Consider the following 72,089-nt stretch of genomic DNA (forward strand, 5'->3'; position numbering starts at 1 on the left):
TTTGCAAGGTTTAAAAAAGAGTTTATTGCACTTAATATAATATCCAAATGATTATGTAGTGGGAAAATCTTCTGTCCATGGTGCTTAGGCATATAGTCCTACACGACTAATTTAATATCTGACATATAGGTAGACCAGTTATGGATGCTAAATTATATGAATGTGAGTTGCCTTTACTACAAGATAGCTTCTTGCCAGAATATCTTCCATTTTATTAGTCTCTGAAGTAATAAGATATATAAAATGGATGCATGGATGAATAATTCCTAATAATTAATGTTTCCTGTATCCATCCATTTTCTACTATCACTTAATCCTAATTAGGTTAGAGGAAGCCACAGTCTGTGTTAGCAGCATTTGACACAATCCAAGAATACACACTGGTTAAGATGCCAGTCCGCTCATTCACGCATGTACAGAAAATGCCAGTTTAGAGTCACCGGTCAACTTTACATACATGATTTGAATGTGGAAAGCCTAATAGAAACTCAGACATTATGTATAAGAAAATGCATACTTCAAGTGACTAAGATGGGATTTCAGCTCAATCAAGTGATAAGTGTAAACTACTATGGTGTCTGATAGTTAATGCCTTATCAAAAGGAAGAACATTAATTTTGATGAATTAAACCTAACTATATACAGTACAGTACTATAATTATTATTACAAATAATAGAACTATTAATAGTTGCACATTCAACTGCATTATTGTAATATACAAGTTTATGTATAATAATAGGAAATCTTTATAGTTGCAAAATTGCATATTCAGATTAACATTGAGAGTAAAACTATATTCATTTTCCTTGCAGTGTAAATGTGAAGGAATTTCTATTTGCTAAAACAATGATATTTGCCATTGAAGAAATAAACAATTCAATGCTACTGCCTGGTGCTTCTCTGGGTTATAAAATTTATGATGACTGCAGTTCTATCCCTTTGGCTACAAAAGCAGCAATGGATTTAGTGAATGGTCCTGAAGGAACACTTTCTGATGTATCTTGTATTAAACCATCAACTGTACATGCAATCATAGGAATGTCAGATTCATCACCTACCATTGCTGTTGCTAAATCACTTGGACCGCTTCACATACCGGTGGTGTGTAATTTTATTATATGTATATTACTTTACATATATTTTTTTCTTTTTTAAATTGTTTATTTTTTTTAAATTGATCTGGAATTTAAATTTCAATTCCTAAGTTTTGTTGTTATTGATTTATTTTATATAGGTAAGTTACTACTCTACTTGTGCCTGTCTCAGCAACAAACATGACTTTCCTACTTTCTTTAGAACAATACCCAGTGACTATTATCAAAGCAGAGCCCTAGCACAGCTTGTGAAGCACTTTGGGTGGACCTGGGTCGGGGCAGTGAGCAGTGATAATGACTATGGCAAAGCTGGTATTACCACATTTATAGAAGCTCTCCAGAATGAAGAAATATGCATTGAATATTCTGAAGTGATTTATAGAAATAGTCCAAGAGACAAAATTCTCAAAGTAGTAGAAACTATGAAAAAAGCTTCGTCAAAAGTTGTTGTTGCATTTGCAACATTTATTGACCTTGAATATTTAATAAATGAACTTCTTCTTCAAAATATCACAAGCTTGCAATGGGTAGGCAGTGAAGGCTGGATATACAATGAGTACCTTGCAACAGAGGAAAATTACAAAGTCCTTGGAGGTGCTGTTGGTATTAATATCATGAATCCAGTTGTACCAGGCCTACAAAAATTCTTAATGAAATTCATCCCAACCAACATTCCCAACAATACAGGTCTGGAAAGCTTTTGGGAAAGCACAATGAATTGCACATCAGCAGGAGAAGATAACACAGCAAATGGCAATGAGTGCCTTGGCTCAGAAACTGTATATAGAGCAGTGTACGCCATAGCATATTCTGTACGCCATTTTCTTAAATGTCAGAGTAACCAGCATGGAAATTATTCTTGTGGTAATGCAATGAACATTGAGCCTTGGCAGGTAAGGGAGTTTAAGGTACACGAATGACTGATAGATATGGCAGTTGACTTCTTTGTTTGTTTATTGTATGTTAGTATGTAACTAACTGTTGCTTCCTAAAAGGTACTAGATAATATGAAACATGTTAATTTTACAACAAGTTATGGAGAGACTGTATATTTTGATGAAAATGGTGACCCAGCGGCAAGATATGAATTGATAAACTGGCAGCTCAGTAAAGAGGGAATGATTAAGTTTGTCAAAATTGGTGTGTATGATGCTTCACTGCAAGAAGGACAGCAATTTGTAATGAATGACATTACCATTATGTGGAAAGGTAATAACAAAAAGGTAGGGCTCATTTCCTTTTTCAGATAATTAACAATAATGAAATACTGTATTTAATATACTTAGTGTGGTGACAAAATGATTAATATTGCTTCCTCTTAGCTCCTGGTGACTGGGTTTGAATCCTTGCTCAGTCGCTACCTCTATGGACCACTCTCTGAGGTTTCTCTGGGCACTATCGCAACCCAAAAATGTCTAGGTTAGAGGGTTAGAGTGAATGAAGTTAGTAAATCGATCTATTACAAGTGAATGTGTATGTGCGTGCGGCAGCAGCAGTTTTTGACTTGTGTCCAATGATTACCAGATAGGTTTGGTTTCCACTCAAAATTTGATCAAATTGATTTATTAAAAAGAAGAATGATTATATACTCTTAGGCTGTTCAAATTTTTACATCTTATTCCCACTAAAAAATTAGGCAGTACCTTGATTCATCCTATGGCACTGCGGGCAAAGTACTTTGGCCTAGGATAAACTTGTTAATCCAAAAATCTAGTTTGGCCTGTAACAAGCACAGTTTTGTTTTGAGCTTTCCTAGTCAATTGTAGACAGAGCAAGCTATGAGAGATACAGCAGTATTTGCTCCTTTAGATTGACATAATGAGTAAAAAAATAAATGAGATCTTAAACCATAAATGCTTTCAGTGTTAAGCCAAAGAGAATGTGGATGTGGAGCACCTTTTGCTTTTCATCTGCTGCCAAGACATGAAGATGACCATCATTTCTTGAAAAAGCCACCTAAGAATCTATAACTTTGCTCCTTCTGCTTTGTGGAAAAGACACATATCCCTAGAAAATTGGCTTGGGTATAATGTCCCAATTTTAAAGGAGCGGACAGTCCGAATAGAAAAGTATGTGGAGACATGTCTTAGTGTGTTGCCAACCTCACACTGTCTAGCAAGATGCACAACATTTCCGAGTGCCATGTTTGAATGTAGTATGTGCTCGTAGGTTCATTATGTGTCGCTGTAGGGTGTCCTTCCACAGGTGAAAGCTGTGTAATTTGAAATCCAATTGCACTGCTGTATTAGTTTAGGGAATTCATGGCCCGTGTATTCCCTACGTGAGTGTACAGTTGCAAGGCTAACAATTTATGTAATATTTAAATCTGCAATGCTGTTTTGTTTGAATTATGAAAGTAGTCCTAGAAATATTTAATGTTAAATATTTTGCTGGTGTTTTACTTTTGTTTGGAAGAGACTCTGTGTAGTATTTGAATAAAATCACATTTTTTTTTAGGTTCCCAGATCTGCATGTAGCCAAAGTTGCTTTCCGGGCACTCGTAAGGCTGTCCAGAAAGGAAAGCCTATTTGCTGTTTTGATTGTATTCCTTGTGCTGAAGGGGAAATTACTAATATAACAGGTACAGGCAATTAGGATTTTTTCTTCTTTCTGCATTCATAAAATAGAAAATGCATGTTTATTAATGGTTCTTTTGTCAGTTCCATAGTTTACTTTGGACTGATGTATGTGTGCTTTTATGTTTCCAGATTCTCCTGACTGTTTAAAGTGTCCCATTGAGTACAAATCAAATGACCTAAAAAGCCAATGCATTTTAAAAGAGATTGAATTCTTAGCATTTGAAGAAACTACCGGAATACTATTAGTGTTTTTTTCCTTGCTGGGAACTTGTTTCACCATGGCTGTGACAATGGTATTTTTATACTACAGAGACACCCCAATTGTTAGAGCCAACAATTCTGAATTGAGTTTTCTTCTCTTATTTTCACTCTCTCTGTGCTTCCTCTGTTCACTCACATTTGTTGGGCAACCGTCGCATTGGTCTTGCATGTTGCGACACACGGCTTTTGGGATCACATTTGTTTTATGCATTTCTTGTGTCCTGGGGAAGACTATAGTAGTGTTAATGGCATTTCGGGCTACCCTTCCTGGAAACAATATCATGAAATGGTTTGGCCCCAGACAACAACGCTTTTGTGTTTTTATATTAACTTTTATACAGATCTTGATTTGTGCTCTGTGGATAATTGTATCACCTCCCTTTCCCAGCAAAAACACGGAACATTATAAAGACAGAATTATACTTGAATGCAGCCTTGGATCAACAATAACATTTTGTGCAGTTTTAGGTTACATTGGTCTACTATCCACTATGTGCTTCATTCTTGCTTTCCTGGCTCGTAAGCTACCCGATAATTTTAATGAAGCTAAATTCATCACATTCAGCATGTTAATATTCTGTGCTGTCTGGATTACTTTTATTCCAGCTTATATCAGCTCCCCAGGAAAATACACTGTAGCTGTGGAAATATTTGCAATTTTAGCTTCAAGCTTTGGTCTACTTTTCTGCATTTTTGTCCCAAAGTGTTATGTGATACTGCTGAAACCACACAAAAATACCAAAAAATTCTTAATGGGTAAAGTGCAGTCGGAATCGCTTTAACATATAATGAGTCTGTTTTGTTTTAGACCACATTACGTTTTAAGTAAATATTTTTCCCTTATTGTCTACTGAAGTTATCAACATATGTTTATTGTAAACTACATTTTAAATAAATAGTTTTCAAAATTAAGTATGTGTATTATCATCTTTACATTGAAGGAAACTGAATATAGTCGTACAGAGTGCCATTTAAGCCAGTCTTAAAGGGGAATAAGAACAAACAGGAGATTCATGCACATATTTTCCCTGTATTGTAAATATGATTAACTGTTAAAATTACATTTCAGTTGTGCATTTCACATACTGTAGATAGATAGACAGATAAATAGATAGTGTGATAAGGATGAGATAAAGACATTATAAAGTTTTGAGGCAGCCACCCGTATTTTGTTCCACTGCTGCAAAATAGAATTTAAGTCCAAGACAGAACTGATTTTTTGGAGGCATGATGGTGGCTTTAAAGGTCAGTACAGGAAGTGACATTATCATTGGCCCTGTAATCGGAAGTGATGTCATCGGAACTGGAAAGTGCCATCATCATTGGGGGGCAGAAAATGGAAGTGATGTCATTGGGACCAGAAAGTGACATCATGAGAGGCGCTGGAACATGTCGGGATTTCCCAAGAATAGTCTGCAAGCAACTGAGAGAGACAGTCAGTGCACCCTGCCACCCCCTGGTCTGTTGAGGAATTACAATTACTCAGGCCCTTTGGCTGTCTCCTACTCGTACGTGTGTGACAATAGATAAGTTCCCAAAGGGAAATTAAAACAGAGCTGAACTTATGGTTTGGATAATGATAAGAGAGTAGTTGCAGCCTAATAACAGGCTGGTAGGTTGAAGTAAGGTGCATCAGATTGTGGTCAAATCTGCACAACTTTGCCACGTTTTTACATTTGAACAAAGCAGTTCCACCTTGTAGTGTCCATGAATGTAACATAGTATATTGAAGTCAACTAATATTATAACTGCAAGGTCAGAATAATTGTGGATAGGGAAACAACAAAAGGTTGAGAATAAAAGGGAAAATAAGCCAAAACAAGAGAGAACAAGCAAAAATGTCAAAACCAAAAAAATGAACAAGTTCAAATAAGGCTTCTTTGAGAGTTTTGGTAATCAGAGATCAGGTAAGTTAATGAATCCCTAGCCGTCCTTTTATCCCATTTGGTTATTATAAAAAAAGGTCATGAACATCAGAGGCCATGCTCCTAGAAAAATAGTTAAGCAGACCTTAACTGAACTGAGGACCTAAAGTAGTGGCCAGGATGTTGCAAAACAAAATACAACATCTAAACCATTACTAATTTCAAGTAACTACAAGTATAAAAATATACTAAATAATTTGCATAAAACTAAATTATGACACATCTCTGTTGTATTTAAACCATTCCCTGATGTTTTGGCCACATGTTCCATTATCCTCACTGTTGAAAGCTCAAGAAGAATTAGGTTATACAATGAAGAAAAACAAAAGTTTTCCAGTGAGAGGACAATGCCAGTCTGACAAAATTTTAACACATCTAATCTTATTCCAGTCAGGCAATGGAATGAGATAGAACAAGATATTTAGAACCAACTCTAACTAATTTACAACTATGGAACCTATCTGAGTTAACACTAGTAACCCCTGTGCTTCACTTCGTACACATTACTGTACCTTGAATGCAAATGAGGAACAAATTTCTATTACATTGGTGTGCTTTAGAAAGAGGCTACATAATATATAACCTTTAGAGAGCCACATGATGCTATATTTCTCTCCATTATTAAGGGTTTGGATTATCTTTAGTCATGTTAAATAATAATCGGCTTTTCATTCATTTATGGAAAGCCATAAGATATTTCAACCTTCTACTTATTGTTTTCCTGATTAAGATCCCTGCATGTCAGGTTTCTGCCATGAGCCCACTGTTGCTGTGTTAGGCCCTGGTTTTCAGTGTCATTCTGAACTAAGGGAAGAAGAAAACAAAAAAAATAGTCATTGACATACTGGTGAAAATAAATTAAAGGGAAGGCAGATAACACTGTAGATTATTAACAAACTAACAACTTCTGCTGTACGACAATAATAAATGACTAAAGCTAAGTTATTCTTTTGTTTTGAATATAAAAACATTTACTGCTTTCTTATCACATTTTAGGATACATCAATGTACTGTATGAAGTATAAAATCATAAATAACCAATAGCTATTAATTCAAAAACAAAACAGTACAATGTGGTTCCTAGGTAAACACATGCATTCTCAGAATTCTCCAGAGTGTAATGTGTTTTTCAAAATGTTGTGAGAGCAGCTTTCAAGACATATGACTATCTGGGACAATTTCCCAATCCTTCTCCCTAGAAAGAAAATTAGTTAACCATCAAGAGTACATGTAATGATGGATGTAAAGAACATAAATACTGAGGTAAAGGTATAATAAGTCAAGAAGTAGCAGTGACTAATATCACACTAACTCTTTATAAGGTGACATTCTATTAAAAATGATCTTCATTGCAATAGCATTAGCAGCACTTTTTGTAAAGGCTGAAGATCCAGTTTGTGAGCTACTACAGAGACAGCCTGCACAACCTTTGATCTCAAAGGATGGTGACATTATCATTGGAGGAATCTTTTCATTCCACAAAAGTGTTGAAGATTTTGAATTATCATTTAAAGAGATGCCACAGCCTTTAAAATGTACAGAGTAAGTAAAATCAATAATATTTTTGAACAGGCATGATTAACCTTTTATGCTACATACTAGGTAAATATTTCTCAAACTCTGACATAATGAATTTCAGACTCAAGGTGTTTATTATTGAAAATACAATAGCATAAGGGCATACTTCAAAATAACAACAAACACAAAAATTCTATTAACTGCAATATTGTGTGTAATAATGTGTTACTGCTGTTATCATCAACTTAAATGTGTTACTTTCTGGAATTTCCTCACAGCTTTAATATTAAAGAATTTATTTTTGCAAAAACAATGGTCTTTGCTTCTGAAGAATTAAACAACAATACTAGCATTCTTCCTGGAATTTCTCTTGGGTACAAAATATATGATGATTGCACATCTTTAAATTTAGCTATGAAAGCAGCACTGGCATTAGCAAATGGACAAGAAAAGTCATTTGCCTTTGATACTTGTGGAAAACCATCTACTGTTTATGCTATTATAGGAATGTCTGATTCCACACCAGCCATTGCAATTGCAGCCACACTTGGACCATATTTCATACCACTGGTAAGAAATGAGTATGGCTTTTCTCCTAGTTATGTATTTACAGTATACAGTTCACAGTACTGTATACAGTCTGGGTGGGGATATATAAGGGTAAAGGAATATAGGAGAGCTTCAAACAGGAGTGTGTCATTGATGGCAAGAAGCTTTTTGGGCATAGATAGATAAGGAAAAGAGTGAATGAGTGAAAAAGAGTGACAGAAAACAAATAGCAATAGATATAGCAAGATGATCTGGTGACAGTTCGGTAAGAGGCAGGTAATTCAAAAGTAATATTTAACAAGGTCATGTAAACGCATAGAGTTTTTAAAAATTTATTTATTCAAGTATAGTATATACATTATGACCATAACAACATCATGGAAACACAGATTTATTTTTATATGTAACTTCTTTTTCAACAGATAAGTTACTACTCGACTTGTGCGTGTCTCAGCAACAAATACAATTATCCAACTTTCTTTCGAACTATACCAAGTGACTACCACCAAAGTAGAGCTCTAGCAAAACTTATCAAATATTTTGGATGGAATTGGCTTGGAACTTTGAGTGGCGATGATGATTATGGTAAAGCTGGCATTGCTACATTCATAGAGGCTGTTCAGAAAGAAGGGCTGTGCATTGAATATTCTGAATCAATATACAGAAACAGCCCTAGAGCAAAAGTGCTTAAAATTGTAGATATTATGAAGCAGGCTTCTTCTAAAGTAATAGTTGTCTTTGCCACATTTACAGATTTAGAAGCTCTTCTAAAAGAGCTTTATTTTCAGAATGTCACCAACCTGCAGTGGATTGGCAGTGAAGGCTGGATTTCAAGTGAATATCTGGCAACCAAAGAGAATTACGGTGTCCTTGGGGGAGCACTTGGACTTGCAATCAGTAGTTCCACAATACCGTCTTTGGGAGATTATTTAAAAGACACAAGTCCATCTGAAATTCCCAATAATATTGACTTAAATATATCCTGGAGAAGCACATTTAACTGCAGTTTAAAAAGAGAACAAAGCTCCATCTAATAATTCATGTCAAGCACCAGAATTTGGATTGCAAATAAACAAACTTTATTTTGATATTCCTGAAGTCAGAATCGCTAATAATGTCTATAAAGCAATGTATGCAGTAGCACATGCTCTGCATAATCTCTATGAATGCCAAATCACTGAAACAAATAATACATGCAACCTTAACAAGAAAGTTGACTCTCGGCAGGTAAGGACTCATTACTTTACATTATGTATATTAGAAGTAAATATTTATTGTTGAAAATCATTTAAATTGACAACTTTTTTAACAGGTGTTAGAAAAGATAAAGCAAGTTAATTATACAACCAGTTATGGAGAAAATGTTTATTTCGATAGCAATGGAGACCCAGTAGCAAGATATGAAATAATAAACTGGCAGTTAAATGAGAAAGGATCTATACATTTTGTCACTGTTGGCTTCTATGATTCTTCTTTACAAGAGGGACAACAATTTGTTATGAATAACATTAGTATTATTTGGAAAAATGGAGAAATAAAGGTTAGAATCTGCATAATTTGTCAATATTTTAGGGTTATAATTATTATTATTATCAGTAGTAGTACTTTGAGAAGTTTTAAAAATAATTATGTTATGAGAAAATAAACCATTGTTAATATTTTGCTTTTTTTAATTAAAACTACAGTGAGAAGGTTTTAATTGTTTACTATGGTATGTTCTTTATTTTAGATTCCCAGATCAATCTGCAGTGAGAGCTGTCAGCCAGGCACACGTAAAGCTGTTCGGAAAGGAAAGCCTGCATGCTGCTTTGATTGTTTAGAATGTGGGGAAGGAGAAATAAGTAATATGACAGGTACAGTTTATGTAAAGCATGCCAATGTGCCCAAAATCTTGCCAGAAAAAGTCAACAAGGATGTAGATAATTATAAATATACAGATTGGCTCGTGCTAGAGTGTTCAGCACTGGTACCTCTATTCTCAAGGAATCCAGAAAAAGCACACATGTTAAAGATATGCAGTATTTATTCACATTCTGTTTCACATATGATTGAAGTAGATGATTAATGCAAAAATGGGAAAACTTTGACAATGTTTTATTTATATTTACAGTATATTTGTTTAAGTTCAAGTATCCCAACTAATATTTTATTTGAAGATTTAAATCAGAAAACTGAAATGGCTCCTTGCAGCAGGAACATTGCAGTTTACATGGTTTTTTTTTTCAAACATGATTTTAGAGAGGAAAAAACAGAAAATGACTTCATTAAATCTACATGGTGCCAAAGAGTTGTAATGTTACACACTGATCACATCAATATACAGTAGCAGTAAAAATTCACAGTAATATTCAAAAACAGTAGATCTTGCCTTCAGTTGGTTTGCTAGTTTAATTAAACATGGTGTTACTTAGATACGCATACATTTTGTATGCCAGTACAGAAATTCCCTATTTGAGATTATCTTGCCTTGATAATAAGTACACAGACAAGAATGAATGTGAATTAATTGCACTTTTTCAGAGCACATTTACAGTGTCTATCTTTTTCAAACTTTCAAGTTGTTTCGTCATGTAGTGGGTGCCAGTGCATGCTCCCCAACTTGACTTGACTTGTTTACGCCTTACACATTTTATCATATTAAGCATTATTGGTTTATTTATTTGCTCTGGTTGAAATTTCCAAAAGCCTACTATTGCACAGATATCCTAATATATATAGAGATAAGAAAATGATGTGTTTGATTATAAAATAAGGTTGCCCAGTGGTTAGTTCTTTTACCTCATGGGTTTAAATTCTGTGTATGTCACAGTTTGTATGTTGTCTGCCTTTACTCCCTGTGTCTGTGGAGGGTATCTGTTTTAGGTCATTTGGCAAAGAGTGAGTGGGCCCTGTGATGAACTGTTCAATCACTAGATATCATAAGCTCAAACGAGAGAGCTTATAAAAGAAAACCATTTGAATTACTAAGCACATATTGTACCCAAAAGGGAGTTTTCATTCTTTGTTGTTACTCTGATTGCATTTCAGTCATCCTCCTTGATACTTTCATCAGCTTGTGAGAAAATCTACTGCACATTATTGGCATTATAAATGAAAACTAGTGGAACCACTCTGGAAGTGAATCTGCTACAAATTCTGAATAACAACAGCAGATCCAACAGGGAACTTGTTTATAAGAATTGTGTGGACATATTTTAATATGCATCACTATGCAATATTAAAAATCTATACATATAATTCACTAAGGGAATGCAAGACACTGAGCGCAAGCAAGACAGAGAGCCACGCTTACCAACTCACAGAGCCCCACCCGCCAACTCTAAGACCATGGGATACGCTCGACTGAGCCCCGCCCGCCAACTGTAACCCTCCTCCTGCGTCCACCGTCGCTCTCGAGGCATGTGCACTGCCTGCTCATGTGCCCGCTCGCAACAACTCACCAAACACAGCCTCAGTCGCTTTCATCTGTGCTACAGTCAACATGAGAGAGACACACACACAGGAGCACGAGAGAGAGAGAGAGAGACACACACACAGGCGCGCACGAGAGAGACACACACACACACACACGCATGAGAGAGAGAGACACACACACACAGGCATGAGAGAGACACACACACAGGTGCACGAGAGAGACACACACACACACAAGCGCGCGAGAGAGACACACACACACAGAGGCACACGCATGTATTGTTGCAATGTTACTTTTCTTGGTTGTTTATTAAATTAGAGATTTTTCAAATGTTCATTTTTTTCCCTGTGCTTAACACTCATTTAAAAAAAGTGTTTTTAGCGAGCGGTTCATAGCGCTATAGCGCAAACTCTTGCAGTGTTAAGTTTTCTCTGTTGTTCAAGGTTTTCTCAGTGTTATTCAATGTTTTTGCATTTAGTTTACTATTACGCTATGCATTCTATGGTATAATCTATACTAATAAAAGGCAAAGCCCTCACTGACTCACTAACTGACTGACTGACTCACTCATCACTAATTCTCCAACTTCCCGTGTAGGTGGAAGGCTGAAATTTGGCAGGCTCATTCCTTACAGTTTACTTACAAAAGTTGGGCAGGTTTCATTTCGAAATTCTATACGTAATGGTCATAACTGGAACCTATTTTTCTCCATATACTGTAATGGAGTTCAGCTCGATGGCCGTGGGGGTGGAGTTTCGTATGACATCATCATGCCTCCCACGTAATCACGTGAACTGACTGTGAGCGCAGTACGTAGAAAACAAGGAAGAGCTCCAAAAAGCGCTGAAGAAAACATGCATTATACAATTGAGAAGGCAACAATAAGAAGCAAGCGAGTGACACATACAAGCATATTCATAAGTGCAGCTACTGTGGAAACAAAGCACGGAGTAAACCGTAAGTTTAAATTAAGTTTATAGACATGCTCCCACTGCCGTTTGTCATGCACAGTGACGCATACAAGCATATTCATGACTGCAGCTACTTCGGAAACAAAGCACGGTGTAAACCTAAAGTTTAAATTAAGTTCATAGACAGGCTGCCGCTGGCGTTTGTCATGCCCACGACTAATGCGGGATATAAGTTTAATGAGTGGATGCAGGGTATAAACGACAGTTTTGATCACTTTGTAACTAAGTTAAAATTGCTGGTGAAGGGCTGTGCTTATGCAAATTCCGAGAGACTGTGTTTATGGGGGGATTGACAGTTGAGGCGGGTGGGGGAGTGACATCATCATCTCCCCTTCCATTCACCTCATTTCGCTCTGAACTGAGCTCCGCAGCTAACGCGGTCTTGCGGAAGCAACTTTGTGATGCTGCCACCAAATACTCACAGAAAAATCCACAAGTTAATACACACGCTGTCTCTAGAGTTTCCCCACACTCTGAAAATTCCAGGCACTACTTACAAAAGGTTACATTGACAATCATGTTACGTTATTTTTAAAATGTTTCCTTTTCTTAGCACAGCTGAGGAGCTTCGATGTATGTGCTCCATAACGCGTTAAAAAATAACGCATTTAATCACACTTTGCATTCCAAGCAAGGTGAAATTCTCTCAATGCATGATTTCCTGGTACACCAATTACATTGATGCACACATCAGAGCTACAAAAATGTAAGAGTCGGAAGAAAGCGCGTTGCTAGGACTGATTGGAGGAAAATTTCTTTTCAAAAGACTACCCGACGGAAGCCTTGATAAAAGCGTGGTTTTGTGCAAACTGTGCAAAAAGGAGTTTGCATAACACCAAAGCAGTTCAACCTTACGGTGCCATCTAAATGCAAAACATGTTACAGCGAACACAGAAACTGTGTATGCTGTTAGCACTAGCAGTACGAGTTTGAATACCAATAAAAGGTGTCGACAGCCCAAAACTGATGAAACGACTGGCTTCAGGACCAAAATTAGTAAGTCAACAACGGTCAAACTTACAAATTCTCTCGCAAAATGGATTGCTTTGGACTGTAGACCACTAACAATGCTGGAAGATAGGGGGTTAGAAAATGTGCTACAGTTAGCGTCAGGTGATCCAACTTTTCAACTGCCGTGCCGAGAGACTATTTCAAGTAAAATTCAACAGCCTTATGACACTGAAAAGCAAGCAAAATTAGATGCATTACAGAAAGCGGACTTTTTGGCTCTTATTGGGGATCATTGGACTTTCGTGACCGTTAGTAATTTTAATTACATCTAATTACAAAATGTTCAATGATCACACTGTTTTAGCCTAATGTACAAAATAATTTTGGCTAAGGTTACTCAGAGTTTAAAGGTGAAGCTGGTCAAATTAACTTTTATGTTTCTGCCTTATTTTTTTAAGATGAAAAACTGCACTTTATTTTGAATTTTTTCTTATTATTATTTAAAGACAATACCATTCTGAACATGTACTTAAAGTACTTAGAATATCACTTTATTTTTAAGTCTGCCCAATTTTAGCCACGGATGATGATTCTGATTTGAATTGAAATGCAGTTTAAATGCATTTTTTTTTTCAGAAATTAAAAGAGCTTGAGTTTACAATATTTATGTCCGTGTCTATTATTTGATTCTGTCGCCCACTAAAACCCTTTTAAATTAGAAAAAACATTTGCACTTTAGGGCAAATTTACGTGTGCGAATACATGCGATGAATCAAGATTAATTAATTACAAAGCCTCTAATTAGTTAGATCAATTTTTTTAATCGAGTCCCACCCCTAATATATATATATATATGTAAATATGTATATATATGTGTATATATGTACATATGTATATGCATATATATGTATATATGTGTGTGTGTGTATGTATATATATATACAGTATATATATATATATACACACACACACATATATACATATGTATGCATATATATGTATATATATGTGGATGTATATGTATATATACTGTATATATGTGTGTATACGTATATATATGTTTGTGTGTGTGTGTGTATATATATGTGTGTGTATATATATATATATATGACAGCAACACTCATGACAATGACAATGTCAATCATGTTACGTTATTATTAAAATGTTTCCTTTTCTTTTTGATTACTACTTTAACACACTACTTCTCCACTGCGAAGCGCGGGTATTTTGCTAGTATGTATATATATATATATATGTGTGTGTGTGTATGTATATGTATATATATATATATACCTGTATATACAGTATATATACATACACACACACACATATATACATATGTATGCATATATATGTATATATATGGATGTATATGTATATATACTGTATATATGTGTGTATATGTATATATATGTTTGTCTGTGTGTGTGTGTATATATATATATATATTGTCACGCACGAGTGCTTGGGGAACAGCAGGGAGGGGCCCCTGACCCTCCATGAGCAGACCTAGTCTCGGTGGAGGAGTGGTGACGGTCCTACCGCTTTTAATATTCGACCAGTCGCGTCCCAAGATGACTGGAAAGGGGGGTTCCGGCATTACAGTGACCACCAGCTGTTTCAGAGCCCCTTCCCAAGTTATGAAGCATCTCGCAGACCGATAAGTTCTGGTCTTCCCATGCACACATTTTACTCCCATACGGTGCGGGAGCCACTGTCGCGGTAGGACATAGCGGCGAGCAACAATGGTTATGTTACTCCCGGTATCGAACATTGCCACCACCAAGTCCCGTATTTGTGACCGCAAGGGGGTTAGACAGTGCACAGTACCTGTCTTCCTTCGCCCAGCTGCAGTCCATCGGCTCCTGGTTGAGCGGGCAGGCCGGCAGCAGATGTCCCGGCTCACCGCACTTGAAACAGCGCGGCAGCGCGAGCCTTCGTTCCTTCGGCTTGACCGGAGCCTCTGGGGCGCGGCGAGTGGGCTCGGGGACGCTGGCCTGTCCCTGCCGCGACCCGCGCGTTGGACTCTCAGATCTCCTGAGTTGGGACACCGGCAGCTGTCTCTCGAGAACCTCCAGAAGGCCGTTCATATCAGCGAACAGGTGCCTCCGGACCTGTTGGGCGAGATAATCCGGCATCTCGTAAATCAGACCCTCGCAAGCTACTTGCTCCACCACCTGGCGAGCTTGATTTTCCGAGCTTCCCCCAGTACTCGAAGGCCTGGGCTCGAGCCGGTAGTGTGGGGTCGAAGCGCCAGTGACGCCAAGCGCGTGCCTGTTGGCCAGAGGTTACGTTCTACCGCTGATAGATTTCAGCCCTCAGGAGTTCATATTGGGCGGCTTCCTCCTCAGGGAGATCATGATATGCCCGCTGCGCAGGCCCCTTTAGGTACGGGGCCAGAATGGACGCCCACTCCGCCCGCGGCCACCGCTGTCGGGACGCCATCCTCTCGAATATGGAGAGGTATGACTCTATGTCGTCCTCCCTGGAAAGAGGCTGTAAGGGAGGATGTGCCGGTCTGGGAGGCTCCGGTCTTACCGCTTCCGCAGCCGCCTCTTCGTTTCCGCGTGCTCCGCCTGGGTTGCAGCCTGGTCCACCTTAACGGCCTGGAGCTCCGCGACCAAACTGTTGAGAACCGCGTTCAGATCCTGTCCTTCTGCCATAGTTCGGACCCTCGTCATCCTGCTGACTACGCCACTGTAACATAAGACAAGACGAGTTGTAAGTTTTGGGGTCTTCCGCCCCTTATACTGAAACAGAAAAAACCAGCAGTCAATCGCTTTTACAAACATCGAAAGCAAAAAGACAAATCAGGGGAGAAATGGACGGGCTTTTTATGAGGGCGGACCGGAGATTGATGTGCAGGTGCTGGGTACTGGTGATGGATACTGGGAACTGATGTCATCAAGGGTCATCGGAGGGATTAAATAGACCCGGATGCGCGTGCTTCGTATAGCCGTCATGTCGTTTGCTTATGTCTCTGAGGCCTCGGGCTTTCTGAAGAAGGAAAGAAAGAGAGGTTAGTACTCTGTCGTAGACCCCTCGCGGCACGTTTTCCGTAACAACCCGGGTCAATCCGCTGTTCCCCAAGCACTCTTGCGTGAGTGCTTTAAGTGTGTTACTTATTTAACACACTACTTCTCCGCTGCGAAGCGCGGGTATTTTGCTAGTTAACTATATTTGTGCTTAAAAACTTAAAAAAATATATATTTACATACAGATCGTACGGTCTGGAACGGATTAACTGTGTTTACATACAATCCTATCGGAGAAATGACTTTGGTTCACGACCAAATCGGTTTACGGCCACAGTTTTGTAACGCAAGCAAGACAGAGAGCCACGCCCGCCAACTCACAGAGCCCCGCCTGCCAACTCTAAGACCATGGGGTACGCACGACAAAGCCCCGACCGCCCACTCTACCGCTCCTCCTGCATCATGGGGAACGCACAACAGAGCCCCGCCCACCAACTCTCACCCTCCTCCCGCGTTCACCCTCGCTCTCGAGGCATGCACACTGCTTACTCATGTGCCCGCCCCTAACACGTCACCAAACACATCCTCACTCGCTTTGGTCTGTGTTATAGTCCACATGCATCTGTGAGCCACGTTGACTGTTCACGTTGATAATTATGCGGCGTATGCTATGCCACGGGTTGGCTAGAATTAATTATTTCCTTAAAGGAAAGGGGAGATGGCTTTTGAAGGGTGCCGTCTCCCCCAAACTGCTAGTTGAAATGGTGACTCAGACTCCCACAGGGCTGTATGAGAATTGCTGTTTGTCGGATCAACCCTTTTGGATTCTGTGGATGCCATCAGGAGGAGCTGCAGAGCCCTACTTTGGGCTTTTGGCACACCTGGGAGTAATTCCAGACCTCACTAACAAGCCACCTGGAATACTTCTGATTGTGGCTTAAAAGGAGCCAGAGTCGAGAGGAAGAGGGATGAAGCTTGTCAGTGGAAGAAGAAAGAAAGAAAGAAAGGGTGCTGTGTGGTATTTTTTTGGGCTATACTGTAATTGGAGCTGGTGGGAAACAGGTGGAAAATGTGTCCCACTGAATAAAAGCCTTTTATTTTGCTGCACTTTTGTATGTGTCTATTGTGTCGTGTGATTGGAGAATTGGAGGTGAAGGTCTGTGATATGGTTTGCATATTTGTAGCTGGAAATCCACAGATGTAGCAAATGAATCATATATCTTTAAAATAGTTTTTCATTCCTAAACTTTTGATTCCTACTAGGGGTCATCATCAGAAGAAAAGTATTAAGACTTACAGGAATCCAAGGCAATATATAGCAAATAAGGAGGGGAAGATAGATGGATTGGAGTGAGGATTGATGAGGTGGGGTTTGGAGGATGTTGATCATAAAGTCTTATTTATTATTTTCATGTTCTTCTTTTTAAGCCTGCATATGCTGGGTTCATGTTCATGTTCACGTCTGTTAATGGCATTTTCAATTGAGAGCCCTGTTTCAGCCAGTTATCTGGCAATTTTACTAATAGCTTTAAATTTGACTTGCACTGAGTCCCATTTAAATGTGTGTCCAGTTGAACTTGTATGTGTGTAATTTAGAGACCGTAGTCATTTCTTCTGACTGTATTTCAATGCTCCTGTATGCATGTGGCAAGTGTTTTTTATTTTTGTCTCATGAATACCGCTGGACATGCAGTACATTGTATGCTGTAAACCGAGTTCCACATCTCTGCTACTGATTTCTTGCTTTTAGCATTAAAAAGGACTGTGTACAGCATGTTTGTAGGCTTGTGTGCTACTTTGATGACTGCTCTAGATATGTGGTGTACCTTCTGATACCGTGTGATGATATATGTACACACTAGGTGAGTGTGCCCCCACTGGACACCTATGGCAGCCCAATAAAAATAGATTGCTTCGCTCGCTATCGGTCCACGAGTATATTCCAACATGGTCAAATCCCTGAGATTTATTTACAGTTATAGAAAATGCTAAAACTATTGGAAATTTTCATCTATGCAAGATGAATGGTTTTATGACTTCTCCTACATGATTACCTGTCATGATTTTGCCAGCAATTGAATGTTTATACAGTTTTACAATTTGTAAGTTTGTGCCATTACATAAGCTTTATTTATTGACTGCTAACCACACAACTAAACTACTACTGTTCTTGGTGGAGCTGATGTATATAAGGTATTTTGTTTTACATATGCATGTTAAATTGATTGTATTGTCATGAGAGTATCATTGTTGTAGTCTCCTAATGAAGATTAACAAAAATTATATATAGATGTATACTATATGATGTACAGTTTTGAAGAAAAATGAGCATTTCATGAAAACATCACATGAAAACGTTATATATATATAGAGTAGATATATACTGTACATACACCTAATTTTTAAACAGACAGGTCTTTTGTATATGTTGTGCTTGCAATGTGTGTGGTATTGTTTTAGCTTGCAACTATTCTAAAATCAAACTGTTTTTCTCTTACAGATGCCATTGATTGTATAAAATGTTCACTTGAATGTACAGCCAACGAGCAAAGAAACCAATGCACCCTAAAGGAAGTTGAATTTTTATCTTCGGGAGAAATTATGGGAATGTTGTTAACCATCTTAGCAATTTTAGGAGCTTGTAAAACCATAAGTATTGCAGTTGTGTTTTATTACTATAGAGATACCCCAATTGTAAAAGCTAATAATTCAGAGCTCAGCTTTCTTCTCCTTTTCTCTTTGACGTGTTGTTTTCTTTGTTCACTCACTTTCATTGGACAACCCTCTGACTGGTCATGTATGTTACGACATACAGCATTTGGCATCACATTTGTTCTCTGTGTCTCTTGTGTGCTGGGGAAAACTTTAGTTGTGCTGATGGCCTTTAAAGCTAAAATCCCAAGTAGCAATGTAATGAAATATTTTGGCCCTGGTCAGCAACGTTTAAGTGTTTGTATTTTAACTGCAATTCAGATCTTGATTTGTGCCATGTGGTTGATAATATCACCACCTTTTCCTATGAAAAACATGCAGCATTACAAAAACAAGATCATTTTAGAATGTGACCTGGGCTCTGCAATAACCTTTTATGGTGTTTTGGGATACATTGGATTTCTGTCAGTCATATGCTTTCTTCTGGCATTTTTGGCTCGGAAATTGCCAGATAATTTCAATGAAGGTAAATTTATCACATTCAGCATGGTGATATTTTGTGCTGTTTGGCTTACATTTATCCCAGCTTATGTTAGCTCTCCAGGCAAATATACTGTGGCTGTTGAAATATTTGCAATCTTAGCTTCTAGTTTTGGTTTACTTTTCTGCATTTTTCTCCCTAAATGCTATATTATATTGTTAAAACCAGAAAGAAATACAAAAAAATTTGTAATGGGGAAATCTTAGGAAATTTTTGAAAATTATTCTCTCATTCTGTAGAAAACATCATGAACAGTCACATGTGCATTTTACAGAGAGCCAGAAATTTCATGCAGTACTGTATATAGCATGTCATTCTCATACTTCCTTAATCTAACTGAAAGTTGCGGTTGGACCAGAGCCAAAATACAGTATAATTTTATGTTATACAGTACTGTATTGATACTTTTAGTGTCCGTCTCATTCATTTTAAATTTCCAACATCATTGTCAAATTTTGTTCATTTGTACATTTCTTTTTCCCAGTGAATGACCAATTTGGAATTCATGTGCCAGTTAAGGTTTTAGTTGTGTTTGCTCTAAAATAATCAATTATCAGTATCAAGCATTACAATTAGTATAATACTTTATATTGTACTATCATTGAGTAGGTTAATAAAACTTCAAGTTCAAAACATGAGTTCTTTTTATGACCTTTATTTATACACCAACACTTTTCCCTTTTTTTCGACTCATGATCTTCTACCCACTTTTCCATTCCTCACAAATTTACAATTACTTATTTGGCTGATGCCTTTACCTAAGGCGAGTTACAACATTTATGATACACTTAGTTACATTTCTTTTGGTTGTCCAATTGGTGCACAGGCAGGTCAAATAACCTGCTAATGGTTACACAGTGTTAGCAGTGAGATTTGAACCTGCAACCTCAGGGTTATCTTCAGCATCAAATATTTCTGCTCTCATGGTGATTCGAGTCTATCCTGGTGCAGAACCATTTAATGTGTTTGAAATGATAAGCAAATTAATTCTTGTCCTGAGAGCTTCCAGTGCTCAGTTCTTTTCACCTAACAGAACACTACTTTACAATATGCAGGTACTTTCCGTTATACCTTATTAAACCCCACTTTAGCCAATTCTGTGTTGCAAGGAGATACAGTTTATTCCACCAGCACTGGGCACAAAGCAGGAACCAACTCTGGACAAGGTCCCATTTCATCACATGTCATTTGCTTGAAAGCAGATGTAATTATCATGTATTTATCTCTTGATTTGCATCTTGAAGTGATACTTGGATCTGGCACTTTGTCCAACTGCAAGCACTTGATGAGACAGTGTGTAGCCGCTGATGCATAAGGCGAAGTCAGGCACAGGTAAGACACGTGTCAAAGAAATCTCACAGTCCAAGAGTTTGTTTTAAAATATTTAGTGAAAGTTAAAAGCAAATAATACACACAAGAATAAAAAGAAAAATAGTTACACACATAGAATAAAGGCAAAAAAAAGGAAAAAATGTACAGTATCTTCTATAAACTTCTTTCTGTACTTAAAGGTTCTTAATTTCTTCTTCTGTATGTCTTAAACATACGGTTCAACACTTAAATCTTTTATTTTATGAGTTACTTCACACTCAAAAGGCCCGTAGGCCATTGGCACATAGACATGTACCCAGGAACGGTCATGTGCGCAAGCTCGAACACGAGCACAAACAAGAACAGGGTTAAAAACCATATACCTCTGTACCTTACACAAGGCAAGGCTAGACACTAACTGGAGAACATTGTTCACTCAAAGCTGTAAGAAAAATGACAGGAAAATACCAACACAATTCTATTTGCGGTGGTTATAGGAACCTCCCATATTATGCATTATCATCTAGTAAAATATTCATGAATTTTATAGAACTAGGAAAATGGCTCTTACACATCCGGCCCCTAATTGTTTATACTAGGGCAGAAATCAATTACTTAACTTTACTTAATAAGAGCCTTCATTACTTTACCAAACTTAAAACAAACCTTAAGAAACTTAAAGATAGTTTCTACTATAAAAACACAAATACTAAACATAAGAAACTTAAAGCTTAAACTCTAATGTATAAACACAAGCACTAAATTTAAAAAACTTTAAAATTAGGAATGCAAAAAGAAAATGAGTCATTTCAATTATTTGATCCCTCCTGGATCAGGCACAGTTTGTTCACAGGTCTGTCCAGTGTACTGTTTTTGGTTTGCACACAAACTCTCCTTACTGCACCTTTGGCATCTGGCATTGTCTTGATGACTCGACCCATTACCCAGGAACTGCGAGGTGTAGCTTTATCCACAATTAGAACGATGTCTCCCGGTTCAAAATTTCTTCTTGGTGTCAGCCATTTTTGACGTTCCTGAAGTATTGGCAAATACTCTTTAGTCCATCTTTTCCAAAACAAATCAGCCTTGTATTAAATTTGTTTCCAGCGTCTTCTTGGATATGATTCGTTTTTTGAAACAAGTTCTGGTGGCATTTCGGGTTGAGTGTCAATTAACGATAAGAGATTGGGTGTGATCGTTAGGGTCGTTAGATGTCTCTGTAAGGGGTCTGTTATTAAGTGTTGATTCCACTTCACACATCAGTGTATCAAGATTTTGATCATCGAGTGTTTGTTGGTTTAGTGTCGAATTTAAAATCTTTCTTATACTTCTGATTTGTCTTTCCCAAACTCCACCTTGATGAGAGGCTGACGATGGGTTAAAAATCCATTTGATTTCTCTTCGCATCATTTTGTTGCCGGTTTTTTCGTGTTCCAAATTTTTTGTGGCTTCTCATAGCTCTCTTTCTGCTCCAACAAAATTTGTTCCTTTATCAGAGCACATGATTTTAACCTGACCTCTTCTACTCATAAATCTGAGTATGGTTTGGATACAGGAATCTGTGTCTAAATTGTGTGCAATCTCAATGTGTGCGGCTCTAGTTGTTAAACAGGTGAAAATTACTCCATACCTTTTGACTAAGCTTTGTCCTCTTTTGACAAAAAAAGGGCCAAAATAATTGACTCCAACATTAGTGAAAGGTGGTTTGTTGGGTGCTAGGCGATCTTCTGGCAAATCTGCCATTTTTTGCTCACCTGCTTTCGCATTGTATCTTCTGCACGTAGTGCACTTGGAAAATATTTTTCTGATAGCTGCATTTGCTTGAGGTATCCAGTATTTTTGACGTAGTTCTGCTAACAAATAATTATGGCCACAGTGTCTATGCTTTTGGTGAAGGTGTCTGATTAAGAGTGTAGCGATATGCAAGTTTTTATGAACTATTGCAGGGTGCTTGGCTTCCTTTGGCAAAGCAGATTTGCTGAGTCTTCCTCCGACTCTTAATATTCCTTCTTGTAGAACTGGATCCAGTTTGATGATTTTACTGCTTTTCTTTATAGGCCGATTTTTACTTAGTGCTTTAACTTCTTCTGGGTAAGCTTGTACTTGACTTAGGCGAATAAGCTCATTTTCTGCTTTAGACAAATCATCTAGAGACAGTGGCTTTAGTCTCATTGTTGATTTGTATTCCTTCATATGTTTCGCGATCAGCATTTTTTGTCTTTCTGGGCTATGTCCAGATTGGCTAACTGTATATTGAATTGCCTTTCTCTCTTCTTTCAAACGCATTAGCACTTCTTTAAACTTAAGGAACCAAACTATTGTTTTCTTTAATTTGTACCATTCTGAGTAGTACTCTATAAGTCTTTTTACTGGATCAGTTTTTTCTTCTACACTTACAAAATTTATTACGCACCTTTTGATTTCCGGATCGTTGCTAGTAGACAAGTCCACCTCATCTAGTCTCTTAGGCCATTCGTGCTCTGTCTGTAGTAGGAAATTCGAGCTTTGTATCCAAGTTTTTCTTTTGATGATGCTTTCTATTGTCAAACCTCTTGATGCCTGATCTGCAGGATTTTGCGCAGATGCGACATACCTCCATTGCGAGGGTTGTGTGTGATCTCTTATCACTGTGATTCTGTTGGCAGCAAAGGTTTTGTAGCGTGCACTTTCATTTGCAATGTACCTTAGTACTATGGTGCTGTCAGTCCAAAAGATTGACTCTTGCAGGGGAATCTGTAGTTCTTGTTTTAACATTTTATCCATTTTGACTGCTACCACTGCTGCTGTAAGTTCCAATTTTGGTATAGTGACTGATTTTAGTGGTGCCACTCTTGATTTCCCCATTAGAAATGAACAATGTCTCTCATTTTCTTTGTTAGTCAAAAGGAGGTAGGAAACAGTGCCATACCCGTTTTCTGAAGCATCTCCAAAATGATGCATTTGTGCAGTCATTATTTGACCAAATCTGGGCGGTTTAAAGCACCTGTCTACATTGTAATCCACAAGTAGCTGCAAATCGTCCGTCCATTTTTCCCATTGCCGAACATACTTAGCTTCCTCTGGAGCTGTGCCTCTTTCATCCTCTGCTGTTCTTCTTAAGGCGTAAGAAGCACAACTGGGCAACTAAGTAGCACCAAAATGATGCACTGTCATTTTGTATTCCTCAAGTTCATTGTTTAGATTACCTTCAGGCCACCACAGAAAACGAAGAAGATCCATGTCTTTTTCTGGTACTTTAACTTGATAGAACATTGATTTAATATCCGCCATGAGAGCGATTGGTTCCTCTCTGAATCCTGTAAGAACTCCAATGAGTGTATTAGTTAAATCAGGTCCTTTCAGCAACTGTTCATTTAGAGAAAAACCTTAAAAAGTCTTATTTTGTTTTTCTTTGCATGATACACTCCATAATGAGGGATGTATCATATTTGTTCTTTTTCAAGGGTCCGCTGTTCAGTGGGTACCTTTATTGCATATCCTTTGTCTAAAATGTCTTTGATGAACGCTTTATAATCCTCATGAAACGTTGGGTACCTTGTAAGTTTCCTTTTAAGTCCAATAGCACGTTGTTTTGCAACACAATGATTGTTTGGCACTTTAAGTGTTTCATCTTTAAAGGGAAGATTAATGCAATAGTGTCCGTTCACTAGACTTGCAGTATCTGAGGCTATGCGCATGAATTTAATGTCTTCCTGTGACATTTCCTCTTTTTCCTCACAGTCGCGTTCTGGAAAGTCTATATTGTATTGCTGGAGTAACATTTGTTCTACTTTCTTTATTGTCACACAATTGACTGAACATCTTTCTACACTTTCATTGTCTGACTCTTTTGTATAGCAAGTAACAATCCATCCTAGAACTGTTCTCGTTGCAAAAGGTCCATCTCCTTCACTATGTATGATTTCCCATGGCTCCATGACTTTACGAGAGTCTGTACCTATTAACAAACCTACTTCTGCATTTATTTGGGGTAGGTGCACATCTTTAAGGTAAAGCCATTTCATAATATCTTCTTGAGTAGGAATTTTATCTTTATTTCCAGTGTGACAGATTAGGGGTTTTCTCGCACCCTTGTACCCTCAGACCACACGTCAGACACCAGGTAAAAGTCCAATTATTATTTATTATTTATAATAATGTGCACAAAGCACGCTCCTCTCCACAATTATCAAATAAACAATACTCAAATAACCAATCCTCCACTCCCAGACGCTTAGCCACCCTGCCTCCCAACTCAGCTCTCCGTCTGGGAGCTCCCACAGTCCTTTTATACTCCCTGACCCGGAGGTGTTCCTGCCCAACAGTCCACAAGTCCTTATTCCTTCCGGGTCAGGGTAAATAGTCCTTTTCTTTTCAACCCGGAAGCCCGTCGCTCTTCCTATGACGAACTTCCGGGTCATAGGGCACAAAGAACTTTTCGGTCCTCCCCTGCAGCTCCTCTCGTGGCCCCCATGGCATCCAGCAGGGCGGTGCATAAAAACTCCATTGTCCGTGATGCCCTGCTGGTCTTCTGGGAACCTCCATGCTGCAAGGAGGGTTCTACCTGGCGGCTTGGGGGTATTGGCCGGGATAAACAGCCGGCTATCCTCCACACCAGGTATAACAGTTGCTGTACGTACCTCTGGTAAGTCATAAAACGTGTTTTCTTCTAGCCCACAGACTTGTAACTCTGTTAAGATTTTACATTTTAATGGTTTTTCTAGATTGTCCAGAGTGTTGAGATACAGGTGTGATTTTCTTCCTGAAAGGTTTAATTGTTCTCTTAAGCTCTCTGTGCAAAATGTGGCTGTGCTACATGGGTCTATTAGAGCATATGTTTCAATATATTTTTCATTCCCTTTGGATTTGACTTTAACTGGAACCGCAGCTATGACACAATTTCCGGCCCTGGTAGCCATACAAGACTCTTTCGGTGTTATGGGTGCATTCGTAGAAGAAGCGCTTTTCGGTTTCGATTTAGAGCTCTCTTCTTTAAAGGATTTAGCTTTATCATCAGAGTCCTTTCTTTATTTATATGTGAAATAGCTGGATTAAAATGAGAGCATATGCTACATTTAATTTTTTCTTCACAATTTTTGCTAAGATGTCCTTGTTTTAGACATTTAAAGCATAAGCCCTTGGATTTTAAAAAGTCAATTTTACCTTCATAAGTTAATGTCTGAATTGCGTTGCAGTCATTAAGATCATGTTTTTTGTCACAGGAAAAACAGTGCTTACCGTGTATACGCTCAGTTGTCTCCTTATTATTTCCCTTTTCAACGGTAGCAACAAAATTTGAGACAAAGTTGCCCTTTCTCATTCCACCTTTCGCTGGATATTTTTCGTGATCTGTCTTTTCTTTTTCCCTTTTGAAGGTGTAGTTTGGATAGGAAGGGCCATACATTGGATCCAGGGAAGCTACGAGCCGTTCTTCTAAGAATCTGTATAAGTCAGTGAGACCTGGTCTTCTTCTTTCTTTACTTTCGATCCTTGTTGCTTTATTTTGCCAGAGCTCTCATAGTTCTTGGGGAAGCTTTGATGACATAATGCGGATATTTAAATTGTTTTTGAATTCGTGTCCGTTCTTTAAGCCCGACATAACACTTTTACAATTACCAATGAAGAGCGTGTATGCCTTTAAGCTATCTACATCTCCTGATTTTAATTGTGGCCACTTCCTGATTTTCTTCATGTAAGCATCTCCTATTTGAACGTCGTTTCCATAAAATGTATCTAACATTCTTCTGGCATTTCTATATCCCTCTTCTGGCGGCAAGTATGCGTTATTCTGAGCAATGTTTCTAGGTTCGCCTTTGGTGAATTGTACCAAATACTCTAGTTTGTTAGCAGGATCACTCACACTATTTGGGCTGCGATTGTGCCCTTTAAGCACTTTCAATTTTGCGTCCGATACTGCGATGGCTGTCTCCAAAGCCATCTGATCTCTTTTAGCTTTCAACTGTGCTTCTTCCAAATCTAGAGCCTGTTGCTTTCTTTGTTTCTCTGCTTTAGCCAACAGTACAGCGTGTGCTGCCTCTTGAGATCTGATGGCGCTAATAGAAGTCCCGGCTGAACTTGCACTACGTTTAGATTTTGCAGAGATTTGGGAGACTTTGGCTGAATTAGCCACCGAACTTACAAAGTATATGACTTTTACTTTAAATGGAAATCTGTGAGATACTGTCTTCTGGGGAGACGTCAGGAATGTTATTTGTCGTTCTGTAATCCTTGAATTGGTTAACCGAAAAGTCAGGCTGTTGATCGAACCTTTTATTATGGAGTACTTCCAAAACCCATTCCATTGTATTTTCCGAAGATGTGCGAAAAATTTCCATTTTAGCATCAAAGTCCTTTTGTAGCATTTTCCGTGTATATTCGTTGTTCTGGATTGATAAAAGTTTGTCGTTTAACCCTTCTCAGGTTGAAGAACTGATTCTCGATAATTATTTGTATATTTTTCCAGTTAAGTTCATTTTGTTGAAAATTCCTTACCATCTTCATCAGACGATAAAATTGTTTGTTTTTGTAATCCATTCCTGATTGAAGATTAGTTGTCGCTGAATTGGACGGCTTTATGTTGTCTTGGAGATGGTCCTTTGTGACGTCATGTTCAAAGCGATTTTCACTCACACCATGCCGACGTTCGTTCTGGCTTCTGGATTGACGATCCCACAAGGCATTGTACTTAAACTCCTTCGTAATTTATACAGTCTCCCAAAGAGCACTAGCAATTCTCAAATATGTCCAACTCCAATCTAAGACAAAGATTAAACGTACCTTTTGAATCTGATCTCAGGCGTAGAGCACGCAAGTTTGTTTTTTTTAATAATCCAAGGCAATTTCAAACTTTCAGTCCTAGGCAGGTTCAGATCTGGTTTCAAAACTGAAGGCAGGTTTTTAACTTTAGTGTAGTCACCGATGCATAAGGCGAAGTCAGGCACGGGTAAGACACGTGTCAAAGAAATCTCACAGTCCAAAAGTTCGTTTTGAAATATTTAGTGAAAGTTAAAAGCAAATAATCCACACAACAATAAAAAGAAAAATAGTTACACACATAGAATAAAGGAAAAAAAAAGGAAAAAATGTATCTTCTATAAACTTAGCTTTTCTTGAAAAACTTTGGTTATTTCTATACTTAAACGTTCTTTATTTCTTTCTATACTCAAAAGTTCTTAATTTCTTCTTCTGTATGCCTTAAACATATGGCCCGCAAGCACAAACATGAGCACAAACAAGAACACGGTTAAAAACCGTATATAATATACCAAATATTATAATGTAATAAAGTTAATATTTTGGACCCAGGCATTGGGAAAATAACAAATTAAGCGATAGAGTAAATGTGTGACATTCAATATATCCATATTGTAAAACACTGACAATAAATACTAATGGAAATGATATATTTAGCTAATGATCTATCAAAGACATCCAATACACAACTTTTTTTTTCCTATTCAAAATGATACAATGGTGCTCTCCATGTCAAATTTATGATAGTGCAGCACTAAGTCTAAACTGAATGATAAATTCTTTTTAAAAAGTTAATCGCCCAGTGAAGGATTTGAGGATAGAACATTTGTCAGGCTCAGAAATGCTGCTTCAGAGCAGTCAGTTTAAATATTCATGCGATTTTTGCATTCTTCATTAAATCAGAGAGAGCTGCTGTCTGGGCTGCAAAATTTAAATATAAAGTGTACACTAAATGGTTACTGGCCATCCCCAATAAAGTATTCACACACAGTATCTCTCCATCTTTTTGTATCTCTGATTTAATTATTTCTTTATCTGTTGAGCACCCAAGTTACTGATTTTTGTACATAGCCAGCTTACATTCTTGCCAAGCTTCTTTCAGATGAGACAGAGAAAGAGAAATTACTTATTATTAAATATACAGTAATTTAAATATGTAATCCATTCCTATCATTATTAAAATTATGTCACCATCACATACAGTATCCCCAAACATTCTGTATGGAGTCATAGGATTTGTTCTGTCATACAGAATCCTAACAGGACATCCTAACAAAGACATGTACTATACTGTCGCATAAAAATCAAATACACCAAACTGGACACAGAAAAAGCATTTGATATGGTTAAAAGGGACTAACTATTTACCATATTGCACAAATTTGGGTTTGGCCCAAACATATGTTCATGAATAAAAGTACTTTATACCAGCCCAGAAGCCTCAGTTTGTATCAAAAACATTATTTCAAACTACTTCAAACTAGAACATGGTACTCAACAAGGTTGCCCCCATCACCATTGCTTTTTGCAATCACCATAGAGCCTTTGGCCGTTCACTTTCAAAATGCATCAGAGATAAAGGGGTTTACCAGAGGACTTGAACAGAAAGTATCACTATATACAGATGATATGGTACTGTATATATCAGACCCATTACTACTGCCGATGAAATGGATCCTGCCGAAGATATTACGTATTTCAGAGAGAGAATTGAAGATTTTTCGGAAGAAATTACAATGTTGGCGGCCCTTTTAGACTCCGATATAGATGAAACTGTTTTGAAATTATCGAAGAACAGGTGGAACAGACTCTACTACACTCCAGTTCAGGTGATGCAGTACCCTGCTCTGGACGCCCATCCTTTGACATTCCAGCTGAGTCAATAGAACACCTTGAAGAAACATTGTAATTTCTTCCGATAAATCTTCAATTCTCTCTGAAATACGTAATATCTTCGGCAGAATCCATTTAATCGGCAGTAGTAAGCATTTTTCTAATTAATTCTTGTGCTATCGATTCACCAATCAGTAACTAGATGGCGTGTTAGAGCCCACCCTCTCAACTTTGACGAGTGAAAGTAACAGTTTATATTTCAAGCCGTATTTCATGACGGTTTGCAGGAATGTTACGGACAAAATGAAATAAATAAATAAGATAAACGTCCTTAATGTGCTAGCAATATTTCAAAAGATATCTGGACTCAGAATTAATTTGAAAAAGTGTGCTTCTTCCAGTGATCTCTCTAGCACACAATATTAGACTGGACATCTACCCATTTATTTTAGCAGGTCAGTATAAACACCTAGGGGTAAATATCATATATAAATATAAACATCTTTTGCATCAAAATTTTGTTTTTGGAATGGAAAAAATTAAACAAGATGTGAACAGATGGTCTACCACTTCATCTCATTTTAGTAAGGAGAATCAATGCTGTCAAGATACAATACAATACAATTTATTTTTTGTATAGCCCAAAATCACAAAAGAAGCCAAAAAAAAAAACCAAAAAAGCCCTCGTAGGGAAAAATGGAAGAAACCTCGGGAAAGGCAGTTCAAAAGAGACCCCTTTCCAGGTAGGTTGGGCGTGCAGTGGGTGTCAAAAGAAGGGGTCAATACAATACAATACACAGAACAGAACAAATCCTCAATACAGTATAAAAAAAAATTTTAGAAGTTGAGTAGAATTTAACAGTAGATGATATCACATAATATGATTTGGATTTGTTTAGAGTCCTGGAGACCTCATCCATCAAGCTGCCTCCCCCATTTGGCCATTCCACAGCTGAAAAGCGCTAATCCGATGAAAGGACCCTCTTTCCCATGATTCCTGTGATCCTCCATCAGGGATGACTTTACCATAGGCAGGCAAACAACTTGGCAGGTGGGCGTGGCACCAATGCCACATTTGAGTACCGAGAAGAGAAACAGAATAGGTGAGGGTTAGTATTCAAATATAACTATCATGTTACTTATGTTTAGTGCTAATGACTAACAACAGAGATGCAGTATGTACAGTTAATCAGCAGCTCTAGTCAGGATATGCTAAACTGAAGTAGTGAGTCTTCAGCCGGGATTTAAAGGCTGGGACCGAAGGGGCGTCTCTTACAGTAGCAGGCAGACCATTCCACAGTTTAGGTGCACTGTAACTAAAAGCTCGACCTCCCACTGTTATTTTATTAATCCTTGGAATCATAAGCAGACCGGCATCTTGAGATCTTAATGTGCTCAGGTTTGTAAGTCATGATAAGTTCAGACAAGTAAGCGGACCTTGGCCATTTAATGCTTTATATGTTAAAAGGAGGATTTTGAAATCTGCCCTAAACTTAACTGGGAGCCAGTGTAAGATTTAAGAACTGGAGTTATGTGTTCATATTTTCTTGTTCTTGTAATAATTCTTGCAGCAGCATTTTGGATTAACTGGAGGCTGTATAGAGAACAGTTTGAACAGCCAGTGAACACCGCATTGCAGTAGTCAATCCTACTAGAGATAAATGCATGAATTAATTTCTCACAATCCTGTTTATTTAGAAAGCACCTTAATTTCCTAACATTTTTAAGATGGAAAAACATGTTTTGGACAACTTTGTAATATGCGCTTTAAATGACATGCTAGAGTCAAAGATAACTCCTAGATTGCGGGCTGATTCAGTAAAATTAATTGGGATTCCAACTGAGTTAAATGATGACAAAATATTGCTGTGATCAGCGTCATTCCCTCCAACAATTAACATCTCTGTTTTATCTGTATTTAAAGACAAGTAGTTCTCATTCATCCATTCCTTTAATTCACTAACACAACTAATTAAAGACAACATCGGAGAAACTTCATTTGATTTAAATGAAAGGTATAACTGGGTGTCATCTGCATACAGTGAAAATTAACATTATGTTTCCTAATGAGAGATCCCAGTGGAAGCATGTAAAGTGAAAACAGTAAAGGTCCCAGTACTGAGCCCTGCGGACACCATATTGAACTTCTGTGTATAATGATGGAGTACTGTCAGCACATTTCTGTACATATTGGAATCGATTTGATAAATAAGAACTAAACCAAGCGAGCACAGGGCCTGTAAGCCCAACATCATTTTCTAGCCTGTGCAGTAAAATAGAATGGTCAATGGTGTCAAATGCTGCACTTAAGTCCAACAACATAATTACAGTGGAGTTTCCTTCATCAGAGGATATCAGAATGTCATTTACAACCCGTGTTAGTGCTTTCTGTACTATGACCAGTGCGAAAGCCAGACTGGAATTTCTCAAATAAATTGTAATGTGTAAGGTGTGACTGGAGCTGATTGGTGACTACTATTTCTAGTATTTTAGAGAGAAATGGTAAATTTGAAATAGGCCTATAATTATTTAGTATGTGTGGGTCTAGGTCTGACTTTTTAAGTAATGGTTTAATGACTGACACTTTTAGTGCATCAGGTACTGTGCCATGCAATAATGAACTATTGATAATGTTAGAATAGGGCTGCAAGAACATCCATTGCACTTTTACTAGTTTTGTTGGCACTGGATCTAGGGAACAAGTAGTGGGCTTCATTTTAGAAATTAAAGTTAAGACTTCCTGCTCAGTTACAGGATTAAAATTACTAAAGTGCTGAATGCAATGTGAGGCAGGGTCTGCTAAGCTAGTATTTGGTTTGTACTGTGATGCTGAGATCTGGGATCTTATATTTTTAATTTTCTCATTGAAGAAGTTCATAAAGTCTGTACTGCTAATATCTGTTGGTATTTTGCACTGTTGATCTGAATTTCCATTTGTTAATTTAGCCACTGTTCTAAACAGTACCCAAGGATTTTTATTATTGCTATCTATTAATGTAGAATAGTATTCTGAGCGAGCTTTAAAGAGCTTTTTTATATTGTTTAACACTCTCTGTCCATGCAATTTGAAAGACATGTAGCTTTGTTGTTCTCCATCTGCGCTCCAGTTTTCGACACTCTAATTTAAGAGCTGAATGTTTTCATTAAACCAGGGAGAGTTTCTATGAGCTTTGATCACTTTTGTTTTAGGGAGCCACTGTGTCCAGAGCATCTCTCAAGGTCACATTATAATGTGATGTTAGCTGATCTAAATTGTTTTCCACGTTTACATTTGATGTTAACTGATCTAAATGGTTTTCCACAATTACACTCGACTTACTCAAGGTATCTATAAATTTTGAAGCAGAATTACAATCTAGATGTCACAGTCTTTGTTTTAATCTGTGAGTGCTTGGCAAGGGCAGAACTAAATCAAATGTAATTAAGAAGTGATCGGAAATAACTACATTTAATGGAGTAATATTTAAATTTTGAATTTCAACTTTGTAAGTTATAATTAAATCTAATGTGTGGTTATGATTATGAGTTGGACCTTTGACAATCTGACAAAATCCTACTGAATTTAACAAATAAGTAAAATATTTGCTAAAAGTGTCAGTTTCCACATCAATGTTACATTAAAATCCCCCATCAGTACTACATGATCATAATTTATAGCCAAATCAGATAGAAGGTTGCTAAATTCAGTCATGAACAATGAATATGGCCCTGGTGGTCTGTAGACTAGCACTATAATTGTGTTGGAATCTGTTTTAATATTTAAAATGAATGCCTCAAAGGATGTAAAGTAGCCTAAATTTTTAGGAGTGATTTGCATTTTGTTACAATGAATTATTCCAAGGCCTCCTCCTCGACCAGAATCTCTAGACTTATGAAGGAACGAGTATCCATCTGGTGACGCCTCAGCTAGGGGAACAGTGTCATATTTACTAAGCCAGGTTTCAGTGAGAAGACACAGATCAGATTTTGTACTTAATATAATATCATTTACCAAAACAGCTTTAGTGCCAAGAGAGCGAATGTTCAATAAACAGCATTTAAAACTGCATGGTTCTTTCTGAACTGGTGATATATTTTTTGTTTTAATTTGAAATAAATTTGTATTACAGATGCCCCTGGTGGACGGTCTGGTTTTATCCCTTGGTCTAATTATACACCTTATTTTTGGTTATCAATTAATTTAAGGTTTGTATCAAGACTAAATTTACTGGATGCCCACAACAGGGATTATGGGTAACAGCTTCAGGATAGTAACAGGTGGGATAACAACAGCCTGTGATTTAAGATGACATGACTGCGGCCTGAATGGTGTTCTAATCAGTCAACCAGGCAGTTTTGCTGCCATATTTTGGGATAATACATAAGATCCCTCCAGTTAGGATGAAGACCATCTCTTTTGAAGAATCCAGGCCTTTCCCAAAAATCATCCCAATTTTTCACAAACACTATGCTTTTATTTGCACATCCTTCTCTGGTCTGGTCTACAACAGACATAAAATCTTGCTGTACTTCTTTGTATTCCCCGCTTTGTACCCCAGTAAAAATCCAATTGTCCATCAATCACTAATAATATGATACAAAGGCAGCAAGCTCTTAAGGCAGAGAAGTGCTTTAAGGCCTTTATCTAATGTACAGTATACTGTATGAGAATCACCTTTTTCTATCCTCTCAAACCTACACAGTATATAATATAGTATTTGTTAAAAATCTGGTATTATAACACTATATTAAGATAATGTCTTTGCATCTAATGAACAACTACACTTCAAATTTAACTGTCCATCAAAACATTTTTTCAACTACTTTCAAATTAGAAACTTTGATAAAAGCAACCTGCCCAATTTTTCTAACCTCCCACCTATTTCTATTCCAGAAGAAATACTGATCAGTCTTGAAGATTCAGACAGCATTTCAATAATACAGATATATAAAAGCATTTTAAAGTCCTTTTCTTTCAAAGGTCCCAGGGTACAGTATTGAAAGGATCATTCACTTAACATCTCAGAAAAACAGTGAAAGGCAGCCATGCATTGAATACACTTTAGCTCCATATGGACAAAGCATTCAGTCATTTAACTTATAATTAGCTCTCCTGTTCTTCTCTCGGTGGGGGCTGAATTCTGGTTTGTTAAGTTTGACTTGAATGTATGTAACATTGCTTCCTTTATTATATAAGTTACACTTGATCACGTGGAATGTTATTTTCTTCAAATAAAATTTACAGTAAACATAAAAAAGCAAGCATGTCGATTTAAAAAAGCAGTGGACCCAGAATACTGTACATCCTTGTGGTACACAATATATAATTTTATGCTGTAGTATAAAACATCATGGGCCTCCCCAATCACCACAACTGAAAAAATGCCTATTTGTTAAATAAGACTGAAACCACAAGACACTACCAAGAAGACCCACCCATTCACTAAGCCGATTTTTTAGAATACTGTGGTCTATGGTGTCTAATTTTGCACTAAGGTCTAAGAGAGCAATACTTGGCTTGTGTCCTCATTAACCTACAAGTCATTTACTACTTTATATAGTGTAGTTTCTGCACTATAATTTTGTTCTAAAACCTGACTGAAACTTATCAAGGATAGAATGTTTGTTCTATTAGTCATTTAACCCCTGAAAAAATGCTTTTTCTATAATTTTACTTAAGGAAAGCAAGTAAGAAATATGTCAAAAGTTGTCAAAGACAGAGGAGTCTAGATTATGTCTTGAACTGGGGTTCAACAACTGCAGTCTAATGATGAGTATAGTTAACTTATCAAGTAGTACATCAGAGAGATCTTTCAAAAAGCTAGTTGGGTTTAGGTCAAAGACATAAGTGGAGAGTTTAAATTAAGAAATTATTCTATAATGCTCAAGTGGACCAATTCTAGAAAAGGAATTTAATTTGTTAAAAAGTGAATGCCAAGGGTTTAACAGAAATAACATTAAGGAATTTATTAAATTACATCTAACATCATTTATTTTGTGTTTATAAAATGCTGCAAAAGCCTCACAGGTTTTGCTAGAAATTTTCAGGAGACATTCCATTGTATGAGCTGGAGTTAAAAGATCAAAAACTCTTGTATTTCTAGCATTAATATTTATAATGTAAATGCTAGAGAATTGAAAAGGAGCTTTATAAATAAAGTAAGTTATTATTATTATTAATTTTAGCTAAACAGGACTCTATCAGGGTGGACTACTTTGTTATATTCAGTTATATGTACCTTCAATAATTCTTGGATGATGTTTAGTTTAGTTTACCTCCATTTATGCTAAGCTCTCCAGCATTTTCTCTTAAATTCAGTTCCCAACTGCTTTGACACTTTCTACTCTCTGACTAATCCCCCACTGTTCCTGGAGAGAGTGGTGATTTGTTTAATTATGGGAGAATTGATGGTGTGCCACCTGAACTTGTGGCTACTGTAAGACATCTCGTTGTTTTCCAGGCACAATGGTGTGCAAAGAAAAGCCCAGACAGTCCTTGAGAAGCAAGAGTGCAGGACTCTTGGGAAACGTCATCCAAGTTGGCATCAAGGACATTCAACATTGACAGTCAGAACTCCTAAAGACAGGCTTCACATTCTTCATTTAAACCATGATGGACAGGACCCTGGCTGCAAGAATTGTCATATCAGGTCCATTTACCATCCTGTGCATATTGGTTGAAACCTTCACTCGACTCCTTAACCTAAACACTTGGATGAAAGCCTTCTGTGAGAGACAAAATATCAGTTTCATTGACAACTGGGATCTCTTCCTGAAGAGACTGCTTTTCTACAGACTCGTTATCTTGCATGCGAATAGGATTGGTGCTCAGGTCTTCTCTGAAATTATCTCAAGGCTTATTTGTTCTACTTGACTACATAATTTTAGTGTAATATTAACTTTAATCCTATATTAGAGTGTGACAACTCTGTATTGGGTCCACCTATTGATGTGCACTATCCATCCATCATCCAACCCGCTATATCCTAACTAAGGGTCACGGGAGCCAATCCCCGGGAAGGGTGCCAGTCCACCGCAGTGCACGCACACACATACTAGGGACAATTTAGAATTGCCAATGCACCTAACCTGCATGTCTTTGGACTGTGGGAGGAAACCAGAGTACCAGAGACACAGGGAGAACATGCAAACTCCACACAGGGAGGACCCGGGAAGTGAACTCGGGTCTCCTAACTGTGAGGCCGCAGCATTACCCACTGCGCCACCATGAAGCCCAATGTGCACTCTATTAGTCTTATTATAACAGACTACAATTTAATTAAAAAATCCAAACAAAGTATTATAACCATAAATAACTTAATTACCATTTCACCTATAGATGTGAACTGTATTAGCACTATAATAATAGACTATAGTTTAACTGAAAAATCCAGGCAAAGCAGTGTTAACTTTAGAACATTTCAAACTACTCTCTGATGCAGCTGTGCTTTTCTGAGTGGCTCAGTAGTGATAATAACTAACTATGACAGGTTACAAATTGTAGGCTATTTCAGTTTTCACGTGAATAACCAGTGTGACCCTAAAGCAGCAGAATTTATGAACTTACTACACTCTTTTAATCTTAGTCATGATGTCAGCCAGCCTACACATAAGGGAGGACACAGGCTGGATTTAGTCATTTGAAAAGGACTAAAAAGTGGCATAAATCTGGTCATAGATATTGGTATATCTAACCATTTCTAAATTTTATGTAGAAATACTGGTAACTATAGATAACAAACAGCATATTGTTAAAAATGTTATTTTGATGTCAAAGCAATCTCTAGGTTTACTAATATTCTAAATAGTCACATTGTATTACTTCCCTAATACAGCCAGCAGCATAACCAGTAAAATGGAATATCTAAATGCTGAGAGCTGCAGCTGACATAGTGGCCCCTTAAACTGGCTCCTTATACTATAATGACAGTGGCAGTAATAAAAATTGATTACAAATTGGAATTAAAATGGCATCAAAAACTTTACCATAACACTTTAAGAGGATTGCGCTTAGAACCAGCTTCTGGAGATTCCTGGTTCTGATTCTGAGGATGAATTGTTTTTAGACTGGCTGTGTAATAGACCATTGTGCAGTTTGGCTGTATGGCTGTACTGAGAATTGACATTTCTCCAACTTTTCAAATACCTGACTTCTATGTATGTGAAATAAACTGTGTAACTGCAAGCATATAAAAGAGTCCTTGTATGAAGACAACAGTGTAGCTAGAGCATACTAAAAACTATCAACTCACTAATGAGCAGCACATTATATGACATAATGTAATAACATGTCATTTTCAAAACAATAAAGTGTCTGATTAATTAAATAAGAATTTGGAAAACTGGAACAATGAAATAAAAAATATGTAAAGAAAATGTAGCCTTTTACTCATCATGGTCATTTCACTCTACCTGGACAGCAAGTGACAGGACCCACCATTTAAATAAGGATTGGACTCTATATAAGGATTGAAGTCCTTTACATTGCCATTAACTCAATGTTTTATTCAATCTAAATCTTTGTTACTCCTTTCTAAATATTATACAGTATATCATTTCAAATTCTATATAAAATTATATAGCTTATATTATTATATAATAATAATAATAAATAATAATTAATAATAATAATATATTTTATTTATATGGCATGCTTTCCCATTTATAAGGGGCTTGTACAGTATTGACCAAAGCAACATAAAATAGGAACATATATTTTGTATGGACTCAGCTTCTAATGGTGTGTGCCTTCCAATCACTCATTTTCTAATTCATCTTTATCAATTAACAACCCATAATCTCTTAAATGTAAAAGATACACATGCCAAACAAATAAATGCCACTGAAATAACATTTCCAATCAACACCATTAACATTATCTGAACTTGACTATGACATAACTAATGCTGAAAATGAAATCAATGTGCTATAAACCAGAACAATAAGAAATTAAAGTATCAGAAGAAAAACGAGGGGGCCACAGTATACTAAAATCAACAATGTGGAGCAAAAACAAAAGAGTAAATAACTGCATCATCATCTATTTTTTTTATCAAATATTTATTAAAACAGACAACAACAAACAACAGTAAAGAAACAAATGTCATAGTTATAAAACACAAATTTAAAAAATGCATTTACATGTTATTAGATATGGCCTTTAGATGGCTTTGATGTTATTCTGTGTTGTTAATTCAGTCCACAAGTAAATAAATTTTCCTAACATTTGTAGCTATTTTTTAATATCTCCCAAGGGTGTTGCTTTCAACCTGCTATGATTAATTGTAGAGTATCTGTTACTCAGATGATAAGTAACACAGGAATGCTTGACTGATTTTTCCATACAAGAAGGAAACTCAAATGACCAGTAGTCTCTGGAGAATAAATGTTTAGATGACAGCAAAAATGATAAAGGAAATATGTACCTGACAATATTATAAAAGCACTTAATGGGAATCTCATACAGAGTAAGAGACATATTGTACATTTTAAAATGATAGCTGTGACACTAGTACTGCTTGCAGTCTTTGTCAAAGCTGAAGATACTATTTGCAAAATGTTGCAAACCCAACCAGATGAACCTCTCTTTGCAAAAGATGGTGACATCATAATTGGAGGAATTTTTTCTTTTCATAACAGCATAGCAGATGAGAAACCTATGTTTAAGGAAATGCCTGGGCCCCACAAATGTAAAGAGTAAGTGTCAATTCCAGTACTCATTAGAACTTTAAATAATTACCAAAATAACATTTTTTATAATTAGGTATTTATATTATAGCACAATTGACTTTATTTCTTAATGTTAAAATGTAAAGAAATTTTCTAGTAAAACTTGGTTTATGCATTTAACTGTCATATGCATCTCTTACTTGAGCATTCAATTAAAGCAATAGTTTATGTGGAATATATTTTAGCACCATTGTAATTTCTCAAGCTCAGATAAAAACATGCATGCACTTATAGTACATACTGTGCTATGGTGTTAACAGTTTTCAATGACGTGTAGCTTTTTCTGCAAGTCAGTGTTGTGTAAGTATATACAATGTTAATGTTGTTTTCTATGCGTTCTGTGTTGGGATGGTTTGAGAGTCCATAAATTCTAAGTATACCGTTTCTGTTTCATTTACAGTTTTAATATTAAAGAGTTTCTCTTTGCCAAAACAATGGCTTTTGCTGCTGAAGAAATTAACAACAATTCAGATATTCTTCCTGGAATTTCTATGGGTTATAAAATATATGATGACTGCAGTTCAGTTCCTTTAGCAATGACAGCAGCAATAGCTTTAGTAAATGGCCTAGAAAAGTCAGTAACCAGTTTTACATGCAGTAAACCTTCAAACATTTATGCAATTATAGGAATGTCTGACTCAACGCCAACCATAGCAGTTACAACATCTCTTAGATCGTATCATATACCGGTGGTAAGTCATGCATGATATATACATTTATATAGTTATTTATAGTTATACTAGCTGATCAGTCTGGCTTTGCATAGAAAATTTTTTAAAATATATATTACATGAGGAAAATAAATAAAAAGCATTTCTGACACATATGTCCTCTTCAGCATGGAAGAAATATATGTATCTTTTAGAATTATTTAGCTTCTAGTTGAATTAAGAGTAAATTTAGAGAAATAGTGATATAGTAGCAAACAACAATTCATAGAACAGTAATAATTATCTGTTTTTATTATCTTAAGTAGTAACAGACAACGCTGAGAAACAAATGAGGGTCAAGTGGCACACACCCTCCTGCTCCCTAAGCAGCAATCCTGGCAGATCCCCACAAAGTGTCTCCTCCAGCCCAAGCACTCATCACGTCACAAATTGGTCATTTGCTTCCTTATAATTTTCCCTAGGAAGAAATTTAATATGCTCTTTTCTGCTCATCATAAAAGAGGGAATGGATTTTTGATATGATTAACTTTGAGCTGCAAAACTAACACTCCTAAATATTTTAAAATTCCCAATAAGTATAGTGATCAACATAAACACCTGAAATTGGTTACACAATTGTTTGAAATTTTTTCGAAGCAAAAATCATGTCAATATCTTGTTGTGTTCTGGAGATACTAAGATTAAAAGGCACAAAGGTCCAGCAAAAATAGCAACTTTTAGTAAGATTGTCTCAGTTTTTAATTTTTTACTAGATATTTAGAAAATTAATAATTTTATTAGCCTGTATTCAAAGTTAGATAATATTGATAAAAAGGTTTGTACAAATAGGTGCAGTGAGTTTTTGTGTAATGCTTGTAAAAACAAACAGAAATTGAAATGTATAGATAGATAAATAGATAAAATCATATATATATGTCATCTAAAATATATATACAGTATATATGGTATATAATATAAAATAAGACAAATTCTAAATAAATAAATTGACATTCCTTCTGAGCAATGTCAATAAGGCACACTATTGACCTGTTGCTGCCATCTAGCTGACATGTAGTGCAATTAATTTAGTATTATTTCAGGTGATGGCAACTTTTAATATTGTTTTCAGCTCACAATGGTGACTTTTAGGGAGATTGTATCAGCTTTATTTTTTTCTAGAGATCAATACATAAAAAACCTCAGATTTTATTAGCCTATGTTCTAACTGCTAAGTTTAATAGAAATAGGTGCACTGATTTTCAAATGAAACTCTAACTGAAAGAGACATAAATTCTATTGTATATGTATAGATATAATATATTACATGAGTAAAGTTAATCCATTATAATAATGACATTACCAATTAGATATGTAAAATTCCAAAAAACTTAAAACAATTAATACAATTAATTCTTCCATTGTTTTCAATTGTATTTTAAATTATATACATTGTATTCATATTCTGCCACTTGGATCGGTCTTCTGAAATTATCTGGGGATTGTATTAGAATCCAGTCATCAATCTTTATATAATTATGTTACATATTCTTAACATAATTTTTGTCAGTAAAACCTGTAATCCTTTTAATATTTTCTCTTAACCTCTGTGGCATACTTTTGACCAGATAAGTTACTATTCCACATGTGCATGTCTCAGCAAGAAACTGGACTTTCCAACATTCTTCAGAACTATCCCAAGTGACTATCACCAAAGCAAAGCCCTGGCACAGCTTATAAAGCACTTTGGATGGACTTGGCTTGGAGCATTAAGCAGTGACAACGACTATGGCAATACTGGAATAGCAGCATTCATAGAAGCTGTTCAGAAAGAAGGCTTGTGTGTGGAATACGCTCATTCAATTTATAGAAACAGCCCAAAAGAAAAAATCCTTGCTCTTGTGGATATTATGAAAAGGGCTTCCTCCAAAGTAATTGTTGTTTTTGCCATATTCTCAGATTTAGAAGATCTGATAAAAGAGCTTTTCCTTCAGAATGTCACCAGCCTTCAGTGGATAGGAAGTGAAGGCTGGATTTCAAGTGAATACCTGGCAACAAAGGAGAATTACAGTGTTCTTAAGGGAGCACTTGGACTTGCAATCAGTAATGTCATAATACCATCATTGCCGGATTATTTGAAAGCCATACGTCCATCTGAAATTCCTAAGAGTATTGATTTAAACATGTCTTGGGTAAATGCCTTTAACTGCAGCTTAGAAACTGAAGCTGAAGTCTTACGTAATATCTCATGTATAGAAGCACCATGGCAGATAAGCAACCAATACACCGATGTTCCTGATGTCAGAATTGCCAACAATGTATACAAAGCAGTCTATGCGATTGCACACTCTCTGCATAGTTTCTTTGAATGTCAGTATAATTTAACAAATGGTACATGCAGTAATAAAAGCAAAGTTGAACCTTGGCAGGTAAGACAGTTTGGTTAAAATGACTTAACATTTGTGAGTAATTAAAACACATGTGTTAAAGGGCATTTTTTATTCTTTGCAAGGTGTTGGAAAACTTGAAAAAAGTTAATTATACCACAAATTATGGAGAGAATGTGCACTTTGATGACAATGGAGATCCAGTAGCAAGATATGATCTTATAAACTGGCAGATGAGTGAGGAAGGGGCTATAAAATTTGTCACTGTTGGTCTCTATGATTCCTCCTTACCAGAGGGAAAGCAGTTCTTCATGAATAATGTTAACATCATGTGGAGAGATGGGTATAACAAGGTTGGGTAAATATATATTTTTGCAGTCTTTTGCAGAGCTTTTTGTTATTTTTACCATAAATGTATTTTTATATAAAAAATGTTTGGTTTATCTCATGTGTGTTTTTGCACAATATGACATCATTACGATACTAGTGATTTCTAATGCTTGGATGTGTCCATATTGTTTTCTAAATGCTGTAACTGTTTTCATTGTGTAGGTGCCTAAATCTGTCTGCAGTGAGAGCTGTCAGCCAGGCACACGTAAGGCTGTTCGAAAGGGTAAACCTATATGTTGCTTTGACTGCCTAATATGTGGTGAAGGAGAAATCAGCAACATGACAGGTACAGACTATTGTGACTTTGTATGACAACTAAGTAACTTTATTACAATGTAATGACTCTGAACTAAAAGTCTTACATAGGCTTTATAAACTTTTGAGTGTTCTTATGTGGATACCTCAAAAGTTTATGAACTGACAAATGGCTTCTTTACAGTTTCCATAGACAATTCTGTATGTGCACATTTTTCTTTCTTATTTGCTGGAATATGCTATAAAAACAAAAGGCTGCAGTTTTAGGAAGCTTTAACTTAGCATTATACTGTTATCACTTCATAACAACCCTCTCACAATTTACATACAGCAAAGACAACTTTTAGGTTTAGCTAGAATTGCAAATAATATAAGTCTCTAACGCATGTTACAATGATTTTCATATCAGAATGTGGAAAAAAAATATTTTTATCTTTTCCTCAGGATTTCCTGATTATTTTTACAACAAAATAAGTGCTGATGTTAATACAAAAGGTAAAAAGCTACACCACGGAAACATATTCTGTGCAAATATCTGAAGGAGGACCAAAAGGAAAACCATGTTATAATATTTAATATTTAAAGATATACATAATTTTGAAGTATGGTTATGAAATTATTATACAGTACAGGACAAAGGCAACTACTATAAATATATAAACCCAGTTTTCACTTACTATATAATCATTTATTGTAAGGTAAATTTCCAACCTGTGAGTTTGTATGATCTATATTAGACTGGCATTTTTTCCTGTACTGGTTTTCATGTTAACACTTTAGAATAAGGGATACAATACAATACAATACAATACAGTTTATTTTTGTATAGCCCAAAATCACACAGGAAGTGCCGCAATGGGCTTTAACAGGCCCTGCCTTTAGACAGCCCCCCAGCCTTGACTTTCTGAGAAGGCAAGGAAAAACTCCCAATAAAAACCTTGTAGGGAAAAATGGAAGAAGCCTCGGGAAAGGCAGAAAGAGAGACCCCTTTCCAGGTAGGTTGGGCGTGCAGTGGGTGTCAAAAGTAGGGGGTCAATACAATACAATACACAGAACAGAACAATTCCTTAATACAGCATAATAATAAAAATTTTAGAAGTACGGTTTAACAGTAGATGATATGACATAATTAGGTTTGGATATTTTTAGAGTCCTGGAGACCTCATCCATCTAGCTGCCTCCCATTTGGCCATGCCACGGCTGAAACGTTGCTCGATGAAAGGACCCCTCTTTCCCATGATTCCTGTGATCCTCCATCAGGGATGACTTTACCATAGGCAGGCAAACAACTTTGCAGGTGGGCCGTGGTACCAATTGCCACATTTGGGTACAGAGAAAAGAAACAGAATAGGTGAGGGTTAGTATTCAAATATAATTATCATGTTACTTATGTTTTAGTGCTAATAACTAACAACAGAGATGCAGTATGTACAGTTATTCAGCAGCTCTAGTCAGGATATGCTAAACTGAAGTAGCAAGTCTTCAGCCGGGATTTAAAGGCTGAGACTGAAGGGGCATCTCTTATGGAAGCAGGAAGACCATTTCACAGTTTAGGGGCCCTGTAACTAAAAGCTCGACCTCCCACTGTTATTTTGTTAATCCTTGGAATCCTAAACAGACCGGCATCTTGAGATCTTAATGTGCGCTCAGGTTTGTAAGTCATGATAAGTTCAGACAAGTAAGCCGGACCTTGGCCATTTAATGCTTTATATGTTAAAAGGAGGATTTTGAAATCTGCCCTAAACGTAACTGGGAGCCAGTGTAAAGATTTAAGAACTGGAGTTATGTGTTCATATTTTCTTGTTCTTGTAATAATTCTTGCAGCCGAATTTTGGATTAACTGGAGGCTGTATAGAGAACAGTTTGAACAGCCAGTGAACACCGCATTGCAGTAGTCAATCCTACTAAAGATAAATGCATGAATTAATTTCTCAGAATCCTGTTTATTTAGAAATAGGATACCTATACTGCATTTTGCTGTCATTCACTACTATGTAAGAAAACCTTAACAAACCCTTTGTTTGTGTTATTTAGCAATAAGTAAATAATGAAGCCATTAGGCTCTTATTCCGAAGTCTTACAGTTATTACATTGTACTTTTTACTGTAGCTTTAGTTATGACTCACTAATATTCTGCCAGAAAAAAAAGTGTTCTGAAAATGAAAAGATTGATTTCCCTGGTAGTCCTTTTAACTACTCTAACTATCGTACTGCATATATATGTAACTATATATACTCTCTCTATGTATATATTGATAATAGTATATATGCTACGTTTTGTCTTTCAGATTCAGTTTTTTGTCTGAAGTGTCAACTGGAATATAAATCCAATGAACAAAGAGATCAGTGCATTCTAAAGGATATTGAATTTTTAACATTTGGAGAAATCATGGGAATGCTATTGGTCATATTATCAATTTTAGGGACTATTGTGACATTAACTGTTGCTACTGTTTTTTTTAAATATAGACAGACTCCAGTGGTGAAAGCAAATAATTCTGAGCTCAGCTTCCTCCTACTTTTCTCTTTGACTTTTTGTTTTCTTTGTTCTCTTAGTTTTATTGGTGAACCCTCTGATTGGTCTTGTATGTTGCGACATACGGCTTTTGGCATCACATTTGTTCTTTGCATCTCTTGCATTCTAGGGAAAACATTGGTTGTACTGATGGCGTTTAGAGCTACACTCCCTGGCAACAATATCATGAAACTTTTTGGTCCCAGACAACAATGTTTTAGTGTGTTTTCTTTAACTGCAATTCAAATCTTGATTTGTGTCTTATGGTTAATGCTATCACCACCCTTTCCTGTAAAAAACATGCAGCACTACAATGACAAGATCATTCTAGAATGTGACTTAGGTTCCGCAGTGACTTTTTATGGTGTTTTGGGATATATTGGTCTTCTGTCTATCATGTGCTTTATTCTTGCCTTTTTGGCTCGAACATTGCCAGATAATTTTAATGAAGCTAAGTTTATCACATTCAGCATGTTAATATTTTGTGCAGTTTGGCTTGCATTCATTCCTGCTTACATCAGCTCACCAGGTAAATATACTGTGGCTGTGGAAATTTTTGCTATTTTAGCTTCCAGCTTTGGTTTGCTTTTCTGTATATTTGCCCCAAAATGCTATATTATATTGTTAAAACCAGAAAAAAATACAAAAAAATTTTTAATGGGAAAAAATCAACCAAAGGCTTGTTGAATTACAATTTATTTTAACTGCATTTCAGTTTGTTGTTATTCTCTTAGTGAACCAAGGGTAAATTTAAGTTCCCCTAACATTGAAATCATCAATAATTTTTATAGCTTATCAAGCAGCAATAATATGCAATTTACAAGAGTTTTTAGTGTGTTTTAAAATAAGTATGAAACTTGTATTGTTTTGTGTATTTTATTTTGTTTTAGACCATATGAAGCTATTCAAAATAAAATACAGCAGTACGAGTAGATGGTAGGATATTTTATAAACAGGAGTATTTGGATACCTTTTTGGGACTGGCTCAATTTTTCATTGTTCATGCAGCAGTAATCACAGAAATATTATACATATAAATATATAAAGGATACGTAAAAGTTAAATATACAAGTTTTGAATACACATTGGAAGGACTAAATACACAAGGGAAAGTCTGAAAATCAAAAGCACACCTTATGAAAAGGATTTAAGAGTTGTAGTGGAGTTGACACTATCATCTGCCAGTGTTCAGAAGCCATTAAGAAGGCAACAGAATGTTAGGTTATATAGCATGACGTGTGGAGGTTACGATCAAGCTTCATAACACACTGGTGAGGCCTCATCTGGAGTACTGTCTACAGTTTTGGTCTCCAGGATACAAAAAGGCAGTGCTGGAAAAAGTCCAGAGAAGAGCAACTAGGCTGATTCCAGGGCTACAGGGGATGAATTATGATGAGAGATTTAAACACCTGAGCCTTTTCTTTTTAAGTAAAAGAAGATTAGGCGGAGAGTTGACTGAAGTGTTTAAAATTATGAACAGAATTAGTACAGTCAATCAAGACTGTACTGTAATCTTATTTTAAAATGAGTTAAAAAACACTGGGACACAGTTGGAAACTTGTTTTGAGTACATTTCACACAAACATTAGGAATTTTTTTTTACCCAGACAACCATGGACACATGGAATGAGCTACCAAGTAGTGTGGTTGACAGTAGGACTTTATTGACTTTTAAATCTAGACTTGATGTTATTTTAGAAGAATTAAGTGGATAGGACTGGCACGATTTGTCAGGCTGAATGGCCTATGATCATTGCTCTACTGTTCGTTCCACTACTATTACTACTGTAATGTTAGAAAGCAAGCCATACGGTTAGCTGAAATGAACTTGGACATTACACTTTTTCTAGGGGTAAATTAAGGAACGTGTCATTAAGAAAAGCTAGAGTCACAATACTAGAAAAACAAGAAGAAATTGATTGTCAAAATATAAATGAATAAATAAAGTAGGAAACAAAACTTGAAGTTGAAAATTCAAAGCTGAAGCGGTTCTTACACTGTATTAATATCCTTTGCCTATCTATACTCCAAAATAATTAGTTTTTATGAAGTGAATTCAAAGCTTGGACACTGAGAATAGGGTTTAGACATCTTAAACAAAAGTGATGTGAAGATGTCATGCATTGCACCACAAATGACCATGTAACAAAATATGACATGAGAGTTCAAAAATGTTGGTGCCCACCAAAAAAATAAAAACAAAACAAAAAGGTGAGCTAACCACTTCCATTCAATAACAATTTAATTAAATACATTCAAAAACACTATACATGCAATATATAAATTACTAAAGTAAGGTTATTACACATACTTGTATATAAAAACAGCCAGGACTGACAATTTAGGCTGTTTTATTGTGTGTGTGCCACCTTGGTCAAGATACACAGAAGCATGTTTTGTTGAACATCTCGTATATGGGGGGAATTCAGTGGAAAACAGAGAAACTGATAGCAAAGACAAAAGTCAAACAAAAGGCAGAGGTCAAATTAATGAGAAATTCAGAATAAAGTGATTGTCAAGCCAGAAACACAAAACTAGAAACAAAAGCTAGACTTACATCATTAAGTTCATAATATTAACTTGTTTGGTGAAAACCCTGGATTCCGGGCTATAAGCCACCATCTTTTATAAGATGGGTATGGCAACTGTAAACAATATGCCCATGACTATGAAAAGATTCTCAACAAATGGCAGTAACCAAACAAAATAGGACACAAAATGGCATTGCAATAAAATAATGATAAAAAACATAAACAACAAAAACAAATGTAAAAACTCCAAATTAAATGGACTGGATCCAAGGATGCCAAAAAACAAATTCACAATGCATTTCAGGAATGTATCAAGCAAAGGATAATATCAACACTAAGTAAGGAAAAAACTTTTAAAGTAATGTGTGCTGTGCCAGTGCTTAAAACTAGCCCCAGAGATGTATTGGTGAACACCTAAATGGTTGGGAGAATATAAATGTATAAAATCTGATAGGCTTCCTCTCATCAGTAAGCAATTGTTTGTACAGTTGGAGCTGAATATCTTAAATGAGGCAGCAAAGTGTTCCTCCCCACTTCTTTCTTGGTGGAGTTCTGAAAGTGATATTGTTTAAATAGAATGGAAAGTATGTCCAAATGGAAAGGCCTTGGAATGAAAGAAATTTAAATGGTTAAGAAAAGATTTAGTGGAAATCAAAGGTCAAAGCCAGAAGGACCATAAGGTAATCCAGTTGTCAAGTTAAAGGCAGAAAATGAAATATGAAGCCAATTTACATAGCAGAGTTTCTTGACTACCTGATATCTTTTTCTCTATACAACTACAATACACCTAAAGATATTTTACTTGTATTTTAATCCAAACATTTGACATCAGCAGCATTGTGTCACCATCTTAAATGTGCTCATGTAACAATATCATGGACAGTGATGCTGCCAAATCACTTTATCTACAACAAACACAGTTGCTATAAACAACATTGCCACAGCAATAGAAATTGAGCAGAAAATGATGGCTCTGACAAAGGATACAAACAATAGGATGACGTAATTAACAAAACAATAAAAATGAGATTTATAGATTGGGTGGTATTGTAAAATAGTAGGTACAAATGTTCTCTGCTAGCTTCATTGGACTCAACTGACAGCTTAGCTTTTATAGTACTTTACTGTTCTGTTGTCTTTACTGTTGTCACCCATATTTGTTTTAGCTGTTCTTGTACTATTTACAGTTTTAATAAATATAATGACAATTTTAATTGAGCAATATCTGTTTACTTATCAATCAGTAAGTAAGAAGACTGCCATATTCCTTACATTTTGTCTATCATTTATAAATGAATTTTAAAAATTCAAGAGACTCAGGTTTATATAATTAAAATAACAAACTAGCAACAAATTCCTAAGGTACTATATTCAAATAATTAGTTACAGATGACTGTTACTTGTTTCCCCAAGCATATTTATGAAAACATTTCCTTTGAGAATTACAGCTTTAATTGGACTATGGAAATAGAAGTGATTAAATTCAGAAACAGTTGCTTTAGCCCTGTCAATCTATATAAAAGAGCAAAACATTATTCTCCTCGAAGATATTCTTACGACATGCTGCTATTGGCACTTTCATTAAGTGCTCTCATCACAAGAGCAGAAGAGCCTGTTTGTGTACTGCAAGGAGCACCAGAGCTACCTCAGCTTTCTCGTGAGGGTGACATAATAATTGGAGGAATTTTTTCATTTCACAATAACCTCATAGAGGTCAGTCCTACATTCAGATTGATGCCTGAGCCATTGAAGTGCAAAGAGTAAGTCTACACTAAGTTTGAGATTGACCTTAATTTATTATGCATTGTACAATTACTTTTTATCTATAATAAGTTTATTAGGTCTAAGCATTAATGTTATTCTGAAATAAGAAGTAAATCTAACCTTTAATAATATCATATAGTATACTGTAACCTAAGTGTTCTTAAAGATAATTAATACCTTGTTTTCCCCATGTTTTCAATTGTATATTTAAATATGTATTTTGAATAGCTGCATATAGCAGCATTAATGGTAAGCACAATCACAATGTAGTTTACAGATTAGAAAACAATATACAGTAACTGAAAAGGAATGAAAGGGATCAACTGCATGTACAATGCATTCAAGATTAAATATGGGAAGCTAAAGTAAATGACAGTCTTAAAAGGGAGATCATATTAAAGCCATGTGTTGCTAAGTACTGTATATACTGATTCAGGAAAATGCCTTTTAATATATTAGATTTGATTAAAATTGAAAAAAAGAAATACTTGCTTTCATGATCTAAATAAAGCCTATATTTTTTTTCCAAAGTTTAAATTTCAGAGAATTTCAGTTTGCAGAAACGATGATTTTTGCCATTGAAGAAATAAACAACAGTACTTTGCTACTTCCTGGTGTTTCTCTGGGATATAAAATATATGATGACTGTAGCTCAGTACCATTAGCTATGAAAGCAGCAATGGCTTTAGTAAATGGTCAAGACAGAACATTCTCTAATGTTCACTGCACCAAATCATCATCAGTTCATGCAATAATTGGACTTTCAGATTCATCACCTACCATAGCTGTTGCAACGTCTTTTGGACCTTTTGGAATTCCAGTGGTGAGAAATACATTGAATTTTTGGAGAAATTTGGTTCAGTTTAGTGATAAAGTAATATTTGGAAATTATGAGTGGCAAGGTATCACAGTGGTAAATAATACTAACTAGCAGAACATAGAAAGGATTATAAACTGAATCACTGTATGAGTTTATAAATCCTTTTAGTGCTTGTGTGGGTTTTCTCCAAGTAATCTGACCTTTTCCCACGTCTTATATATTTTAAGTCACAACTCTAAATTGTCCCTGTTTTTTGGTGTGTCTTTGTGAGTGGTGTATGAGTTTGCTCAGAGTTAGACTGGCCCAATACTGTAGTAGGGCTGGTTACTGTCTTGCACTCAATGCTTCTGATACTCATTGTAAACCCATAATGGGCATGTTTAAAATATGGATAGAAAATTCCATCCATCCATTATCCAATCCGCTATATCCTAACTACAGGGTCATGGGGGTCTCCTGGAGCCAATCCCAGCCAACACAGGGCGCAAAGCAGGAAACAAACTCTGGGCAGGACGCCAGCCCACCGCAGTGATAGAAAATAAAAAAAAAAAATTAAATCTATCCATCCATCCACCCATCATTCAACCCGCTATATCCTAACTGCAGGGTCACGTGGGTTCGCTGCAGCCAATCCCAGCCAACATAGGGCGCTATGCAGGACACAAATTCTGGGCAGGTCGCCAGCCCACCACAGTGATAGAAAATTTAAATAAATAAATAAAATCTATCATATATCTAAATTGAACAAATTTTAATGAAAACTAGCTATGTAAATTTCATAGGTGTTTCTAAATGAATAATATGCCATATACTATATAATGTTCTGTATATATACAACTACTTTACTAGTAGAATTTTGTACGAGGGTGTTGTACCGTGTTAGCCATTATGAACGTGCATATTGTAATCTTTTTAGTTAGCCAATAAAAGGTGTCATTTTGATTGACTTCCTAGTAGAATTTAGAAAAGTTATAATGTGTTTCCAGGTGGTGGATTTGTAGCTTTGTTGCCTATGCAGTAAAGTGACAAGGATTCATGCCCCAGATCCAGTGTACATGGATTCTGCATGTTCCCCCTGTATCTGCGTGGGCTTCCTTCTACAATCCAAAGACATGCAGGTTAGGTGGATTGGCGATGCTATATTGACCTTAATGGGTGTGTAAGTATGAGTGTATTCCTCTTTGATAGACTTGCGCCCTTTCCAGGGGGTTGTTCCTTCCTTTCACCCTATGCTTGCTGGGATAGGCTCTAGCACCCTTGCAACCCTACTTAGGATTGAACAGTCTTAGAAAATACCATGGTTAATGTGTTTGTATATGTAAATAATAAATATTAATAACATGTTATTGCATTCATTTATAAATGTGATTGTCAGGTTTTTCTTTTCCTTTTCCTGTAATTTCTGAAGGAAACATTATTTTTATAAGAATAAATATGCACTTAATTTCAGTTTAATTCCTACAGTCAAAAGTCATGCGATCATGCTTTTTGTAGCTCATGTTTGGACATACATCCAAGCATGCCTTATGCTGAAATGCCTTTTAAATATAATGAGGGCTCATTCCTACTTTGTGTAACCTCCTGTAAATCTGAACAGGGCAGATTCAGTGTCGAAAACAGAACTGATATACTTTTATGCTTTAATGCAAAGTATAATTGAAAAATAAAAGAAGTACAGTAAAAGTACTATTAAAATACTTCTGTCTTTGTGTAATATTTGGAATATGAAAATGTACAGTGCACTGAAGTTGAAAAGAATGTTTCACCTAATAATATGTTGACAGTCACAAAAACCTTTTAAAAGTTCAAAATTCAAAACTTGTTTCATATTTTTTCTCTTTCATAAAGATCAGTTACTTTGCCACCTGTACTTGTCTCAGCAATAGAAAGGAGTTTCCTTCATTTTTCAGAACAATTCCAAGTGATTATTATCAAAGCAGAGCCCTAGCTCAACTTGTAAAGCATTTTGGATGGACCTGGATTGGAGCAATTAGAAGTGACAATGATTATGGGAACTATGGCATGGCCACCTTTATAGAAGCTGTTCAAGAACTGGGTGTTTGCATTGAATATTCAGAAGCCATTTACAGAACATATCCAAGAGAGCGATTTCGCACCACTGCTGATATGATGAGACGTTCCACTTCAAAAGTTGTTGTTGCTTTTGCCTCATTTATTGATCTAGAGTTCTTGATAAAGGAGCTTTTACTTCAGAATATAACAAATGTGCAGTGGGTAGGCAGTGAGGACTGGATTTCAAATGAAAAGCTTGCTACAAAGGAGAATTACAAAGTGCTGGCTGGGGCAATTGGGGTTGCGATTAGTAATGCACAAATATCAGGCCTGAGTGAATTTTTGCAAAATGTTGTTCCACATGACACACCTGGTAATACTGGTTTGCATGAATTCTGGGAGAGTATTTTCAGCTGTACCTTTGTTACACATGAAAGAAATGCTACCTCACATCCATGCAATGGTAGTGAACATCTAAGCACAGTAAAGAATCAGTATACTGATGTGTCTGAGTTGAGAATTGCTAATAATGTTTATAAAGCAACCTATGCTATAGCCCATTCCCTTCATGACTTTTTTAACTGTCCATTTTCCCAAGATATAGTTTCCATTGAGTCATGTTCCGATAAAATTAATATCAAACCGTGGCAGGTAAGATACCCCCTTTCTTATATTAAAATAATAATAATGGTAATAATAATATATTTTAGTTCCCCTGTTGACAAAGTATTTTATTTTAGGGTGTTCATTATATGAAAACAGTAAATTTAACCACAAAACATGGGGAGGAGGTGTTTTTTGATCATAATGGTGACCCAGTGGCAAAATATGAATTAGTAAACTGGCAACCTAATGATGATGGAACCACCAGATTTGTGACCATTGGAGTCTATGATGCATCTTTACCAGAAGGACAAAAATTCATAATGAATAATATCAGTATTGTTTGGACAAGACATCTAAACAGGGTAGGTTATCTGAAGAAAACAACATTAGAATTATATAATGTGATTAAGAATGGAACTGCATCAATGTTAATCTGTACAACAACCAAATAAAATACACAATTTATATAGCCTTATCTTTTACACCGGTTTAGTGCTTTGTTATTAATCATGTATTTACAGAATATACTTTTTTTAGATAGATAGATAGATAGATAGATAGATAGATAGATAGATAGATAGATAGATAGATAGATACTTTATTAATCCTTTTATTGTATTTCATTACTTTGAAGCTAATGATCCAATGTAAAAACAACAGAAAACGTATCATCACTTCTTCAATGGACTGTTACTTTACTCTTACAGCACCTTATTTATTAATACTCTTCTAATACTAGGAGGCAAAACATGTACCATTTATGAAATTGAAGAGGGAATTAAATAAGATACATTTTATGAATCTTTAGTTAAAAGTTAGGGGACACAATAGTCATCTATATGAAATTTCTGGAAATTAACCTGTAAGTGAGAAACTGAATGATACAGGTTATTGAATGTACAGTATGTTGTGGTCAGGCGATGGATGGGCAAACTGGAATCAGTCAGAATGTTTTGTCGCCAGAAGAAGTAAATAACAAAATGTACAAACGTGCTGCTCCCCAGTCCGAAGTTCCTCTACTTGGGAGTCATTCTTGCGCTCTGCTCTGTGGCTTGCTCAGGCCTTCCAAAAAAAAAGATGCCTCTCTTTAGGCTGACTGTCCTTTATAGCGAAACCCCCGGAAGGGGCGGGGCTAGGTGCCCTTATTGGGTGGTCACTTGGAGCTGCGAGGGAGGAAGAGGAACAGGACAAAGTCAACGGTGGCCCCCCCTGTTATCTTGGCGGGTTATTACATACCTTCACCAATCCCCCAGAGGAGTCATCTGACGCCCATGAAAGACAATGTATAGATGAATTATTTAGATTCTTAAGATGTTGCCTGCTCATATATATTTCTCTTAAGTAAAGGATTTTTCTTATTCTTAACTAGTGACTAATGGAACACGCTCCGTCTATTAACAAAGACAAAAGGGGGCTGCACGGCAGAAACTTACCCAGGATACACATACTGGTCCAGTTTAGACCTGCCATTCAACCTAACATTTAGGAATGTGAGATGAAAATTGCAGAGTCTTGAAAAAAAATGAGTAATGGGGAGAATCTGCAATTTGAATCCTGCTGTGAGACAGAAATGCTAACTACTATGCCTCTAACCCTTGCCACCCAGTAAGGAAAATGAAATGAAGTGGGGGGACAATGATTCTTTTTGGTCAAATACTATACAACATAAACATATTATTTTGCTTATTCATTGGTAGTAACATTATTCTCATTCAGAGCCAAATGCAACCTTCATTTTGAAAAAAAAATAGCCTTGTGCTTTTCGGTTACTGCTAACCAACCAGTTGATGACAGATTTGTATTGGTATGTCTTGCCAATAACATATTAATGTTTATTATATTTAACTACACTGTAGGTGCCTGAATCTGTGTGCAGTGAAGCATGCCTTCCAGGATTTCGTAAAGCAATACAACAAGGAAAGCCTCTTTGTTGTTTTGATTGCATACTTTGCCCTGATGGAGAAATTAGTAATACATCAAGTAAGTTATATTTATTATATAAAAGCTTCCATGTATCAATCTTCTAACCACTTTATTTACTTCAAGGTCGAAGAGAACTAGTAACTCTGCAGGTGGCATGGTGCTCATGGGGGGCAACCCTGGAGGGCTCATCATTCCAACACAGTACACAGTTGTGTATAAATGTACAAATAATGAAAACAGGTTGATTTAGAGTTGCCAAATAAATCAACCTGCATGTGTATGTCAGGGTGAAATAGTAAGTACTCCAGAGGAAAACCCCACATACACTTGGAGAGATCAGTATATAGACAGGGATTCAAATCCAGGGCCCTGGGGCTATGAGGCTACAGCACTAACCACTACAACAACATGTCACTATAACATTTTATGAGACACATTTAGATTTACTGCTTGGTAATTTTATACTTTTTATAAGTAGAAGTATCACAATGATAAAATAAAGGGGACACGTGCAGTTGCTTTAAAACAATAAAAGGGAGATACAGAAGTAAGCAAAAAAAATACCAAAAAGAGATTGACTCACTTTCTTTCTAGAATGTGTGCACATCTTTCTTAGAACTACAAATGTTTAGAAGATACAGTGATTTTTTTTTCCAGTGATCAAGAAACATGCTAGATTAGTTTGTACTGTATTTACGTTCAGGAATTGAATCTGTCTCACTGTGGCATTGTTTATAATGAAGCCAAAAATCTAGAATGGCAAGGGAAAAGATAAATCATAGTATAATGATTTGTGTCATTAGAGTAATTGCAGTTTTGTTTCCAAAGACTTTCTTGAGATCTTTTAAGATATTCCTAGTAATGTTATAGTGTCATTGAAGTTTACAAATGTAAGACTGGAAAAACAGTAAAAACACTGGGTTATTTTTATTCTTTAAATCTTATATTTTCAGTCATTATTTATTACAGATGGGTATGATATTTATGAATATAAGCCTGCATGCACCATTGTACAGTATTTGTTGTACTTTATATTGTTGAAATGGGATCCTAAACAGGACGACTTTTGTAGAATTACTAATATCCTTTCTTTCCATTGTTTCTTGAGTGACAAATGAATAGACTAGATCTTATATTATGTTATTTTGGGAGCAACACATTTCATGTGAATATGTAAAAAAAAAATTATATTTTAAAATCAATTTCTTATCTCCTAGATAAGATGGATAATATTCTTTGAGCATTGATATTTAAATTTAAGTTGAAGTGTTTTAAAGGAAATTTTACTTAACATCTCTTAGTATAATATTAGATATAGCATAATCAGAAATGTTATTTGTTTATTTTTGCGTAACAAGTGATAGATAGATAGATAGATAGATAGATAGATAGATAGATAGATAGATAGATAGATAGATAGATTGAAAACTTCTCTATTCATTTTGAAAATGCACTGATACATATTTACTGTCAATATTTTTGGAAATGTGTAATCCCAGTTACTTAATGCGAAATGTTGTGTCTTTTTGATTTTACAGATTCCATTAACTGTATAAAATGTCCCATAGAATTCAAATCAAATGACCAAAGAGATACATGTGTATTAAAGGAAATGGAATTCCTGTCATTTAAAGAAATCACTGGAGTGTTGCTGGTGATATTTTCATTAATTGGAACTTTTTTAACTGTATCTATAGCTTTCTTATTTTTCTATTACAGAAACACTCCAATAGTCAAAGCCAATAATTCAGAATTGAGTTTTCTCCTCTTGTTTTCCTTAACTATGTGCTTTCTCTGTTCACTAACTTTTATTGGGGAGCCCACAGAATTATCTTGCATGTTGCGCCATACAGCTTTTGGGATCACCTTTGCATTGTGCATTTCATGCATTCTGGGAAAAACAATAGTGGTGTTAATGGCATTCCGGGCCACGCTGCCCAACAGAAATGTTATGAAGTGGTTTGGACCTCTTCAACAGAGATTAAGTGTTTTGGGTTTAACAACAGTACAAGTGCTTATTTGTACCCTTTGGTTGACATTATCACCTCCTTTTCCAAACAAGAATATGCAACATTACAAGGAAAAAATTATACTGGAATGCAGTTTAGGATCGTCACTACCATTTTATGCAGTTCTAGGATACATTGGATTTCTGTCTTCCTTATGCTTTATTCTCTCTTTTTTGGCACGGAAGTTGCCAGATAATTTTAATGAGGCAAAGTTTATTACTTTCAGCATGTTGATTTTCTGTATGGTATGGATTACATTTATCCCAGCTTATATTAGCTCTCCAGGAAAATTTACAGTAGCAGTGGAAATATTTGCTATTTTAGCATCCAGTTTTGCTTTGCTTTTCTGTATTTTTCTTCCTAAGTGTTATATCATGACAATTCAACCTGAGAAAAATACCAAGAAACATTTAATGGGTAAAATACCTTTAAAACAGTAAATGAATAATGCAGGCTTTTATTAGTTTACTATGCTGATTAATGTTTCCAAATTATATTAATTAAGACAAATTGAATACTGTTGTCTACCCATAAATACTTAATTTACAAATGAGAATTAACATTAAATAGGTGACACAACATGTGTTTTCTCTGATGTTATTTATCATAGAGACCCTCCAAACACAGAATGCTTTCTGAGAGATAATCTGTCACAAGAATTAACACTATGTGTAAAAATATTTTGTCATTGGTATAGATACCATAGTGTGCCTAAATTTGTTTAATAAAAAAGTAAATAAACTAAAGAATGTCTTCTTTCTTATTTGAATTCTGATCATTTTTGTTAATAACTCATGTTATTAAATGTTCAGTTATCAAGATAATTGAATGCATTGAACTTAAATAAGATTATAAAAAAAGCCCTCATTAACATATAAAGTATATGCAAAATGCCTTTTTGGTGTGATTCACATTTTTCACTCTTTTTTTCTACACAAGCATGGTGTGGTGATTACAATATTAAGTAATACATAAAAGAATATATATACCGATGTACATTTTCTGATATGTAATGTCTAGATCTGCCCCTCTGATGATGAACTTCAGTGAATAATCCTATTAATTGTTTTACAAAAGCACCACTTGTACATGCAGATTTTTCATCAGTTTTGAAAATAATTATTCTCAACATGCAAAATAAACAAGCAAAAAAAAAGTACCAAAAAATTCTGTGATGATTGTCTAGTCCAAAATCAGTTAAAACATAAAATGAAATACACTTCTCAGATGGATTTATTTGTGAGTAACTGTAATCCATATCCTTATCTTGGACTGCATAAAATTGTGTATACTGGATTCAGAGGAGAATGAGGCTTTACAAATAAGAATACCATACCATACCATATTTATTTGTTGAGCGCTTAAAAACACAGCATTACAACTGACCAAAGCGCTGTACAGTTACAACAAGCAGGACTAAAAGCAAAATATTAAAAATAAACATTAAGAGAGAATTAAAACAGAGATACTAAAAACAGGTCAAGGGACCAAATAAAATAGAGAAAATAGCAAAAGACAAGTGGAAAATGAAACAGGTTAAGAATTAAAAGCCAATGTGAAGAAGTGCGTTTTTAGGCGAGATTTAAATGTGGCGACTGAAGCGGCTTGCCTAACCACTAAGGGCAGGGAGTTCCAGAGCCTGGGTGCACAGACGGAGAAAGCCCTTTCACCACGAGCTTTAAAACGTGCCTTGGGAACGGTTAGGAGCAGCTGATCTGTGGATCTAAGAACACGAGGGGGATTGTGACAATGGAGCAAGACACTCAAATAGGCGGGGCTAGACCGTTTAATGCCTTATAGGTTAGGAGGAGAATCTTAAAATCGATTCTGAATCTAACCGGCAGCCAGTGAAGGGTTTTCAAAATTGGTGAAATGTGTTGGATTCTGCTACTTCCAGTTAGAAGCCTTGCAGCCGCATTTTGAGCCAGTTGGAGTCTAGAAAGTGTGGCTTTACTGATACCAAAAAGGCAGGAATTAGAGTAGTCAAGCCGGGACGTAATGAATGCATGAATTACTGATTCCAGGAGGTGGTTAGAAAGAATAGGCTTGAGTTTGGCGATTCGCCTTAGATGGAAAAAGCAGGATTTTACTGTGCTGTTGACTTGAGCATCCATTTTCAGGAACGTATCCATTTTGATTCCAAGATTGGAGACAGACGAAGTTACTGGAATGGGAAGAGAAACGAGGCCAAGGGGTGGAGCCTGTTTGCAGTCGGGACTAAAAACAATGACCTCGGTTTTGAATCGTTCAGGTGAAGGAAGTTTACAGCCAGCCAGTCCTTAATGTCAGATAGGCAGTCGAGGAGAGGTTTGGTGGAGTCAGTTGGCTTGAGGGAGAAATAAATTTGGCAGTCGTCAGCATATAGGTGATATGAAATTGCATGCTTTCTAAAAATTGCACCTAAAGGCAGGATGTAGATTGAAAAAAGTAGTGGCCCTAAAATGGAACCCTGGGGAACCCCACATGGGAGTGGGACTGATTCAGATGAAAAATCGTCTAGCATGACTCTGAGAGTCCTGTTGCAGAAATATGACCTGAACCAGTCGAGGGCTAAGCCAGATACACCAGCCCAGGATTGAGTCGGAGATCATGATGTCGTGGTCGATTGTGTCGAAAGCAGCAGATAAGTCGAGAAGAACCATAACCACGTGGAATCCTGAGTCCAATGCCAAAAGGACGTCATTTAGGACACGTAGATGCGCGGTTTCTGTGCTGTGTTGGGGCCTAAAGCCTGACTGAAAAAGATCCATTACCTGATGGTCCTGTAGGTGATGAGTTAATTGCTCATAAACTACTTTTCTAGTATTTTTGACAAGAAAGGTAGCTTGGAGATTGGACGAAGATTGGAAAGAATGGCAGGGTCAAGATCAGGTTTTTTCACAATTGGATGTACAACTGCGTGTTTGAAAGCATGAGGAACTATAGCCGAGGATAGACTACTAGTTATGATCTTTAGGACATCATATCGAATCACAGGAAACACATCTTTCAGCAGTCTGGACGGCACCACATCGTCCGGAGAGCCCGAAGGCTTCATTGAGGCAACGATTTTTTCCAGATGGGGGAGCGAAATAGGTTCAAAGCTGGTGAGGGAACCGTGCGCAGGAGCGCTAAATCAACAGAGCCAGAAGAAGAAATGGAGATCTGGGATCTAATGTTCGTGACCTTATCCAAAAAAACGTGAGGATCTGATTACAAAGAGCAGTGGAGGCAGCAGAGAAAACAGTTACGGCTGGAGAGAGGACAGCATTTAGTGTTTTGTATAAGACACGTTGATCGCCAGAGTTTTTTGAGATGATGTCAGCGAAAAAACGGTTCCTTGCACCTCTGACCACTCTCTGGTATTGGGACCGCGTCTCTCATGCAGTCGAAGGTAACAGTGAGACCATCTTTCCTCCATTTACGTTCTAGCCGCCTACAGTTTTGCCTGATGGAGCGAGTTTGTTCATTTAGCCATGGGTCATGCTTGACTTTGGATTGTCTCCGTTTGAGTGGGGCTACGACATCCATCACAGAACAGCAGGAAGTGTGGAAAGTTTGCAATAAAACATCAGCATCCGTGGATTCACATGATGTGAAGATTGGTGAAAAGCAGCTGTAAAATCTTCAGCAGCAGAGGGGAATGACACGGAGGGACGAGTGGTGGTGGATTTACCATGCTCAACTGAGACCAAATCCAGATTAAACAGAACAGGCGAGTGATCAGAAAAGCTGGGAGGTAGAATGTCCAAGTCACTGATTCTGAGACCCGAGAAAGAACCAGGTCCAGTGTGTGAACCTGTCCATGTGTTGGTCTGTTCACTAGTTGAGAGAGACCAAAGGAGTCAATAATGTCCAGAAAGTCTTTTGCTAGAGGATTAAGGGGACAGCAGACATGGACATTAAAATCACCCAAACAAAGGAAGCGATCATATCTGCAGGTAATATCAGCCAGGAAAGCTGCAAATTCATCTAAAAAGTTCTTATTGTATTTTGGAGGCGATAAATGAGTGTGCACAGCAGCGGTGGTGAGCAGACTAGTTCAAACATACTGAGCTCAAAAGTTGAAGGGGAAAATGAAAGGGGAAAGGAAGGGCGGTTGCAAATAAAATCAGATTTAAATAAGGTCAATAAGCCACCGCCGCGCTGCTCTCGGCGTGTTGATAAAGGAACATCCCGAGGCAAAACTTCAGTGAGTGGGAGCGTCTCGCCCGGTAAAAACCAGGTTTCAGCGGTACATAAAAAATCCAGGCCATTAGAAAGAAAAAAGTCTTTCAGGATGAAAGTTTTGTTCACGACCGATCTGGCATTTATCAGCGCGAAACGAACCGGCTGGGAGGACGTCAACAGAGACGTACCAGCCGTGGCGGTTGATATTGTCATGATACGCGTAGGTTGTTAAAGTTCACCCGCGCGGTGACGGAGCGAGGCAGGGAGGTACATCGGAGCGTCCGAGGGCAAATGGCATTCCGGCAACATTACCTCATGTTGGGAGCCTGGAGAGTTGTTCCTAGAGAGGATCCGGGAAGCTCGGAGCCGAGCCCTGATGCCACCGCTTACCCGGCGGCGTTTCCATCGGCGACCGGCCAAGCCGTAGGCAGTGATGAGGAAAGCTGGGACTTCCTCAAACAGTCGGCCAAAGGCTTGACTGAACTCAGGGGTCAGATGTTGAGAAATCCCCACACTCGTTCGAAGAGCCAGAAGGGTGAGGCGATCATAAGAAATGATCGAGTCAAGAAGAGCATCACAGGAACAGGTAAGCCGAGGAAAAAGCAGGACTAATAAGAAACAAAAAAGCCAGAGCGGCTGACGGCGTGCCTCAACAGTCGGCGCCATCTTGTACATAGACATCATTCTGTTATCACTTTGGCTATCTATCTTCTGTATGTGATATCGAGCCTTTTGTATCTGTTGATCTATGTGATATAGTGCCTTTAATAGCTATCAATTATCTGTTACATAAAATTAATTTTGGGATGCATGTTAAGAAGGTTGGGCGGCACGGTGGCGCAGTGGGTAGTTCTGCTGCCTCGCAGTTTGGAGACGGGTCCTCCCTGCATGGAGTTTGCATGTTCTCCCCATGTCTGCGTGGATTTCCTCCAGGTACTCCGGTTTCCTGCCACAGTCCAAAGACATGCAGGTTAGGTGCATTGGTGATCCTAAATTGTCCACAGTGTTTGCTTGGTGTGTGTGTTTGCTCACCCTGCGTTGGGCTGGCGCCCTGTCCAGGGTTTGTTTCCTGCCTTGGATCCTGTGTTGGCTGGGATTGGCTCTAGCAGACCCCTATGACCCTGTAGTTAGGATATAGCGGGTTGGATGATGGATGGATGTTAAGTAGGTATACTCCATTACTGTTTACATTATTTTTAATAATTAATAAACTAAATGTATATAAAATAAAAGTGTAAACATTCTTCACTTAGATTTAGCTATTAAATAAGTTTTGACTTTGAATTCTATAGAAAGTATGTCTGTGCTTATATGTGTTCTGTGTGACCTTATATAATTAAATTGGATTTGCCAAGATTTATTAGCTTGACACATAAAACAACAGACTACAGTTTCAGTCACTGCGTTGGGTGGTTGTTTGTTGTTTTTCATCTCAGTTCATTTATTGCCTACCTTTGAGAATATGTGGTTTCTCAAAATATGATTATCATCTAACCACCAAGGATTTTTCAGACACACTATTTAACTTACATGACGCCACCCTTTCTTTGACAGAATTCAGTTCCTCTTTGGAAATGCTCCTGTTATCAGCAATAATACTAATATGGCCTTTACACTTCTCAGGGGGGTCTATTTGTAGACTGCAGGGCCGACCAGAATTGCCTCAGTTTTCAAAAGATGGAGATATTATAATTGGAGGCATTTTTTCCTTTCATGACAACCTTGTCAATGTCAAGCCAACATTTAATGTTTTACCGGAATCCTTAAAATGCAAGGAGTAAGTAAAAATTTGACATATTTTACAATACTGAATATAGTTATTTATTTTAAAAAAGACATTTTCTATATCTGTTGTGTGTACTGTTAATTCTGATCTTAATTATATGCTTCTGAATAAATTCATTCTTTCTACCTTCATTCATATCACAGTTCCATAGCAGATTGTATTTTACCTTTTGATAAAAAATATATTTTTGAAACACAAACAAATTTATTTACCCTAACTTATCTTGGTAATTTCACTGCTTTTCTGAAAGCAAATCAATTACTCTGATATATTTTGTATTCAGTATAGCAAAAATAAGTAGTTTGCGTTTTAAATATTTAAAACTGATGCAATTAGTTATCTTTAGTAATTCTGTAATTATTTTATTAGAAGTGTATTTATTTATTTTAGCATTAACTTGCGTGAATATCAGTTTGCTGAAACCATGATCTTTGCTATTGAAGAAATAAACAACACTACAGATATACTTCCTGGAGTTTCCATTGGGTACAAGATATATGATGACTGCAGTTCCATGCCTTTGGCCATAAGAGCAGCAATGTCCCTGGTGAATGGTCAGGATGAGCAAATTGACCCCAATGACGCCTGCACCAAATCTTCTCCTGTTCATGCTATCATTGGTCAATCTGGGTCATCTCTCAGTATAGGAGTTGCAACAACTATTCGACCTTTTTCAATTCCACTGGTAAGGTGCTAAATAATGCAACACACTTTTAGTAGATTTCAAATTAGTGTAATACAGCTTTTCAGGGTTCATTTGTTGATGCATTTTAATGTTTATTATGTGATGGTTTGAACCATAGTAAATGCATGAATGGAGAATAGTGTATTCAGTTTTGAAGTATAATGAAAGTATTTATTTCACAATAAACTTAAAGAAGTAAAAAAGATTATTTTGCATTTAAAGAGTTGGCATTAATTATAAAATCAAGTTGGCATGATATCCATCCATCCATCCATCCATTATCCAACACGCTATATCCTAACTACAGGGTCATGGGGGTCTGCTGGAGCCAATTCCAGCCTACAAAGGGCGCAAGGCAGGAAACAAACCCTGGGCAGGGCGCCAGCCCACCGCAGGGCATGATATCCAAAATGGTTTAATAATTCTTATACACTCTGTAGTATAATGTGGCTTCCGTCAAGAAAGTTTGATAATTAATTTATTTTTCTAATGTTTTTGGATGCAACATACCTAACATATTAAGATTCACTAATAAAAATGTTTACATCATTTCAAATGCAGTTGTATTTTCTGAAATTCTTCTTTCAAAGGTTTTTGCATTTTTAATTCGGAAGAATGCACTTTAAACTTGACTTCACACAATCATTTTGTTTTATAGTCATATTAATAAAAGTGTATATTGCAACTATAAATAACTTATTTTTAAGTGAATGCTTTTTACATTTATTTAAAATACTTAAAGAGTACTGTTTTTTTATTTACTGTTATATCACTATTAATACAGAAACCAGAATGTAAACAGAAAATATCCCGATTGATGTCTTTTCTGAGTTTGTTATTATGGTGCATTTGTACCAACACATCTCTTCTAAAGGTTGTCACTTTCAACGCGTGCATTGTTTTATGCCTTTTGTTTCTATTTCTAGGTTAGCTATTTTGCAACTTGTGCTTGTCTGAGTAACAAAAACGAGTATCCTACATTCTTCCGAACAATACCAAGTGATTATTATCAAAGCAGAGCCTTGGCACAGCTTGTGAAACATTTTGGATGGACCTGGATTGGTACTATTAGAAGCGATAATGACTATGGACACAATGGAATGTCAACTTTTTTGCAAGCTGTACAAGAGGAGGGTGTCTGCATTGAATATTCAGAGTCCATTTATAGAACTTACCCACGAGAGAAGTTTCTTAAAGTTGTAGATGTTATAAAGCAGTCTACTGCTAAGGTTATTGTAGCTTTCACCACTTTTATTGACATGGAATTTCTCATAAAAGAGCTTTTGCTTCAGAATGTAACTGGGGTGCAATGGATAGGAAGTGAAGCATGGATTTCTATTGAAAGCCTAGCAACGGAAGCAAATTATAGAGTTTTGAGTGGGTCAATTGGAGTAGCAATCCCTAATGCAGCGATACCAAATTTGAAAGAATTTTTAGTAAATGTAAATTTGCAGAGTTCTCCTGGTAATGATGGACTCAGTGATTTCTGGCAAAATATTTTTGGTTGTACATTGACAGCACAAAACAAAACGCAAAATGTTAAGCTGTGCACAGGATCTGAAAAACTGAGTGAAATTAACAACCAATATACTGAAGTATCAGAATTACGAATTACTAACAATGTCTACAAAGCTGTATATGCAATAGCTCATTCTTTACATAATCTTTACACATGCACAAAGAGTTCTATGAACAGGACATGTGAAAAACTGTCCAAAGTTGAACCATGGCAGGTATGCATATAAAAACTGATGTCTTGGCATAACATTTATTTCTGTTTCTAAAGCACTAACATTACAGTAAATTAATACTATATGAGTATTACAGACAAAGAAATACAGCAACATGAAAATAAAGGTACTGGAGTGTAAAACATTACATTGCTCTAAGTCTCCAGCATGGCATATCAGTATCAGTATTCTTAGTTTCGTCATATCATTTACTCATGAATGATAAATCACAGAAATATTTATAAATGTCATGTCTGTTTTCTTCTAATTGGTTGGTATTGTGCATATAGAAATGGTGTCAACCTCTTGATTTTTTCCAGTGAGCAAATAGCCTCTTTTGCTGGTTTTCCTAATCTCTCTTCTGTGGATAATTCAATTGTGTTTTTTTTTTTTTGTTTTTCCTGACAGGTACTTTATAATATGAAAGAAGTAAATATTACAACTAGAAATGGTGAAAACGTGTATTTTGATGAAAATGGTGATCCATCAGCACGTTATGAATTGATAAATTGGCAATTGAAAGAAAACATAGTAAAGTTTGTAACAATTGGCATCTATGATGCATCTTTACCAAGAGGGCAACAATTTGTCATGAATAACAGGAGTATTGTTTGGGCAGGCTTAATTAACAAGGTGAGGTTTATATATACATATTTTCTTGTCATTGACTAATAAAATGTGTTTAAATAATGTACCTATATATAATCTGCTATTTTCACTTAATTAAATAATTTTGTAGGATATTATGATGTACAGGTGCACTGGTCAGAGAATTGTGGGACAAGAACCTTAAAAAAATAGGGGTGCTTGCCACCAAAAAGGTGAGCGTGTCACAGGAGCACATCACGCGGTGTACTAGTTAGAGCAGGTAAAGAGCTAGGAGGAAGAAGTGAAGCCAGTTGTTTTTGCAGAAGGGTAATAGGCGAACATTTATTATTTGTTTTGTTTTCTGAGACCCAAACATCAGAAAATGGTTAGGACCCACTTTTAGTAAAGAAACCTTAAGCAATAAAGGCATTGGGCTTACCAGTAAAACAGTTTGACTTGTGTCCTGTCTCTGTAAGTTGTTATAATATTTTTGCTTGAAAGTCTCTTAATGAAATTGTTTTTAACTGAGCAGGACATATGCTATTATGCACATTCATATTACATTTTTGTGTAAGTTTATTGATCTGCTACTTGTAATTTTAATTACAATTTAATTTTAAATATGTGCTTATTTGTATAGTATTCAGATATTGCATGGTTAGCTACTTACTATTTGATTTAACAGGTTTACAGTATAAAAGTACAGAAATTAAATAGAATTAAAAAAAATGTTTTTTCCTAAAGGTACCTACGTCTTTGTGTAGTCAGAGCTGCCCACCTGGAACTCGTAAAGCTGTTCAAAAAGGAAAGCCAGTATGCTGCTATGATTGCATACCATGTGCTGAAGGGGAAATCAGCAATGTAACAGGTATTCAAATTTTTATAGAGTTATGTTTAGGCTAAACAAAAATATTAATTTATTGAATACAAAATAACCATAAAGGAATGTCACACATATTCATATAGCTGTCTTCACAATATGTTGGTTTTCATCAAAATTCTTTATTGGCTATTGTTTATCATCTTTTTTAGGTTTTCAATAAAAGTTTATAAATCTACTTATGTGGTTCAAATCTAGCTACAGAATGCTTGAGAAAACCACCCCTCATCAAAAATGGCAAACACACATATACTTAAATGTAATATGGCAAAGTAGCATTACTAGTTCAAACTATGGAAACCTGAATCTGAAAGTGCACGAGAATATAGGAAGATGGGCATAGTCAATCCTATATATTATAAAAATATATATTTATAAAAATGCAAAGGCAATTAATATTTTTCCTAAACAGTAGTAAAATACTGTAAGTGAATAACAAATTCTCACATTTCTAGAAATGTACTCCAGTTATTCCTCAAGACCTGACATGTTCCATCAGGTTCTTTGAAAAATATAACTCTTACAGTGTGCTCTGAGTGTTTCCCCAGTGGGCCTTTCTGAATGCCTAATATACCTAAAGGAGAAATAGCTTAACTTGAAATTCTTTGCAGACTGATTATAGTAGCTTTTCCTTACAGGAATATCAAATACCTAAATAAAATCTTGTCTGAACTGAATTGTCTTCATGCTATTTCAGTGCCTAGTTCAGTGGTAGTCTTACAGTATGTACAAGGGAGGAGGCAAAATGTATCCTTGTAGGTGTCAAGAATCTGTTTCAAAGGAATTTGGCTTAAAGAAAAACTGAACACAAATCCTGCTTTTAAGAATAATCTAATGGATTGAGTTTTATAGTTATATTCTTTCAGCCCCTGCCAGAAGATACTGTGCAGTATGTATGTGGCATTTACCATTCCATAAACTACTCATAGACGGTAATGCCATATTACGATAACTTCTTATCCAAAAAGTGTTGATCCATGGGGCAAATTAACAGTTTTTGTCAACAGATCCTTGCAGTTCTCTGCATTACTGAGGTATTAGAAAGGGTCCATGCAAGCACAATATTATTGGCTTCACTTTGTCATAAACTTATTTGTGAACTTGCAGCTTTATTAGGTGCTATTTATTTTATGAGTGGTGTTTTTCTCTTTGTTGCTATTCATTCTTGTCATTACTGACAAGCTCCACTAATCTTAGCTTTCCCAACACACCATATAAGCGTTAGATCCTTCTTCACCAGTGAAGGCGCATTCTAAAATGTCTCATTCGAGCACCACCCACTACCTTAAAGGTTGTGAACTAATACAATAGCTCCATGATTTTCTCTGTAGCCTCTCTAGGCCACATATATCATCTCACCACCAGACACCCATCAGCAAGTGTCACATTCCTCGGGTTCCAGTATCCCCAATGAGCTTCTTTTTGTTGTTTGAACCATCAAGGAAATTAATTCTTTAACTGATTTTGTTTACCTTCTTCTGTTAGATCATGTGCTAAGGGTAACTCTATTAGGAAATCAAGCCTCTAAACAACATCACATTAAAGATCAACAAACATGTAATACACTTCATCACACCAACCACACAATCCTAAAAAGGAGTGCTACATACAATGTTTCAAATTGTTCTTTGAATGCAAAGGTTTTTATATGTGCTTTATAAACTTTGACTATATTTACACAATATTTGTCGTGTTCATTTTTTCCCAATATACATTTATATTTTCACAGATTCAATAGATTGTCTGAAGTGTCCTTTGGAGTATAGGTCAAATGACCAAAGAGATCAATGCATCTTAAAAGATGTTGAATTTTTATCCTTTGGAGAAGTTATGGGAATAATTCCAGCTATCTTTTCTCTGACTGGAGTATCCCTCACCACATCTATTATTTGTATTTTCTTTTATTACAGGAATACACCAATAGTCAAAGCAAATAACTCTGAACTAAGTTTTCTTCTTTTGTTCTCATTGTCTTTATGCTTCTTATGTTCTCTTACTTTTATCGGTCAGCCCACTGGTTGGTCTTGTATGTTGCGCCACACATCATTTGGAATCACATTTGTTCTGTGTGTTTCTTGCATTTTAGGAAAAACCATTGTTGTTTTAATGGTGTTTAGAGCTACAAAGCCTGGGAACAATGTGATGAAGTGGTTTGGTCCAAGCCAGCAACGATTAAGTGTTTTAGGTCTTACACTAATTCAGATCTTCATATGTATATTTTGGATAATGTTATCACCTCCTTTTCCTACTAAGAATATGAGATCCTACAAAGAAAAAATTATTTTAGAATGTAATGTAGGATCCATATTAGGGTTTTATATTGTTTTAGGTTATATAGGACTTCTTTCTATAATTTGTTTTATTCTGTCTTTTCTGGCTCGGAAACTCCCAGATAACTTTAATGAGGCGAAGTTTATTACTTTCAGTATGCTGATATTTTGTGCCGTTTGGCTTGCTTTTATTCCAGCTTATATTAGTTCACCTGGAAAATACACAGTAGCTGTAGAAATTTTTGCAATTTTAGCTTCCAGTTTTGGTTTGCTTTTCTGCATCTTTGCCCATAAATGCTATATCATTTTACTGAAACCAGAAAAAAATACAAAAAAAAGTGTCATGGGAAAAATGCCCACAAACTCCATTTAAATTCATTCAACAAGTGATATTTTGTACAATGATATTATTAATCTTTGTATGAAAATTTATTTATGATTATAATTTTATATCATGCAAAATAAATAAATAATAGCTATGATGTGTGAGGTGCAGAAGTATTTCTCAAAATGGATAATTATTTGAACAGTATTTCAAACCCCATCATATGAGATGAAGTAAACCAAAATATTTTTGCCTTTTGTAATTGATGTACTTCTTAAAATGTTATTACTTTCAAAGTTTTTTGGGGCATTTCTTCTGCTATTTATTATTTAAGATTTAGAGATAAAATAAATATCATTTGAATTATTTATATATGATGAATTTGGAGATATCTGTTCATTTTTTAGATTTATTTAGAATGTACTGTACATTCAAGTTTAGAGAAACTCACACTTTATCCAAATCATAGTTCCTAATAGTTTATGCACTAACTAACTAAGTTAGTTATTTAACTAAGGTCTGCCTTCACACAAAACTACACAAAAGATATTGTTCAGATGTGACTCCTAACAATGGCAATTCTTCCTGTCATATGGCAATCAGGTAGGAAGAGGCGGGCTCAGGTGAATGGACACCAGAATTTACATCAATTTAGGAGACCTGTCAATCTTCCAGTCTACAGAGGGAAGAAAAAAAGAACCTTATCACACATCATATCATGCCATCTCCTGGTGCAACAGAGGATTACCATCATCAAAGCCCTTAAACCGTCTCCTAGGCACACGCGCATGACAAAATATATAATATTTAATTTTTATTGACAAAAAGTCAAACCATTATAATACAAACACCATATCCTTGTCATTGTAGTTCATTAGAAACAGTAGCAGTGGCGGCTCGTGAAAAAAATTTGGGTGGGGGCACAGTTTTTAGAGGGATGAACTGAAGCAGCACTTATCAATTATATAGTGCCTTTCATATCTATTTATCTATTATATAGTGCCTTTCAAGTCTATTTATTATATAGTGCCTTTCATATCTACATATCTGGTAATTCCACATGCTCTCGTGGTCCTCATCATAGTGTCAATGCACATCTTGGCCTTTCCAGTACCAGACCCATTGGACAAGTCCAGGCTAAAATGCATTATACCCTTTCTATCATGCTGCCCAATCTGATGGCAGCTTTCCCATTTCTACTCTGTTCTAAAACTTCAATCCATGACATCTGTAGTCCCCCTGTTCTTCTCTAGAGATGTGAAAAGGGACAGGCATACCCGGCACCCAAATTTTATACTACACCTGTCTCTAAATTGCCCAATCCTCGGCCAACTTGCCCAATTCCTCATTCTGCCAAAATAAACACAATAATGCCTGCACCCCCACCTCCATAATCTGTCCTATAACACATCCATAAGTATAAGTCCAGTCCAAATCTTCTTCTGCCTCTGCTAACAGAGTGCCCAGTCCTTGGCCATTTCCACTGTATTCCATCCATGTATGACATCTTGCCTGAAGAAGGGGCCTGAGTTGCCTCGAAAGCTTGCATATTGTAATCTTTTTAGTTAGCCAATAAAAGGTATCATTTTGCTTGGCCTTTTTTCTACACTGTATTCAATAAATCCACATCATATAACCACTAGTCCACTGATTTTTCTCGTCTTGCATCTCGATTTATCATTTAGCGCACCCACAGAGTCATTCCCACCCTAATTTTATTCTACAATTGCTGCCAATCTGCCCTCTCCTATCCAAGTTTGCCAGGTTTACCTCATCTGGGCACAAATTCAGATTGTAAGATCAACAACCCTCCACATCTTAAAATATAACCTGCCCCCCCAACCTGTATAGTACTGTACCCACAGGACAAGTCCAAACTAAATCTTATTCAATATTTATGATCAGTATACCTATTGTTCCTTAAACATAAACTTTGCCCTCCTTTCCTTCGGGTCTGAAAATGTCTCAATAGCCTTGTTATTGTCAGTGTTTCCCAACCTTTTTTCTCTGTAGTGGCACACTTTCGTATTCAAAATCATCCTAAGAAACACCACTATTTTGCTAACCACAAACTCATATACTGTATATGTCATACATATACTGGACTACCAGAGAAGCCGGTAAAAAAGGAGCTCCGAGATCAGTATTCGCAGACGTGGCACTTATTGAGCACTTTGGAGGCATCTCCAACCTGCTTCACCCCTTTGCCCACCCATCCCTGCTTCAGAGACAACTCACGTGCCCACTATCCACCAGTCCTGGGAGGCTCACTGGTGAATACACACCAAGGGCAGATGGACTATAAAAGCCAGGAGAAATGTCTGAAGTGATCTAGCATGGTGATCATGGAGCTGCTCTTATGCCCGCTTCTACAGGTAGTCCTATCCTCTTCAGACAGGTGTCGACCACCTGTGGAGATGTACCTCTAAGGCTCAGTCCCAAGTGCACTACACTATTTTTTCCAAGGCACACCCGGCTAGCTGTCATGGCATGCCACTGCACCGCAGCACACTGGGTGAAAACACTGGTCTAGATCAGTGGTTCCCAACCTTTTTCCCAAGGGACCCCTATTTTACCAGTGAATATTTTGATGACCCCCACCTTCTCCCATCCCAGACAAACACTATTACTAAGAAAAAATAAAATAGCCCTAGCACTTTTGAATTGTTTTGATCTTTTATATTCAATGCATAACAGTAATAGTACAGAACAAAAATAATAGGCTACATGTAAATTGAAGCGAAACAGTGAGCATAATGTGCAATAAAGTGCTTAACAGTATGTATTACTTTTCTGAACA

At 36.4% G+C, this 72,089-nt stretch overlaps 5 protein-coding genes across 5 annotated transcripts in view; all 5 read left to right on the top strand.

The window, feature by feature from the left end:
- The window catches only part of LOC120532858 (extracellular calcium-sensing receptor-like), a 5,090-nt gene extending 373 nt beyond the window's left edge, over nt 1-4,717 (top strand). Inside the window, exons 2-6 of the mRNA XM_039759331.1 lie at nt 814-1,099; nt 1,236-1,988; nt 2,091-2,318; nt 3,553-3,676; nt 3,804-4,717. Coding sequence (XP_039615265.1) covers nt 814-1,099; nt 1,236-1,988; nt 2,091-2,318; nt 3,553-3,676; nt 3,804-4,717 — 2,305 coding nt within the window. The remainder of the gene's footprint in view (nt 1-813; nt 1,100-1,235; nt 1,989-2,090; nt 2,319-3,552; nt 3,677-3,803) is intronic.
- Nucleotides 4,718-9,055: 4,338 nt separating this feature from the next.
- LOC120532917 (extracellular calcium-sensing receptor-like) lies at nt 9,056-19,638 on the top strand. Its single transcript, XM_039759446.1, has 4 exons — nt 9,056-9,154; nt 9,240-9,467; nt 9,657-9,780; nt 18,740-19,638. Exons 1-4 carry the CDS (start codon nt 9,056-9,058, stop codon nt 19,636-19,638), a joined length of 1,350 nt encoding a protein of 449 aa, XP_039615380.1.
- A 19,142-nt stretch (nt 19,639-38,780) lies between these two features.
- Nucleotides 38,781-45,897, top strand: LOC120532979 (extracellular calcium-sensing receptor-like). The gene is made up of 6 exons (XM_039759581.1): nt 38,781-38,983; nt 39,417-39,708; nt 41,292-42,092; nt 42,176-42,403; nt 42,603-42,726; nt 44,984-45,897. Exons 1-6 carry the CDS (start codon nt 38,781-38,783, stop codon nt 45,895-45,897), a joined length of 2,562 nt encoding a protein of 853 aa, XP_039615515.1.
- A 3,437-nt stretch (nt 45,898-49,334) lies between these two features.
- Nucleotides 49,335-57,316, top strand: LOC120533042 (extracellular calcium-sensing receptor-like). Its single transcript, XM_039759707.1, has 6 exons — nt 49,335-49,501; nt 50,037-50,328; nt 52,174-52,989; nt 53,079-53,306; nt 54,801-54,924; nt 56,406-57,316. The coding sequence occupies exons 1-6, from the start codon at nt 49,476-49,478 to the stop codon at nt 57,314-57,316; spliced, it is 2,397 nt and encodes a 798-aa protein (XP_039615641.1). The 5' UTR covers nt 49,335-49,475.
- Nucleotides 57,317-62,629: 5,313 nt separating this feature from the next.
- On the top strand, nt 62,630-69,337 carry LOC120518295 (extracellular calcium-sensing receptor-like). The gene is made up of 6 exons (XM_039741013.1): nt 62,630-62,802; nt 63,202-63,496; nt 64,423-65,229; nt 65,635-65,859; nt 66,559-66,682; nt 68,424-69,337. The coding sequence occupies exons 2-6, from the start codon at nt 63,236-63,238 to the stop codon at nt 69,335-69,337; spliced, it is 2,331 nt and encodes a 776-aa protein (XP_039596947.1). The 5' UTR covers nt 62,630-62,802; nt 63,202-63,235.
- The last annotated feature ends 2,752 nt before the right edge of the window (nt 69,338-72,089 follow it).

Source organism: Polypterus senegalus, chromosome 1 (genome assembly GCF_016835505.1).
Source record: "Polypterus senegalus isolate Bchr_013 chromosome 1, ASM1683550v1, whole genome shotgun sequence".
NCBI classification, from domain to species: domain Eukaryota; kingdom Metazoa; phylum Chordata; class Cladistia; order Polypteriformes; family Polypteridae; genus Polypterus; species Polypterus senegalus.

Excerpts from the sequence above, each read along its gene's own strand:
- LOC120532917 (XM_039759446.1), top strand. The coding sequence starts at position 9,056 with ATGTATGCAGTAGCACATGCTCTGCATAATCTCTATGAATGCCAAATC. Across the intron at positions 9,155-9,239 it reads AGAAAGTTGACTCTCGGCAG|GTGTTAGAAAAGATAAAGCA; the intron begins GTAAGGACTCAT and ends CTTTTTTAACAG. Across the intron at positions 9,781-18,739 it reads AGAAATAAGTAATATGACAG|ATGCCATTGATTGTATAAAA; the intron begins GTACAGTTTATG and ends TTTCTCTTACAG.
- LOC120532979 (XM_039759581.1), top strand. The coding sequence starts at position 38,781 with ATGATAGCTGTGACACTAGTACTGCTTGCAGTCTTTGTCAAAGCTGAA. Across the intron at positions 39,709-41,291 it reads GATCGTATCATATACCGGTG|ATAAGTTACTATTCCACATG; the intron begins GTAAGTCATGCA and ends ACTTTTGACCAG. Across the intron at positions 42,093-42,175 it reads GCAAAGTTGAACCTTGGCAG|GTGTTGGAAAACTTGAAAAA; the intron begins GTAAGACAGTTT and ends ATTCTTTGCAAG.
- LOC120533042 (XM_039759707.1), top strand. The coding sequence starts at position 49,476 with ATGCCTGAGCCATTGAAGTGCAAAGA. Across the intron at positions 53,307-54,800 it reads GGACAAGACATCTAAACAGG|GTGCCTGAATCTGTGTGCAG; the intron begins GTAGGTTATCTG and ends ACTACACTGTAG. Across the intron at positions 54,925-56,405 it reads AGAAATTAGTAATACATCAA|ATTCCATTAACTGTATAAAA; the intron begins GTAAGTTATATT and ends TTGATTTTACAG.
- LOC120518295 (XM_039741013.1), top strand. The coding sequence starts at position 63,236 with ATGATCTTTGCTATTGAAGAAATAAACAACACTACAGATATACTTCCT. Across the intron at positions 63,497-64,422 it reads GACCTTTTTCAATTCCACTG|GTTAGCTATTTTGCAACTTG; the intron begins GTAAGGTGCTAA and ends TTCTATTTCTAG. Across the intron at positions 65,860-66,558 it reads GGGCAGGCTTAATTAACAAG|GTACCTACGTCTTTGTGTAG; the intron begins GTGAGGTTTATA and ends TTTTTCCTAAAG.